This window comes from Dipodomys ordii, unplaced genomic scaffold (genome assembly GCF_000151885.1).
Source record: "Dipodomys ordii isolate 6190 unplaced genomic scaffold, Dord_2.0 Scaffold303, whole genome shotgun sequence".
In the NCBI taxonomy this organism is placed as follows: domain Eukaryota; kingdom Metazoa; phylum Chordata; class Mammalia; order Rodentia; family Heteromyidae; genus Dipodomys; species Dipodomys ordii.
Genome location: NW_012267519.1, coordinates 890,950 through 956,426, shown reverse-complemented (window position 1 = coordinate 956,426; position 65,477 = coordinate 890,950). Strand labels below are relative to the sequence as shown.

The window sequence follows — 65,477 nt, the reverse complement described above, 5'->3', positions numbered from 1 at the left end:
AAAAAAAAAAGAAAGGGAACTATGGGAGATTCTGCCAATTGAGCAAAGGCAGTGGAAAGATGTGTGGGGTGCCACAAGCACAACAAGGAGGCCGAAGAGTGGGAAGAGGCACAGGCCCTAAAGAAGGCAGGGGAATGCTAACTGCAGGGAGGGGAAAAAGAGCCCGGGGAGGGGGGGGCGGGGATTGAAGACGCACAATGGAGAGGAAAATGAATCAGTGTGCATGAGTGTGGTGAAATCCCTGAAGAATATAGAGAGAAAGCGCCGAATGAGGGTAGGAGAAGAAAGAAGCCATCGGCCATGGTAAGGGAGGTGTGTCATTCCAGAGAGCAAGTGAGTAGTCATGAGGGGAGTGCGGAGGAGATGGTGGATGCATCTTCACCGAAAGAGGAGGAGGCAAACTGAGAGCCAAGACAGGAGAGAATGGGAAGGCATGAGGGAGCTTGGATACGTGGAAGGGAGCCAGGAGCCAGGAAGGTTAGCGCTTGGGAGATGAGCGGGTGGGAGAATTCCCTCCACCCAGCAAAAGGCACCAGGACAGCTGTGAGAAATTACTTAGACTCAGCTCCCTTATTTTACTATCACAAAATAATAGTAACAAAACCAAATTTTTATACAAACTTTTTTCTAACAATTCTAAGAATTGTTCAAATTCTGTAATAAAAAATTTAAAATGAAGCATGAGCACCTATGTCTTCATTTCCAATTTGACAGAACAGGTGTTAGTGTCAGCAGGATATATAAGGAATAGGCTGAGCCTTGTGTTGATTCAAGTTAGCATTAAGCCTAAATTCAATTTAAGGGATCCTATCTACTTGTACCTTACGTTACTCCTGATCTCCCCAGAGACAGATATAGCTTCTCTACCCACAATGGAGGGGTGAATAGGTTCACCTTTACATAGTCCTCTTAACAACCAGGAAATAAGTGTGAGTCTTCCATAAGGGATTCCTTAAAGCAGAGTCTATGTAGGACATAATTTTTAGATAAGTGGCTTATTGAGGGAGGGCTCTTACATACAGGAGCTAGAAGGAAGCAGGAAAAGGAGGTGAGACAAAACTAAGCTGGGTGGAAACCAGCTTTAGTACAGTCTCAAAGAGTAATTCTGGAGCACCACAATGTGAGTCAATGTTAAGGCCAAGAACAAATGGAGAAAACTGAGCAAAAATCCTTATCATGGCATCTGTTTCCTTTTTACATTTACTCACCTTTAAGTAGAAGGCCAAGCCAAGGCATAGTGATATTATTGGTTTGGTTGGGTGTAGGGGGGGGGAGACAACATTGTTCATCTACAATTCAAATACAGAGGATTTCCTAGGCATGAAGGACAGTAGGCTCTGAAATGTCAGGACGGAGTAGAAGCAGTTCAGGGAGTTGTGAAAGCTTTAGAGGTGGGGCAAAGGCATTGTGCCTCATTTACCAGTGGAAACTTGGGGACATCCTGTGTTCTTTCACCATCACTATTCCTTCCCTGGGGACAGGGAGAAAGAACTTTGTACCTGCCGGAGAACTGAGTGTGGTGGGTGTGAGCCCTGGGTCCTGTACATTCCAAGAATGAACATTATTCTTGTATTGTTTCATCTGGGAAAGAGGAGTTCCTAATTCTTTCTGGAAGGCTGTAATATATGACCATAGAAACAGCTAATATAGAAATTGCCACTAATTTGGCTGGAGTCAAAACAGTATATTAGAGACTCAGTATTGTTTGAAAACAGGCAAAATCTTTGATACTATCCAGCTTTAGCACAACAGTGATGTGAGATGGAGGATTTTGTACTTTTTTGTTCAGTGGCCTCAATTTAAGTAGGCAATATTGGGGCTTATGTGTCACAGTGAAAGGCAGCTTGGGGCTTCTTACGACCATTACTATTTGAGTCCTCTCCTTTGTGGCAGCTTTTATGTTTGTTTTTCATTTGTCTCTGAGGTCTTTTTTTCTTTTTCTTCTGAGAGCTCTCTGAGCTCTTCAGCTCAAGGCACTCTACCACTTGAGCCACAGGGCCACTTCCGGTTTTCTGGTGGCTTATTAGAGATAACAATCTCACAGACTTTCCTGCCCTGGCTTTTGAACTATTCTCAGATCTCAGCCTCTTGAGTAGCTAGAATTACAAGCGTGAGCCACCGCCGCCCGGCTGTTTTTTCGTGTGTGTGTGTGTGTGTGTTTGCCAGTACTGAGGCTTGAACTCAGAGCCTGGACGTTGTCCCTTAGTCTCTTTGGGTTCAAGGTGGCGCTCTACTACTTGAGCCACATAGCTACTTCCGGTTTTAGAATGGTTAATTGGAGAGGAGTCTAACGGGGACTTTTCTGGCCGGGCTGGCTTCTTACCGCGATCCCCAGATCTCAGCCTCCCAAGTAGCTAGTATTGCAGGCGTGACCCACAGGCGCTGGACAAGCTTTTACGCCTTTTACCTTAAAAGGCCTCAGTATGCAAGTTCACGCAAAAGCTCCTAGCTGCAAAGGGGTTAAAATGAGGGCTGGAGGTGGGGCGAAGTGGATTGTGGGAGCAAAGGAAATAAGCGGTGCACTTTCTATCGTGTCCGCCTTTATATGGAGCATACGGAACAGTGACCGTTTTGGACACTGACACCGCCTTAATTCTTTGAGGTTGCAGGGCCGTCGGGCACAGGTAAATGGACGAAGCATACGTTTGGAAAGATCGGCACTTCTGGCTAGCAGCTTAGCGGAGAAAGCGGAACAGAAATGAGTGAAGATGTGGAGTCGGAAGAAAGTGACGGACCTAGTGCCCTGGTGGGTGCGGTTTGATGACGTAACCATAGGACGGAGCGGGCATTTAATTGTAGTCCGTGTTCTCGTTCAAATGTTCTACATCTTTTGTTGGAGACAGGAGCTATAAAAAGCTGGCGAACGGATGGAAGAAACAGCTAAAACGGGTCGTTGGCCGGGCATGGATAAGACTGAGCAGAATCCCTTTAGGGTGATTATACTGGCTTGATCAAAGCTGATAGTTTCAGATTCTGAATTCTGTACTTGCTCTGTTTTGAGTACTGTGTTAGAGCCTCTACTTGAGGAAAGGCTTTATTTTCTCACCCTTAGACTTTATTCTCACCTTTTACAGATCGAGGGATGCAATCTGCTTTTAGTCATAGGTAAGGAGTTAGACATGGATGCATATTCGGTTTTAAGAATCTGCTGGGAAGAACCTGATTTCCCTGGATTATGAAGTTTTAAACATTTTTTGAATATGGCGTTTTAACCTCTATTTTGAAGTAAACAAAAGGGAAAAGTTTCCTTCAGACAATTTGCTTATCCAAGCATATTTAGGTTTAGGCCTTGTGGTGCTAACCGAAAACTGAGAGAGAACTTAAGCACCAAGCTAGTTTTTTTTTTAATTTTTTTTGAGGGGGGAGTGTATGTCTGCACATGCCAGTTGGTCCTGGGGCTTGAACTCAGGGCCTGCGTTCTGTCCCTGAGCTTTTGCTCAAGGTTAGCAATCTAACACTGGAGCCACAGCTCCACTTTAGCTTGTTTATTGGTTAATAAGAGTCTCAAGGATTTTCCTACTCAGGCTGGCCTCAAAGCATGATCCTCAGATCTCAGCATCCAGAACAGCTAGGATTATAGGCATGAGCCATCAACGCCCACATCAAGCTTGTTTATTTATTTTTTTAGCGTGTTTGCCTATACAACACCCAGGGACCACTCTAGAGAAATCAATATTACCTAAAAGCAAGATCTCCCCTTGTTGTATAATCTTAGTAGGAATGTTATACAAGATGCACAGACTTGATAGCGTGAACATTTGAAGTACACCTGAACTCTTTGGGTTTTCTTTCTTTTTTTGACCAGTCGTGAGGCTTGAACTCTGGGCTTGGTCGCTGTCCCTCAGCTCTTCAGCTCAAGGCAATCACTCTACCGCTTGAACCACAGTGCCTCTTCCCGGTTTCTAGTGGTTTTATTGGAGATAGAGTCTCATGGACTTTCCTGCCGGGGCTGGCTTTGAACAGTGATCCTCAGATCCCAGCCTCCTAAGTACCTAGGATTACAGGCGTGAGCCACTGGCTCCCGGCTTGCTCTTTGGCTTTCACAGCAGGGAATGGTTCGGCCGCCAGAAATTGTAAGCAAAATACAGTATAGTAGGCAACCAAAGCCAGTGATTCTCAAACTTCTCCAAACACAATCAGTTGGAGGGCCTGTTAAAACACAAATTGCTAGGTTCCATCTATGGTTGCTTTTTCAGTTGATCTGATAAGTCCCTGGATTTATCTTTCTAACAAATCTCACTGGAGTTGTTAATCCTACTGGCCTTGTGACTGTTCTTGAACAGCTGACATAAGTAAATCTGTTTTGTTTTTTTAGGTCCGGTCGTGGGCCTGAACTCTAAGCCTGGGCGCTGCCCCTCAGCTCTTCAGCTCAAGGCTAGCGCTCTACCACTTGAGCCACAGCACCACTTCCGGCTTTTTTCTTTTTGTTTATGTGGTGCTGAGGAATCGAACCAAGGGCCTCATGCATGCAAGGCAAGAGCTTTACCACTGAGCCACCTTCCCAGCCCCCGTAAATCTGAAACTTTTTTGGAGTCTAAGTCTATAATCTTCAGGTCCAAACCTGTGCCCACATTAAGAAAAAAAAGTACATTATATTAAAACACATAGAAGATTGAATTTACAGTTTGGTCAAAATTTAGAGAAATGCCTCTAATCTTACTACTCAATGGACTGAGATCTTAGGAACACAGTTCTAAGCCAGCCCATGTAGAAAAGTACATGAGACTATGTCCAATTAATCCACAAAAAGCCAGAACTGGCATCTCCAGTTGGAGTGTCCAATTGCAGAACTCCAAACATAATTCTACATCTCTCTAAAGAATTGTTTTTGGTGCAAATACAGGCTTTCATCTTCATAATGGTCTGTATTATTATTGATATAATTAAAATCCCTCATTTGCATAAGGAGTGAGCATTTTGGGTACAAAATAGTCTTTTTTTCCATAAAGGACTACACTGTGATGGGTCAAACAGGTCTTCATCTGCCTAAAGGACTGTACTACTCTTGGTGGAAACAGTCCTATACTTACACCCTTCATCCACATAAAGAACTGTACTGTGCTTTTTGCAAACAGAATTTCACTTACAAAATGAACTGTACCCTGTTGGTTATAAACACAATCTTTCATCTTCATAAAGATCTGCACTGTGGTACAAACCCAGTCCTTAATTTCTGTATGGGAGTGGACTGTGTTTGGTACAACACCAGACCTTCATCCTTAGGCAGAACTATTCTGCGATTGGAGCAATTATAGTCCTTCATTTGCATAAAACTCTTTACTTATTTTTGTATAAAGAGTCTTTTATTTCCAAAAAGGACTGTACTGTTTTGGGTACAAACATAGACTTTCATCATCCTAAAAGACTGGGCTGTGGCAGACGAAACTCAGGCCCTTATGTGCTTACATAAAGTATTATACTTGGTGCAATTAATCCATTTGCAAAAAAAAAATACCTGAGTTGTGCTGGGCACAAATACAGTTCTTCATTTGCAAGGACTTTACTCTGTTGGGTGCAAACACAGTCCTTCATCTTCATAAAAAAACTAGAGCCCTTATCTGCATAAAGTACTATGTTTGGTCTGAACAATCCATCTGCACAAAGGATTGTACTGTTACTAGTACAAACACAGTCCTTCCTTAAGGATTATATTGTGATTCAAATACATTCTACATTTTGTGTGTGTGTGTGTGTGTGTGTGTGTGTGTGTGTGTGTTGGTCATGTAGTTTGAAGTCAGGGCCCAGGGGCTGTCTCTTAATTTTTCCCTCAAGGCTAGCACTCTACCACTTTGAGCTACACTTTGAGCAACTTCTGTTTTTTTCCTGGTTAATTGGAGATAGGAGTCTCATAAGCATGGCGCCTGTGGCTCACACCTGTAATCCAAGCTACTCAGAAGGCTGAGATCTGAGGATTGCAGATCAAAGACAGCCTGGGCAACAAAGTCCTTGAGACTCTTATCTCCAATGAACCACCAGAAAACCAGAAGTGTCTCTGTGGCTCGTGGTAGAGCCCTTGCTTTGAGCAGAAGAGCTCAGGGACAGCGCCTAGGCCCAGATTTCAAGCACCATGATGGACCAAAAAAGAAAAAAATAGGAGTCTCACAGACTTTTCTGCCTGGTCTGACTTTGAAATGCAATCCTCAGATCTCCTGAGTAGCTAGGATTACAGGTATGGGTCTCTGGTGCCCAGCAATGTGACACATCTCTAATCAACTACTCAGACAAAGCCAGAAGTGGTGTTGTGGCTCAAGTGGTAGAGTGCTGGCTTCTTACCAAAGAAGGTCTGGGACAGTGCCAGGTCCTGAGTTCCAGAGTTCAAGCCCCAGGACTGGCAAAAAATACATATCTCAGGGGCTTTTCTGTACATGCTGGCTTCCAATCATAATCCTCAGATCTGTCTCCTTAGTAGCTAGAATTATGAGCCACTGGCATCTGGCCTATACTGTTTTGAGTGCAAATACAGTCCTTCATTTGCAAAACAAAAAATCCCGGACTGTTGGGTGCAAACATAGTCCTTCGTCTTCATAGAGGACTACCCTGATTCATCAGATTCGGCTTTTCATCAAGGAATATATTGTGTTTAGTAGGAACATTGTACTGTGATTGGTACATACAGTCTATTTGCATAAAGGATTGTGCACAGAGCCCTTCCCCTTCATGAAGGATCTAACTCTGGTGCACACATATTCCTTCACATGTCCTTCATTTGCATAAATGTTTCAATTTGTGTTTTGTGCAAATAGTCCATTTGCAAAAAGGACTGTACTATGTGGGATTCAAACACAGTTCATCTTCACAAAGGACTGCACTTATCCTTTATCTGCCTAAATGCCTGAACTATGCTTAGCTTAAGCATTCCTTCTTTTGCATAAAGTAATGTACTGTGACTGGTACAAACATTCCTTTTGCATAGGGTACTGTAATGTACTTGGTGCAAACAGTTGTTTCTTGTTGTTGTTGGCGGGGTTTTTTGTTTGTTTGTTTTGTTTTGCCAGTCCTGGGGCTTGAACTCTGTGCCTGGGTGTTGTCCCTGAGTTTCTTTTGTTCAAGGTGAGCACTCTACCACTTGATCCACAGCACCACTTCTGGTTTTTTTTTTTTGGAGTAGTTTATTGGATATAAGAGTTTTAGGGACTTTCCTGCCCGGGCTAGATTTGAATTGTGATCCTCAGAGCTCAGCCTCCTGAGTAACTGGGATTATAGGCACCAGCCACTAGCACTCAGCTTCAAACTTTCATCTCTGTAATGACTGCACAGTGATAGGTCAGGCTTATTACTTCATCTGCATAAAGAGCTATACTGTGATTGGCAGAAATAGTCCTCCTTGTGCATAGTATTACTGTATTGTGTTCCTCTTGAAAGTCTTTCTTGCCGTAAAGGACTGCATTGTGATAGGGCAGATTCAACCCCTCATCTGCCCATGAGACTTTTCTGTGATTGGTAGAAAAATAGTCCTTCATTTTCATAGAGCTACTGTTAATTTATGTTGGTAGAAACTGCCTTTTTTCCTTTTTTTTTTTTTTTGTTGCCTAGTGCTGGGGCTTGAACTCTTGTCTAGGTACTGCCCTTGAGCTTCTTTTTGCTTTAGGCTAGCACTGTACCACTGGGGCCATAGTGCTAATTCCAGCTTTCTCTGAGTAGGTTATTGCATGTAAGAGTCTAGCAGATTTTCCTGTCCCAGTGGGCTTCAAACTGCAAGCAAGGTGACTTCAAAGCTTGTTCTGCATAATTAGTTTTGAAAAGGTGGGGATGTGGTGTGGTGGGAGGTCCTACTGAGTGGTTTGGGATGCTTCGCTCGTGAGACACTGTATTGGTGGAGGTACTGTGATTGGCAGAAACACAGTCCTTCATGTGCATGGTGGTACTCTATTATATGTATGATTGTAGAAACGACTGCACTGTAATAGGTCAGGCTCATGACTTCATCTGCATAAAGAACTTTATGAGTGCCAGTGGCTCATGACTGTAATCCTAGCTACTCAGGAGGCTGAGATCTGAGGATTGTGATTCAAAGTCAAGCTGGGCAGGAACATCCGTGAGACTCTCTTGTCCAAAGAAATACCATTAAACCGGAAGTGGTGTTGTGGCTCAAGTTACAGAGTGCTAGATTTTAACTGAAGAGCTCAGGGACAGTACTCAGGCCCATATATCAAGCTCCAGACCGAACAGAAGAAAAAATTACCTTTCTGTGATTGGTAGAATCACACCCTTCATTTGCATACACCTACTCTATTGGGTTCATATTGTGAGAATTTCTTCTAAGGGACTACACTATGATAGGTCAGTTTCAGCTTTTCATCTGCATACAAGACTTTACTATGATTGGTAGAAACACAGTCCTTCATTTGCATAGACCTACACTAGTCTATTCATATTACTATAGTCTTTCTTCTCTGTAAAGGACAACACTGTGATAGGTCAGATTCATCCATTCATCTATGTAAAGGATATTACTGTGATTGGTAGAAGCAAAGCCCTTCATTTGCATGCACCTATTGTATTATATTCAAATTGGCAGTCTTTCATTTCTGTAAAGGACTGCACTGTGATTGATCAGATTCAGCCCTTCAGCTGCATAAAGGACTTTACGGTGCTTGGCAGAAAAACAGTCCTTCATTTTTATAGAGCTATTGTATTTTATCTATGTAGAAACCACCATTCTTACTTTTTTGGGGGGTGCTAGTCCTGGGGCTTCATCTCTAGCCTGGGCACTTTCCCTGTGTTGCTTTGTGCTCAAGGCTAGTACTCTACCACTGGAGCCACAGTGCCACTTCCCACTTTCTCTGAATAGTTTACTAGAGATAAGAGTCTCATGGACTTTCCTGCCTAGGCTGACTTTGAGCCACATTTGTCAAATCTCAGCCTCCAGCATAGCGAGGATTACAAGCATATGTCACCAGCATCCAGTTTTAAACTGTCTTTCATCTCCTAAGGCTGGGAATGTGGTTTAGTGATAGAGTACTTGCCCTGGGTTTGATTCCTCAGTACCACATACACCGAAAAGCTGTAACTGGTGTTGTGGGTCAAGTGGTAGAGTGTTAGCCTTTAGCAAAAGAAGCATAGGAAGAGTGCCCAGGCTCTGAGTTCAAGCCCCAGGACTGTCAAACAAAAAACAAAAACAATACTGTCTTTCATATCCGTAAAGGACTGCACTGTGATAGGTCAGACTCAGCATAAAAGACTTTTCTGTGACTGGCAGAAACATAGTACTTCATTTGCATAGAACTACTGTATTATATTCATCTTAGTAGTCTTTCATCTCTGTAATTGATTACATTGTGATTGATCAGATTCAGCCTTTCATCTGTATAAAAGGACTTTATTGTGATTGGCAGAAACACATTGCTTCATTTGCATAGAGCATCTGTACTGTATTAATCTTCATAAATCATTATACTGTAATTGGTGTAAACATCTTTCATCTTCATATAAGTCTTTATCTGTGTTTGAAGCAATCCATTATCTTAAAAGAACTGCAGGGATTTTTTTGTTGTTCTGAAGCTTTATCTCAGGGTCTGAGCACTGTCCCTGAGCTATTTTGCTCAAGGTTATCGATTTACCACTTGAGCCACAGTACACTTCCATTTTTTCAGGTGGGTAATTGAAGAGAATATTCTCAGGGATTTTCCTGCCTTACTGACTTTGAACTATGATCCTCAGATCTCAGCCTCCTGATTCGCTCAGTCTTGACTCACTACCACTGGGCAGACTGCAGTTTTATTGGGACAAATACTTCACTTTATCTGAATAAAGGACTGTACTGTGGTGCAAACAGAACTTTGTAGTTGTACATAGAATACACTAGGAATGATGTGAACACAGCCCTTCATTTGAATAAATCTGTTGTGATTGGTGCAAATATACTTCTTTATTTGTATGACCATTTCCTATGGTTGGTGTATTCTACCCACCCCTTTTCTGACTATAAGGAGGCTGTTTTACTCTTCTTTCAAGTGAGTTGGAAGACACTCTGATGTGTTTGCCCCTAGTGTTTCTTCCTTATCGCCATACATAATTACAATATTCAATATTAAACCTTAATTTTCATTAGTCCTTTAGGGAATAATGTGGATTACGTAGAGGTGAGGAATTTGTCGGTAACAAAAGGGAGAGCATTCTCAAGCATATGTGAGATTTAAATAGTTTTGAAAAGGTGGGGATGTGGTGGGGGGGGTCCTACTGAGTGGTTTGGGATACTTTATTTACCAGACACTATGTTGGAATTGAATTTTACAACTGGGGGGGGTAGGGAAGTGGGGAGAGAATGGGTGAAACAAGGAAGGGGATAACACTGTTTAAAAAGAAATGTACTCCCCTAGTGTGAGTAGCTCATGCCTGTAATCCTAGCTACTCAGGAGGCTGAAATCTGAGGATCTAGGTTCAAAGCCAGCCCAGGCAGGAAAGTCCATGAGACTCATCTCCAATTAACCACCAGAAAACTGGAAGTGGCCCTGTGACTCAAAGTGGTAGAGCACTAGCCTTGAGCAAAAGAGCACAGGCCCTGAGTTCAAGCCCCAAGACCAACCAAAAAGAAAAAGAAGAAAGACGTGTACTCATGACCTTACCTATGTAACTGTAACCTCTCTGGACATCACCTTTATAATAAAAATAAAATTTAATCTTATTTCTGAAATTTCATAGGCACTAGCCATCCTGTTCATGTAAGCTCTTGACTATAAAGTTTGGCTCTAGGTCCAAACATTTGCTCCCTTTTTGCTCCTGAGCCCCCTCTGTTTTCCAGCCCTCCCTCTTTAGTTCCTGGTATTCCCTCTGTGCTCCTATGCTCCCTCTGGGGCTCCAGGGTTTCCGGTCGCCTCCTTCTTAGTCTCTGGGGTGCCCTCTTCCATTGCCGGGTTCCCCCTTTGGCTCTCGGGCTCCCACTTTGTTCCCCTGCCGCCTCTTCGCTCCCCAGCGCTCCCTCTTCAGCTCCCAACCTCCCTGTTAGGCTCCCTGGTTCCCTCTTTGGCTTCCGGGCTCCCTCTTCCGCTCCTGTGCTCTTTGCTTTTGAGCTACTGTTTAGGTTCCCTCTTAGCTCCCTGGCTCTCTCTTTCTTCCCACACTATGCAACTCCCTCTTTGCTTCCTGGCTCCCTCTGCTTCCTGGCTCCCTCTTTAGCTCACGCAATCCAGCTTTGCTTCCAGGTCCCTTCTTCATTCTCCGGCTCCCTTGCTCTCTCTTCAGCTCAGGGCTCTCGTGCTCAATCGCTTTCTTGAGCAAGGGGTGGGGGGAGTAGAGTGGTTGGGTCTGCACTTAAGGGGACAGAGGTCAAGGTGCTTGGTCCCATGAGGAAACCCCCTAATGCCCAACCCCGTGGAGAAGGCTCAGAAGAATCAACGCCCAGGAATGATTGATTATGAAATACTTAGGTGTGTGGTACCCGGAGAAACCCAGGGTGGCAAGTGTACTTGAAATGTCAGTCCCAATACAACTTTTATGAAATTGAAGTACTATATTTGCACCAATCACAAGATAATCCTTTATGAAGATAAAGAACTAATGGCATTACAGTATGTTTACACCATTCTCAATAGTCTTTTATGCAAATGAAGGATTATATTTGCACCAATCACAATATAGTCCTTTGTGAAAAAGAAGGGCTGGGGCACAGTGTAGTCCTTTATACAAATGAAGGTCTGTGATTGCATCAATTATAGACCTTCCACTGGACCACCAGGTAAAGTTGTCTGTCTCTAGTCTGGATGAAAATGCCTGCTAGATGGAGTTCACTAAGGCTTATGGTGGCAAAAAGAGTCCACAGCAAGCTGTTTCAGACAGTTGCAAATGAAATAGTTCCTCTTAGAGCCAGAGTTATTCTTTGACAGTAAGCAGCTGTGGTTTTACTATGTAACTTCCTCAAGATGTCTGCAGAATATTGAAAGCAGCTGGGCTTACATAAGGGCAATTCACACATCTGCCAAAGAGAACTGCTTGGCTGTCAGTTCTCCACTCAGTATAGCTGGTCTATGCTGGGAAGGGTCTAACAACTGTCAGGGAGTCAAATTTCCTTGTACCTCTAACATCTTTGCTTATTTACAGGAAGAGTAAGCCTATCATTAATGTTAACAGTGCTTTAACAGTATCTAATAGCGCTGGAATACGTTTAGCTCCAGCTTCACTGCACCAGGAAGAGGTAGTTCCACTAAGCTGTCTCATGCCTAGCCAATTATCCTGACATATTTATAAAAATTACTTCTTTTTTACTGCAAGGACATGAATATTTTCCTCTGCATATGAAACAAATAATTCATTTGAATTGTTCATAAGACACTTACAAGGCATTAATGATGAAATTGTGAAGAATTTTAACTCTTCAATTTTCCTTAGTAACTGTTTAGTTACGAGAGAATAATACAATATTATTTCCAGTTACAGCCATGGAAGTTTCACTCTTTTGATCTGATAAAATTCTGTTCACTTTCTTTAGAGGGGGCTTTTTGAGATAAGGTCTCCCCAGATAGCCCAGGGTACATAGGCCTACATGGCTTCTACTCAGTATCTTTCTGCCTGAAACTCTTGAGTATTGTAATTACAGGCATGCACCACTACATCCACCTTGCTTCACTTTAAGGTCTACATGCATGGCCATATTTTATATTTCTTTTTTTGGGGGGGTCCGGTCATGGGGCCTGAACTCTGGGCCTGGGCACTGTCCCTCAGCTCTTCAGCTCAAGGCTAGCGCTCTACCACTTGAGCCATAGTGCCACTTCCTGCTTTTTTTTCTGCTTATGTGGTGCTGAGGAATCGAACCCAGGGCCTCATGCATGCAAGGCAAGTGTTCTACTACTGAGCCACCTACCAAGCCCTATTTTATATTTCATATACATCAGTAGTTTTGTGGGTAACCCATTTTATTTATTTATTTATTCATTCATTCATTTATTTTGGTGGTCGTGGGTCTTGAACTCTGGGCCTGGGTGCTGTCCCTCAGCTCTTCAGCTTAAGGCTAGCACTCTGCCACTTGAGCCACAATGCCACTTCTGGTTTTTGGGTGGCTAATTGGCGATAAGATTGTCACAGGCTTTCCTGCCCAGGCTGGCTTTGAACCACAATCCTCAGATTTCAGCCTTCTGAGTAGCTAGGATTACAGGCATGAGCCACCAGTGCCCAGCAACAAATATACTTTTGATAGACTGAAAGTAGTTTGTCTCTAGAGTAAGAACAACAGATTAGAGTTTTTAGTACTTAGTGGGATTGTCTATAAGAACTTCCTATCTCCAGGCCCAGTCTACAGGGCTGAGGTCATTTGCCAATTTTGCAGAGATCCTCATCCTCCATTTTAAATTTCCTTTGCAGTTCCCTTTCATTCATCGCTAACTGCCACCTATCTCTAATACTATTGTTGGCATGTTTTAGTGAGAGTTGGAAGGTATAAATTACTCAGGTGTGGTGGCTCATGTCTGAATTCTAGCCACTCGGGAGGCTGAAATTGGGAAGATTGTGGTTCAAAACCAACCAACCCAGGCAAAAACTTTACCATGCTATATCTCAACCCAAAATGTTGAGTACAGTGGGACATGTTTGTCATCCCATCTATGTAGCAAAAATACGAGGATTGTGATCCAAGCTCGCCTGGGTCATGGGCAAGACTCTATTTGAAAAGTAATGAAAAGCATCCAGGTACTGGTGGCTCATGCCTGTCATCTTAGCTACTCAGGAGACAGAGATTTAAGGATTGTAGTTTGAAGCCAGCCTGGGCAAAAAAGTCCAAGACACTCTTATCTCCAATCAACCAGCCAAAAGCAAGAAGTAGAAGTGTGGCTTAAGTGGTAGAGTGCCAGACTTGAGCAGAAAATACCAAGCAAGAGTGTGATGGCCCTGAGTTCAAGACACAGTACCAGCCAAAAAATACAATAGTAATAATAAAAGAAAAAGACGTTAAAACCTTCTTATAAAACATGTGGTGCCTGTCTAACAAGTGCAAGTCTTTAGTTCAAACCCCAGTACCACCAAATAAGAGCCATACCAATTATACCAATTATAAATATTATGTATAACCATCAACTGACTCCATAGCCATGGGTCAAAATATACAGTGTCTCTTGTTTTATTCATTGTAAATGTTCATGGGAATTTCTAAGATTATGAAGCTGTATACCCTGTTTTCTTCTAAGAGTTTGATATTTTTACCTAATACATTAATCTGGTTGTCCCATTTTGAGATAATTTTGGTCTGGGGTAAGAGTCCAACTCTTTTTGCAGTTGGACGCCAGCAGTTGGGTCTTACAGCTTCCTGGGTTTTCAAGATGGAGCAGGAGAGATGAGAGAATAGGGCAAGTTAAAAGGCCACAAATATCTGTACCCTGACTATGATTTGCTGGAATAGATGCCCCTATGATTGTGGGGAATTTTGGTTAATTTTTACAGTATGGAAAAAGTTGAATTTTAACACTTTTTGCCAATAGTGTCATTGCTGGTTTCTATTATTTCTGTTTTACAGGTACTGCGGATGGAACCAAGTATATTGTGTGTGCTGTGTAAGCACTCAACCACTGACTACAGTACCAGTCCTTAGCATCACTGGTGGGTTTTTTAAATTGTTGTTTTTGGTTTGTTTGGTTTGGCCTTTGGGGGATTTTGGTTGTTTGAAACAGAATCTTACTATACAGTTCAGGCTGACCTTAAACACATTATCCTCCTGCTTCAGCTTCATAAATACTGGGATTGTAGGCATGTTCCACAACACCTGGCTCATTGCTGCTTATTATAAGTGGGTTAGGGGATGTTATTATTCTACCATTCTGAAAGTCCCTATTCAGAAATTTCTATTCTATTTAATTTGTAATAGATTTCTAGATAAAATAATAGTCTTGCTGTGTGTGGCTGTTTGATAAAAAGCTTCCTAGCAATAGCCAGATTTACAGTAATGAAAAAATTACGTAAAGTGATCATCTCCTTCTCTTCCTCCTCCTCCTCCTCCTCCTCCTCCTTTTCCTCCTCCTCCTCCACCACCACCAACACAACCATCTCCTTCTGTCTCTTGGAACCAGAAAGACTGACTTGGACCTGAGGCTGGCCTGTGTCCATGGTCAAATTAATAGGTGAGTACTGTGGGCCAACAGTGAGTCCATGTTGTTTTTTCTCCTATCAGACAATTCCTGTGTCCTTAAACATCTGCATAAACATTTGAACCCAGTTTCTTTCCCTGAGATAGGAACAGATGCCTCTGGTTACTATTAATTAAGTTAATTGGCCTTACATTTCTTTGGAAAGAATTTAGGAGAGGCCATTGTTAAAGAGGAGAAATGACAAGACTGGGGAAGGCTTCCTGTAGGAGACATGAGTTTTGACCTGGTCCTACAAGGATAAGTAAGAATTAATTACTTGAAGAAAATTGGTGGTGAGTAAATTCAGCACATGACAGGGAGATGTTTTATTAAATAAATCCCAAACCTATCCCTGAGAGAAAGCCAGATAGGGCCATGAGCAAAAAGGAGGAGGAGAGGCGGGGTTTTAACAGTGATCAAGAACTCAAAAACTAAGATCAGAAAACCTAAGTTCTAATTCCAGATCTTCTGTTTATTAGCTTTATGACACTGAGCAAATTAGTGTACTTCTCTGGTCCTATTATATTTATCAGTGGGATGGGAACCCTTTTCTACTTCACAGATGTGGTAAGAAGATTAAACAAGATCATAAATCAACAGGGCAAAGCACAGTCATTGCGTAAAGTAAGTGTTCGCTAAAAGGCAGTCACGTTTGGAATCTATAAGTCCAACTATTAACTCACATACCAAGTACACAAAGCCTGAAAACCAGTGTGTGGTCATCATAGAATATCCCCCCCCCCGCCCCGCCATATTCTCTTTCTCTCTCAGTGTATGTGGGAGGGGAGGTTTGTACTTTGTTTGTGCTGGCCTCAAGTGATACTCTTTCCTGAGCCTCCTGAGTAGCTGGGACTATAGGTACATGCCACTGTGCCCAGCTGCAATCATTTCCTTTTAGAACTTTCAAATTACTACTACTACTACTATTTTGGGGTGTGGGTGTGTGTGTGCTCACGCACGCGCACACACACGCATGCACACGCATGCATGCACACATGTGCTGGTACTTGGTCCTGGGGTTTGAACTTGGCCTGGGAGCTATTAGCTATTTTTTGCTCAAGACTGGTGCTCTACCACTTGAACCACACCTCCACTTCTGATTTTTCAGTGGTTAGTTGGAGATAAGACTCTAAGAAGCTGGGTTCTGGTAGTTCATACTTATAATTCTAGCTACTCAGGAGGCTGAGATGTGAGGATCATGGTTCAAAGCCAGCCTGGGCAGGAAAGTCTGTGAGAATTTTATCTCCAATTAACCACTAGAAAACTGGAAATGGTGCTGTAGCTCAAGTGGTAAAGCACTAGCCTTGAGCTGAAGTGCTCAGGGACAGTGCCCAGGCCCAGATTTCAAGCCCCACAACAGACAAAAAAAAGTCTAATGGCATTTCCTGCCTGGGCTGGCTTTGAACTGCAATCCTTAGATCTTATCCTTCTGAATAGCTAGGATTATAGATGTGAGACACCAGTACCCTAACAATTTTGTTGTTTTATTAATGTATATTAATTATATAAAAGAATGAGTTTCACTATGACATTTTCACAATGCCATAGTGTTGCATTAATGCAACAAAGTCACTCCTGTATCACCCTCTCATGACTCCTTCTCTCCTCCCCTGCCAGGAATCTCCTACTTTCACATTTAAAAAAAATTCTAGCTTTTGCATGTGAGAAAAAAATCATGTGATATGTGTCTGTGTCTTGTTTATATTGCTTAGCATGATAATCTCTAATGCTATCCATTTTCCTGAATATGACACCATTTTATTCTTTCGGGGGACTATTACTGAGATTTGAACTGAGGGCTTTGTGTTTGCTACACAGGTGCTCTACCACTTGAGCCATACCCTCAGACCTAGTTTAGATCTCTTTATAAGTACAACTCCTTGTTTTATGCAGCACATTGTCTTTATGCAGCACATTCATCTGTTCATGGTCAGCAAGGCTTATTTTGTAACTTGACTAGTGTGAGTAGTGCTGTAATATACATGAGTGTGCAGGTGTCTATTTTAGGCTGCCATACATTCTTTTGGACATATACCCAGGAGTGGCATAGCTGAATCATAAGAGTTCTATTTTAGTTCTTTTTTTTTTTCTGGTCCTGGGGCTTGACTTCAGGTCCTGGACACTGTCCCTGAGTTGTTTTGTTGTTGTGTTTTCTAAAGGCTAATGCTCAATTGTTGTTGTTTTCTAAAGGCTATTACTCAATTGCTTGAGCCATGGCTCCACTCTCAGCTTTTTGGTAGGTAATTGGAGGTAAGTGTCTCAATGACTTTCCTGACTGGGCTAGCTTCCAACCACAATTCTTAGATCTCAGCATCCTGATCAGTTAGGATTATAGGCCTGAACCACTGGCACCAGCTATTAGTTTTTTTAGGAGCCTCCCCACTGATTTCCATAGTCATAGTGGCAATACTTATTTACATTCTCAACAACAAGTTCTTTTTTCCCTCTATATCTTTTTTTTTGTCGGTCCTGGGGCTTGAACTCTGGGCTTGGGCGCTGTCCCTGTGCTCTTCAGCTCAAGGCGAGCGCTCTACCGCTTGAGCCACAGCGCCACTTCTGGTTTTCTAGTGGTTTATTGGAGATAAGAGTCTCACGGACTTTCCTGCCCAGGCTGGCTTTGAACTGTGATCCTCAGATCTTAGCCTCCTGAATAGTTAGAATTACAGGCATGAACCACCAGCTCCCGGCTTCCCCCATATCTTAACCAGCATTTGTTTACTTAATGATGGCCATTCTGTCTAGGATGATATGGAATCCCAATGTCATTTTGATTTGCATTTCCTTTATAGCTGAGAATGCCAAATATTTCTTTGTTTTGAGTATTTTTTATTTTCTTTAAATATCTCAAATATTTCTAAATGTATCTATTAGCCATTGGTACTTTGCTTTTGAGAAGCGTCCAATTCATTTTTTAGTAATAGGATTATTCTTTTGATGTTTAATTTTTGAGCTTTTTTTTTTTAGTGTGGATACTAACCCCTTATATGAATATCAGCATGTATAAGAAGGAAACTACATCCCTATATCTCACCCTGTATAAAAAGTAATTTAAACCGGGCACTGGTGGCTCACGCCTGTAATCCTAGCTACTCAGGAGGCTGAGATCTGAGGATCGCGGTTCAAAGCCAGCCCGGGCAGGAGAGACCGTGAGACTCCTATCTCCAATAAACCACCAGAAAACCGGAAGTGACGCTGTAGCTCAAGTGGTAGTGCGCTTGCCTTGAGCTGAAGAGCTGAGGGACAGGGCCCAGGCCCAGAGTTCAAGCCCCACGACCGAAAAAAAAAAAGAAAAAAAAAGTAATTTAGAAATGTACTCGTTATCTTTCCCATGTTATTGTAACCCCTCTGTATGGTATTTTCACAATTTTAAAAAAAGTAATTCAACATGGATGAAAGATCTAAATGTAAGATCTGAAACACACTACTGGAAAGAAACATAGGAAAAACTCTAGAAGGTATAAGCATAAGCAACAACTTTCTGAGTATACTACAACAGCTCAGGAAATAGAACAAAAGTTGACAAATTAAAATAGCATCAAATTAAAAGCTATTTCTGCACAACAAAGGGAATACCTTTCAGAAGTTTCTAAGCGACTTCAGAATACAACTACGAACTAAGTGATGCAAATGAACACTAGGTGGCGACATTGCAAAGGGAGTCAAGCAGCAGAGGCCAAGTGTCTAAATCAATTTTTCTGTCCTGTGACTGAAAGTTGTATCTTTTCGTATTTATTTCTTTTTCCTTTGTTCCACTGGTATTCAAGCATGCCCATTCCTGCTCAAGGCTGTTTGGAGAACAGTCAGTACTGGACCTGCTTTGCTATTACACACAGAAGAGGTAATGATAATTCACAATGTTCCCAGTTCTTCAGATGCTGGGATTCTAACTCCCATTGTTGGTTGTTTCTTATGCTCTGCCTCAGTGGAGTGGACTGTAAGGGGTAAAGAGAGAAACACAACATTTTTGGGACATCCAGTACTATAATCACAGATTTTCTGTCTCTTTCTTTCTTTCTCCTCTCTCTCTCTTTCTTTCTTTCTTTTCTTTTCTTTTTGTCGGTCATGGGGCTTGAACTCTGGGCCTGAGCACTGTCCCTGAGCTCTTTAGCTCAAGGCTTGCACTCTACTACATAAGCCACAGTGCCACTTCCTGTTTTCTAGTGGTTAATTGGCGATAAGAGTCTCACAGACTTTCCTGCCTGGGCTGGCTTTGAACTGTGATCCAAAGATTTCAGCCTCCTGAGTAGCTAGGATTACAGGTGTGATCCACCAGCACCCAGCTTATAATTATACATTTTCTATAATCACTTTAATTGCTATATAAACTTTGAGAGATGAAAATTACCATTTGTTTTACCCAACATCCTGGCTCAGTAGTTATTAATATCATTGGTAATTATTTCTGGTATACACCCAACACTACCACAGAATTTTCAGATAATTCCAATATAATATTTCATTTGTAATTTCCTTTTTTCACTCAAGTCTGACATTCTACCACTTGAGCCACACTTCCAGTTCTATAAACTGTAATTTCAACATAGTTTATATATCATAATGACAGATAACCTCCCTCCCCACAGTTCTGTCAGACCTAGTATAGAGAATGGAAAGTAGGGTATAAATTGACATGCTCTTTAACAGTTTGAACCATCAGGGGTTAGTGACACATTGTATTCATGGGAGAGTAAGGCTAAAGGAGACTCTCAAATTTCTGCTTTAGACATCTAGATGGACACTAAGTACAGTATAGAAAACACAAGAAAGAGGTCGTGTTTGAGGAAGGAGATGAAATAGCTATATTTGAAGTATCTGTGAGCATTTAGGCAGAGTGCATAGGAATCTGGAGGACTGGAAGCAACTCTAGGTGGTGTTGCACACTGACGAATGCCTAGTAGATAAGTGATACAAGTCATAAGTGTGGATCATTCAATCGCATAGCAATTGCTGTATAAGAAGAGTATGGATAACAAATTCCAGTAGTAAAAGTAAAAGTAAAAAGAGAGTATAAGAAATGTGTCACTTTAGTAGACTGAGACACAGCCGGGCAGGTAAAAGAAAAAATAGGTGAAGGTGGTATGCATCTGTCAGGAAGAGTTAGTAGTCAATTGGGTCCAGTGCTGAAAAATCCAGTGCAGGAAACACTGAAAGTATTCATTGTATCTAACAACAGACAGTGGTAGCTTTACCTCACAGTTTGTAGTTTCAATGGAGTGCCAAGAAGTGTGACCAGATTGCAGTTTACAGTTTAAGGGGTGCATGGAAGTGGTGGGCTGTAACACATGGCTTCTATTAACCATCCAATAACCGTGCCCCTGTGTACTCTTCTACTCTTGAATCTGGTGGACCTTAAATGAATGCAAAAAAAAGTGATGCTGTTTGACTTCCAAGGGTGGATTATTTCTTTTTTAAAAGCTGTGCAACTTTTACCATGGTCTTTTGTAGCCCTCAACAATCACATAAAGAATCTGACCATGGTGTTGGAGGCATAGCTCAGTTGGTAGAATGTTAGTCAATGAGCAAAAGTGGCAGGTACTGGGTTTGAGTCCCGGTCTCAGACCTAAAAAGAAATCTGACCACCTTGCTAATGAGACCAAGTGGACGAGTCTCAACAAGACATGGAAAGAGTGCAGCCCAGTTAGGCTCAGATTTCTGGATATCCCTTCCAAGTTGGCAGGCTTATAAATGAAGCCATTTTGGACCCTCTAGACCAACCTAACCAGTCAGCTGGATACCATAGAGTAGCCCTAGTAAATACCACATGAATAAGAAAAATGGTACGGTCAGACTTGCCTAGATTCCTTACACACACAATCATAAGATAATCAAATGACTGCTTTCAGTCCCAATTTGGGGGATGATTTATTCTACAAGAATGTATAACTAGCATTCAGAGTTAAAGCAGTGAGACTACCAGTGCATGTTATACTTACAATAATCTTGGAAAGGGAAGGATGTGATGACAGCTGGAGGCACACATGCACTGAGGGGAGAAATTTTGTGAAGATAGTAGAGACTTGGGAATGTGTATATGCTGATGGGGAAGTTCTAGGAAAAAGAAAAAGATGCAGAAAAAAGGAGGAGATAACTAATGCATGTGATTTCTGAGAAGGGAAATAATGAACTTCAAACAGAAACACTGATCTATGGAACAAGGGTAGTAGGACACTGCAGCTTCTGCAATAGAGGGTCTTTCCTCCTCTGTTTTTGTTTTGTTTTCTCTTTTGTCTGTCTGGGGCTTGAATTCTGGGCCTGGGCACTGTCCCTCAGCTCTTCAGGTCAAGGTTAGCACTCTACCACTTGAACCACAGTGCCACTTACAGTTTTCTGAGTGGTTTATTAGAGGTAAGAGTCTCATGGACTTTCCTTCCTCGAGCTGGCTTTGAACCATGATCCTCAGATCTCAGACTAATGAGTAGCTAGGATTACAGACTTGACCAACCGGCAACTGGATTATCTTTCCTCCTCTGGATCTTTAAAAATATCAAGCTTTCAGCCTTAAGCTGGTGGTTCATGCCTGTAATCCTAGCTACTCAGGAAGCTGAAATCTGAAGATCACTGTTCAAAGGCTGCTCAGGCAGAAAAGTCTGTGAGACACTGATCTCCAATAAACCTCTAGAAAACCGGAAGTGGTGCTGTGGCTCAAGTGATAGAGTGCTTGCCTTGAGCTGAAGAGCACAGGGACAGCGCCCAAGCCCAGAGTTCAAGCCCCACAACCGACCAAAAAATATACATACATACATACATACATATATATATATATATATATATATATATATATATATATATCACGCTTTCTCACATATTAGAGTCAAGGGACTCTATGAAGGTTAATTTGGAAGTAATGGATCTCTCCAGAACGGTTGATTGGCTGTCTAAATTAGTGAATGAACTCAGGCCAGAAAACAATTGGAATCTACATCCTGAGGCTAGAATCCAAGTTGTTTTCTGCTGAATCTATGCATGCACATTAAAGCCAATCTTTGACAGAATGAGCTTGTTTGGCTGGGTTCAGTTGTCTTGAAAAATAAGATAGGGTTTATTTCTACTGCTTCTGGGACAATTACTGAGTTCTTTCCTAGGGAAAGTGCTGTTGATATTATAACCCTACCTCTTGCTGTTCCCCTGTCAGCAGGGATTAAGTACTGGGTTGGATTGGTGGTGGATGGCTGTTTGTACCATAAAGTCCCTTTGCCTTCACTTTTGACAGCTACAGCCTTTCATATACTGGTAAGGAAAGGCTGCATCTCAGAAAAGTGGAATAGCAAGAATAGATCGTTTTTAAAGCTTTCTATTATGAAAAATTAGAAATACACAAAAATGAGAAAGACTATTATTAGGCACCTTCATATTGCCCAGCTTCAATAATTAGCAATTTCTGCTCATTATTTTATTTTATTTTTTATTTTTTGGGGGGGTCCGGTCGTGGGGCCTGTACTCTTGGCCTGGGTGGTGTCCCTCAGCTCTTCAGCTCAAGGCTAGTGCTCTACCACTTGAGCCACAGTGCCACTTCCAGCTTTTTTCTTTTTGCTTATGTGGTGCTGAGGAATCGAACCCAGGGCCTCATGCATGTTGCTGAGGAATCGAACCCAGGGCCTCATGCATGCAAGGCAAGCACTCTACCACTGAGCCACCTTCCTAGCCCAGTACTAATTATTTTAAAAAGTACATGGGGAAAGGGAGGGATAGTGGGAGAGAAACGAAGGAGTGGGTAACAATGTTGGACAAGAAATATATTACCTTATGTAACTGTAATCCCTCTGCACATCACGTTTACAACAAAAAATAAAATTTTAAAATGCAATATGTACATGTATGTATGTGTGTGTTGTTATATAGAGAGATAGAGATATAGTTGATCTTCATTATTGACAGATTTCAGATCTGCAAATTTGCCTGCTTGAAAAAATTTATGTGTTACCTCACCATCTGTACTTGAAGTACTTTCATGGTCATTCATGGATCTGCAGAATGACAAAAAATTAGTTCCCAGGCACTCAGTGTTCCCAGTGCTGAGGTTGGATAGGGGACACACTGCCTTTGTTGTTATAGCTCTTTATGCTATAAATGTCCTTTTCATGGTCTATTTAATACCACATTTTGTACCTTTTGTTGGTGATTCTACTGTTTCAGTGATCTCTAATTATAGTTCTAAAGTGTTTTCTAGTGCTCTAAATACCAGAAGGCTATGATGTGCTTTCTTTGGAAGAATTATATGCATTCCAGCATGAGTTATAATGTTGTTGGCTATGAGTTCAGTGTTAATGAATCAATACTGTGGTATATCCAGAAAAAAGAAGAGTAAATTTGCCAGTCTCTATGTGAGGATGCTCTGAAAAGTGCTAAAATAATATCTTTATTGAGTGATATAGCTGCTAAATTTGTGGCTTTGTGAGATGATGATTGATTGGAAAACACTGAGTAGACAGCATTGTTACCAGACTGAAAAATCAAGATTTTCAGTAAAACCCTGTGTTACTCATGCTAAGGAAAATGTCAAACCCTTCTTGCCTGGTCTTCTGTTATGAATATTGCATATAATTTCTCATTTTAAGAAATATATGCTAAACAAGACATCTCTAACATACACACTGTTATGTATTGACTGTTTTAAGGAAATGAGATCAGAGGCTTACAGGAACCCTACTTTTCCACTAAGAGCTGTAGAATATTTGCACTTACATTTTTTCTCTGTGATTGGAAGCTTTTTATTTCTAAGTCAGTGTGCTATACCAACCAATTTTAATGTTGTTTTGATTTGCTTTTTTTGAGACAAGTTCTATGTATGTATACCAGACAGGTGTCAGACTTGAAATCCTCCTGCCTCAGCCTTCCAACTGCTAGAATTACAGGTGTAAACTGGCTCATCAATAAAAAAAATGAGTCAGTAAACCATTTTTCCATTTACCCCTCTACCTGGCCCTTGGGCTTCCTCATCTTCTTGGTTTACTAGCTCCCATCTGACAGAAAGGAGAAGTATTAGGTAGATTGGAACAAAAGTGGCAGACATCACATGTGGCAGATAACATGTGGTCTATCATGACACTTCCCATAGTGCCTCAGGATCTTTCTCCATTCTTCTCCTTCCCATAATGCTGTGAGTTCATGCTCAAACATTTCTTCCTATAATGCTCTGTGTGGCTGCTCAACCAATGAAAAGAACTTGGACAGTGCATAACCCAGAGGAGGAGGTATGAGAGACCTATATTATAAAAAGCACTCTATGAAGTCATATGCTGGTGGCTCACACCTGTAATCCTAGCTACTCAGGAAGCTGAAATCTGAAGATGATGATTCAAAGCCAGCCCAGACAGAAAAGTACCCATGAGATTCTTATCTCCAATTAACCACTCAGAAAATAAGAAGTGGTGCTGTGGCTCTAAATGGTAGAGCACTAGCCTTGAGCAAAAGAGCTGAGGGACAGCGCCCAGGCCCCAAGTTCAAGCCCCATAGCTGACCAAAAAGAAAAAAATAACACTTTATGAGAGAACTCCATTGAGCTCCTCTTTGAGGCTCCTCTCCTAAATAGAGTCTCACTACTTTATTTCATGGCTTTTCTTTCACTTTCAAAATAAACTTAGTCTGTTTACCTTAAATACTTTCTTGCCATTTAATTCTTTAGTGGATGGAGAATATGAATTCATTCCTCTAAGATAGCATCATTATGAAAATTTCAGGCTAATACAGACATAGATGCAAGAATCCTGAACAAAATATTAGCAAGTTGAATTCAGCAGTGTACAACAATTATAATAAATCAGGACTGAAATGGGTTTATTGCAGATATTTCTAGTTGGCTTATGATTTAAAAGCAAACAACATCATTTAACACATGAATGGAAAAAGGAAAATAATATGACTGTGTTAATAGATACAGAAAACCATTTGATAAAATTCAACAATTATTGGTGACTTTAAGAACTTACAGTAAATGGGAGAAAACATCTGTTTTGTTTTTTATTTCTGTTTTGTTATTGATACTAGGCTTTGAACTCAGAGCCTTGCACTGGCTTGGTTGATTGCTCATAGCAGGCATTCTACCACTTGATCCACATCTCTAGGTAAAATAATTATTTTTGTTGGCCGTGGGGTTTGAACTCAGGGTCTGGGCACTTTCCTTGAGCTCTTTGCGCAAGGATAGCACTCTACCACTTTGAGCCATAGCACCACTTCCAGTTTTCTGGTGGTTACTTGGAGATAACAGTCTCAGAGACTTTCCTGCCTGGCCTGGCTTTGAACATCAATCCTCAGATCTCAGCCTCCTGAGTAGCTAGAATTACAGGCATGAGCCACCTGCATCCAGTAAAAGAATTGTTTTTATTATCTTTAAGTCATTGTACAAAGGGGGTACCATTTAACAAAGGAGTTTATGATTACAATGCGTCTCGATCAAAGTCATCCCTTTCAACATTCTTACCCTTCCTTTCCCTATCCACTCATTTCCTCATTATTCTTAATTTTCTAGGATATACATTGGGCTCTAAACTGCATTTTCCCCTCCCTTCTTTTCATTCCTCTAGCTCCTTGACCTCACCCCTCCGCTTTCAAGTGCCAGCTTCCTGGTGTTTATTTTGTTGAAATTTGACTTTGACTTTCTATTTGAGTTCTTCCTTGAATCTACCATATTTCAGTTAATATATTTGTGTATACTTGCAGACCACCCAACATAGTTACTTATAAGTGTATAAGCTAAATTTAGCTTCTATATAAGGGAAAACATGCATCTTTTTAAAAAAATACGTTTTCTATTGTAAAAATACTGTACAGAGGGGTTACAGTTACATGAGTAAGATAATGGGTACATTTCTTATCAAGCATTGTTACCTCCTCCTTTGTTTTTCTCTTGCCATCCCTTCCCTCCCTACCTCCCCAACTCCTCCCTCCCCCCTCCCTCCCACAAGTTGTAAAGTTTGTTTTCAACATAGTGTCTTGTACATCTCACTGTTACAATGGATCAAAAAACATACACCCTTTGTCTCTCATAGCCTGACTTAATGTCATTTTTCCAGGTCTTTCAAATTATTTACAAATGGTAAAATATCATTTTTTTCTAAATGATGAATAAAATTCCATTTTGTAGATATACCATATTTTCTCGATCCATTTGTCCACTGAGGGGCATCTGGGATGATTCCAAATGGTATGTACTAAAATCCTGCAGCAAATGTCTTTCTCTACTTTGCTGAATGTAGACTCCTTGGACTAAGGATGCAGATCAGTGGTATAGCTGTACTTGCTCAGTGCTTATATGATCCTGGGTCTGATCTCCAGCACTAAGAAAACAAAGTCCCTTGATTTCAGGAATAAGACAAAGACGCCTTTGCTGGGTACTGGTGGCTCATGACTACAATCCTAGATACTTAGGAGGCTGAGATGTGAAAATCGGGGTTCAAAGCTAGCTTGCGCAAGAAAGTCCATTATCTCTAATTACCACTCAAAAACCACAAGTTGTGCTGGGCTCAAAACAGTAGAGAACTAGCTTGATTTCAAACCCCAAGACTGACCAAAAAAAAAAAAAAGACAAAGATGTTCCCCTACTACTTCTTGCATTTTTAGTTCTGACTAGCACAGTGAGGCAATAGACAAGTAAAAATAAGTATATATGGCTTGCAAAACAAGAAATAAAAATTACCATTTGTAGATATGTATCCACGGCAGCCTGTTCTCCAGGAAGGATGATGAAATTTTTGCAAGTCTGTCCTCACAGCTCTGACTTGTTGTAGCTGGGTGATGTTAGGTGGGTTGCCTCACTTCTCTATGTCTTGATTTTTTCATTTGTACAATTTTGATGTTTCTTATTTTCAGAGTGGAAACACTGAAAAAAATCACTTATCACTTATTAATAGGATATTTTAAATATTTCACATTGATAAGATGCTGCGAAAACTGGGGTGGAAGCAAGGCTCTAGGGGCTCACACTGATAATCCGAGCTAATCAGGAAACTGAGATCTGAGGATTGGGGTTCAAAACCAGCCAGACAAGAAAGTCCGTGAGACTCTTATCTCCAATGAACTACTCAGAAAAGGCCTGAAGTGGCACTGTGTCTCAAGTGGCAGAGACTAGCCTTGAACAGAAGGTCAGAGACAGCACCCAGACCCTGAGTTCAAGACCCAGGGTTAGTGCACGCATGCGTGTGCATGGGTGCATGCGCATACACACACACACACACACACACACACACACACACAAAGTGGGGTAAACTTATAGAAGCTTTTTCCTAGTCAAATATTTCCCTGGTTAATTTAGAAATATACTGAGCCACAATAAGAAAAATTTGAAAAAGAAGTATAAAGAACAGTAATGTACATTATCAAATAAAATCTGGTATTGGAATTAAGAGAGCAAAATCAATATGTAACAACAGTATCAAAATATTGACTATATATCTGTGTACCTTCAAAAAGCACTTTGAAAATGTTTAACAAAGCCTACATTTGCAATAGTATACAAAATCAGGGATCTTGAACTAAACAATAAAAGATGTACCAAAGTTCAAGTGACAGTTATAAAGCTTTATTTACAATGTAAACTTTGTAAGCCAACAGAAAATCTTGAACACTGATTTGTAGAAGTGAGAACTTTAGTATATAGTCTGATAGCATCTGTTCTATGATCTAGTAATTCCATTCCTAGATGTATACTGTGTGTATACATGCATACCTGGAGACATAAAGCCTGGTTGTGGCAACATTTTCCATAATTATCCTAAACTGGACACAAATAGTCTAAAACAGTGGCATGGTTGATTTCTTTTAAGTTCATAAAATGGAATGTTGTAATACAACATTGATAAAGCAAAGCTATATGTAATGTTGTATCTCAGATGCACAATTCTAAGGGAAATGAGCCAGAAAAGGGAGGATGCATACAGCATTGTTCTATTTATATGAAGTTGAAAACCAAAACTACAGTATTTGGGGATCCATATTTACAGAGCAAAGTCAGAAATTAAAATAAGACATACATGGGCCAAACTGTCATTGAGCATAGCTTCCTTTGGGAGCACTGCTTGGGCAGAGACCCACAGGATTTCTGAAAGTGTTCTATTTCTTAATCTTTATGGTGGGTTGCATTGTAAGAATTTATTGAACTATGTGTTTACATTTTATGTACTTTACTGAATTTTATTTTTTTTTGTTGGTCGTAGGGCCTGAACTCTGGGCCTGAGTGCTTGTCCCTCACTCTCCAGCTCAAGGTTAGAGCCCTACCACTGAGCCACAGCACCACTTCTGGCTTTATTCTGCTTATATGGTGCTGAGGAATGGAACCCAGGGCCTCATGCATACGAGACAAGCACTCTACCACTGAGCCAACTTCTCAGCCCTTTACTGAATTTTTTTTTATCTTAGAAACTTTTAGGACATGAGCATCAATCTCAAGGTTCATTTGTGAGAATGAAAATATAAAATAATGTAGAGCTCCCAGTATGTTCCTGGCATTATATAAGACTTTGTTAAATGTTAGTTATCTAAGCACAATAGAAACTTGCTATCTTTCTTATTTGTTGTCAACCTTACTTCCTTTTCATTGTTTCTTGCTCATATTTCTGTTTGTTTTTATTTCTGATAATACTGTATTCTGAATTAGATAGTTCCTTTAGACTTTATATTATTGCTTTAATCATAGAACATGCTATTCTACTAGAGATTGAGTAAAAATATATTTTGTTATAGTTTTGAAAGGAGTTGCTGCCAGGCACTGGTGGCTCATGACTGCAATCCTAGCAAAACAAGAAGCTGAGATTTGAGCATGGTGGTTCAAAGCCAGCCCAGGCAGGAAAGTCTTATTTCCAATTAACTACTAGAAAATTGGAAGTAGCACTGTGGCTCAAAGTGTAGAGCGCTATTCTTGAGCAAAAAGAACTCAGGGACAGCACCTCAGGGACAGCACCCAGGCCCTAAATTCAAGCACCATGACTGACAAAAATAAATAAATCAATAAATAGAAGTTGCTTTTAAACATGTGATTATTTGTTTCATCAAAAATTATTTATTAGCTGGGCGCTGGTGGCTAAAATCTTCTTTTTCTGATATCCTAATCTCAGTCATAAAAGCATGTACAGTTTATGCTTAGTTAAGTTCCAAATGGGCCTGGATTTCTTAGACAGCAACCACAGTGTAAGGTCAAAAACCTGGGGTGGCCGGGCACTGGTGGCTCATGCCTGTAATCCTAGCTACTCAGGAGGCTAAGATCTGAGGATTGTGGTTCAAAGCCAGCCCTGGCAGGAAAGACCGTGAGACTCCTATCTCTAATAAACCACCAGAAAACCGAAGTGGCCCTGTAGCTAAAGTGGTAGAGCCCTGGACTTGAGCTGAATAGCTAAGGGACAGTGCTCAGGCCCAGAGTTCAAGCCCCATGACCTACAAAAAATTATTTGTTGAGGGCTGGGAAGGTGGCTCAGTGGTAGAGTGCTTGCCTCGCATTCATGAGGCCTTGGGTTTAATTCCTCAATACTACATAAGTAGAAAAAGCCAGAAGTGGAGCTGGGCTCAAGTGGTAGGGCACTGGCCTTGAGCTGAAGAGCTGAGGGACAGCACCCAGGCCCTGAGTTCAGGCCTCACGACCAACAACAAAAAGAATTATTTATTGAATTTGCATTTTTTGTCAGTCATAGAGCTTGAACTTAGGGCAAGGGTGCTATGCCTGAGCTTTTTCACTTAAGGCTATCACTCTACTACTTTGAGCCACAGTGACACTTTCAGTTTTCTGGTGGTTAATTGGAGATTAGAGTCTCATGGACTTTCCTATCCAGGCTGGCTTTGAACTGCAATCCTCAGAGCTCAGCCTCCTGAATAGCTAGGATTATATGTGGGAGCCTAGCTGAATTTACCATTTTACCTGCACGTATTTATGGGGTATGTTGGAATAATCTACTACATGCATATAATATATGCTGATCAAATCAACATGATTAGCATTTACATCATCTTAGATAACTGAAAAATGCTTTAACATAGTACTTGTACATATTTTTTAGATAAACCTATATGTCAATACATGTATATAATATGTAATGATAAATCAGTATAAATAATGCTTCCATCTCCTTGTCATTACTTTGCATTTGGATCCTTGGGGCTCCTCTCCTAGTAATTCTTAAAATATTTGTAACAGCATATTGGGAACTATAGTCACCTCCACTGTACTCTGGAAAAATAGAACTTACTGTTTTTGTCTAACTGTAGTAACAAAATACATGATTAAGGAATAATAAGCATACAATTATATAAAATCTACATTTACTTCTCAGATTTATCTGGAATTCATACTTAGTGTCATCAGAAAATTAAACTTAACTTTTTCCAATCAGGCAATAAAGATCTCCCCAGCACCTCTAAAGGAACAATTCATTTCTTCCTCTACAGACTTCTGCCACCATCTCCCTTGGCATATGCAAAATTCAGAAGCATTTGCACTATAAAGCTCAGACCTGAAACAGGGTACTTGAGCTAAACAGAATAATGTAACTCAGAAGTGAGGAGGTTATGGTTGCCAGAAAGTAGGTAGAATATCAGTCACAAGGAAAGAAAGAGTAGGTAGAAATAAGCCTCTGTCAAACAAATGTCCTTAAAAATTCCATCCTTGGAGCCAGGTGCTGGTGGCTCACTCCTGTAATCCTAGCTACTCAGGAGGCTGAGATCTGAGGATTGTGGTTCAAAACCAGCCAGGGTAGGAAAGTCTGTGAGACTCTTATTTCCAATTAACCACCAGAAAACGTGAAGTGGCGCTGTGGCTCAAGTGGTAGAGTGCTGGCCTTGAGCTGAAGAGCACAAGGACAGTGCCCAGGCCCAAAGTTCAAGCCCCACGACCGACAAAAAAAATTCCATCCTTGTGTATGACACATGACCACTTACTGCTATGACATTTGTCTCATGATGTCTATAGATTATATTTTCTTCACACATCATCTCCATATAAAACCACTTCAAGGAGTGCTGTGCATATAAGAACTAACACAAATAAAGGACATAGATTTTGAGGCTCCTTTAGTCCCATGTTTCATCCTTGGTTCCACAGCTAAATACCTACATAGTCGTTTGTAAATTTCCTAACTTTCTAGCATTTTACCTCCTCTGAAATGTGTATAGATTAATAGTAATTAGCTGTAGGTTCGAAATTGTACTAGCTTTCCATTGCCATAACAAAATACTTGAAAGAACACATTTATAGGAGGAAAGGTTTATTTGGCTCATTGTTTGGTCCCAATATTCCTATCAAGGGTGTATACCCAATGACCTAACTTCAATCTACTAGCCCCCACATCCTAAAAATTTTACTACCTCCCAATAGCTGGTGGCCAAGACTTTAGCCTCTATAGGATATTTAAAATCTAAACCATAACAAATCCCTATCTAAATGAGTTTCTATGGAGCTAATTCATTTAAAAGTCCAGCATGGTACTTAATGACCTTTAAGCGAATCACAATTGTCATGATTTAAAATTTTATCTCTCTTATGTTAGGATTAAGAAAGAAGATTCAGCAGAGGAGACTGGGAAAAAAACTGGGACAGAGAAATGCATAAGACTGATGTCATGGAAAGAAGAGAATATATCATCAAGGAGGAAGATAATGCAAAAGAAGGTCACTCAAAGGCTAGCTTCTCCTGACAAGGCAAAAGATTAATTTGTACCTCTTAGGGACTGAAGTGAAAAAGAAAAAAAAAGTAATTTTGAATGAAGGCTATCAGACCCAACATCTCCTAAAAAGCCTTTCACTTAATCACATTTGTGAGCCTAAGACTTCTGTGTCTTCCTTTGAAAGGAGGGACATATTTTTGGTTGTTCACTTTTGAGACAGGGTCTTGCTATATAGGCCAGGTTGGCTTTGAATTTGTGGTCCTGCCTCAGCATGTTGCATGGACCATAGTGCTACCTGGCTGGTATGTATCTTGAATAAAGGAAAATCTAGTGTCACACAAAGTGAAATAGAAAGTACAGTGTATCAACTTTGTCTGGGTCAGTGGCTCACAGCTGTCATCCTAGCTACTCAGGAGGCTGAGATCTGAGGATCATGGTTCAAAGCCAGCTCAGGCAGGAAAGCTTGAGACACTCTGATCTCCAATTAATCACCAAAAACCCAGAAGTGGAGCTGTGGCTCAAGTGTGAGAGTGCTAGCCTTGAGCACAAAGCCCTAGGGACAGCAACCAAGCCCTGATTTCAAGCCCCAGGACTGGTACAATAAAAGAGGGGAAAAGGAAGGATAAGCTTTGCATCATTTTTGGTGAAATAAATACAGAGCTTCAAGGCTGTACAACAGGACAAGGAATAAAAGGGGATGAAATAGAGTAGCAATGCTGTGATTTATACTGAACCTCAGAGTTAACTCCAAGGAAAACGAGGGTAGTGGTAAGTATGGAACTTGTTTCTTTTTTACTTTATCTCATTTTGAAAGAAATCATGACAGCATAAACTGTAAATCTGGGTAAATAACTTAACATTTGAAGGGTAAATGTAAGAAAAGGTGACCAGGAAAAGCAGGAAGTGGAATAATACTCTAATCTGACATAGATGATCTAATAGTATTTTTCTTTTTCTTTTCTTTTCTTTCTTTTTTTTCTTTTGGTCAGTCATGGGGCTTGAACTCTGGGGCTGGGTACTGACCCTTAGCGCTTCAGCTCAAGGCTAGCACTCTACCACTTGAGCCACAGCACATTTCCAATTTTCTGGTGGCTTATTGGAGGTAAGAGTCTCACAGGCTTTCCTGTCCAGGCTGGCTTCAAAGCATGATCTTCAGATCTCAGCTTCCTGAGTATCTACGATTACAGGTGTGAGCCACCAGTGCCTGACATGTAATGGTATTTTTAAGGGCAGATGGGGTGGGGTGAGTAGAAATAAAGTAGTACACACAATCCTGTGGATTTGCTGGTCCTGGAGGTGCCTCCTGACTGGCATGGGGGAGGGACACTTTAACTCTGGAGGGATGGAAGTGGCTGCCAGAGTTGCTCCAGAGAGATGCTGGCAGTGAGACTATTAAGCCTTTGCCTCTGTCAGTTCTCAACTAAAAGTCCTGGGTTTGAGGCCTGCAGGCAGGCCATCCCAGTCTTCTTCAGTCTTGAGGGTTACTCAGTAGGGGCAACTTGGAGGATATGTGGTACTGGGCAGGACACAGGAAACTGAGCCTCTTCATCTCCATTAACAGATGAATGTTGGCTCCAGGGGAAAGGACAGTTGTAGGTGACATCATGTGATAGGGATGGAACAGGACAAGAGACCAGGGGGGAAGCATTGCTGAGGAGGGCAATTCTGGAAGAAGCACTCACTCCAAGGCAGGCTGTGGGTATGGCAACCCAGAGAGGCTGCAGTAGGGCCTTAGCCTGCACCCTCTTCTCCCCCACTGTGTAAGCCATAGTCTGCTAATGTGGATTCCCAACACCAACCCACCCCAGACCACATAGCTCAAGATTGTGTGTAAAACCTGTGCTGTACAATTCCTACCAGCCTTTCTGTCGCTGTCAGTGTAGACCTGTGCTGATCATGTCCTCTCCCTTTCCTCCTCTCCCCTACGACAGCTGGATGCTTCCTCTCCCACACACAGCAGCTCCCACTGCTGCACACTTTGTCTCCTCAGTCCAGGGAAGGAAGCACCAATGTTTCAGGAAAAACCCTCCAATCTTCAGTGTTCATTTCACTCTGTTCCAAACCTTAAATGAAAGCATCCCCACCCCTTTGTCAGTCTTTTCTGTTTATCACAGGAACTAATGAACCTATAAGGAACTAGTATAGCTCAGGGACAAAACTCAGATGTCATCACTCTCTGATCTCTGGACAACAGATGAGGTGCCTTTCCTAGTGTGAATCAGAATGAACTCTTTATTCGTGTGTGTGTGTGTGTGTGTGTGTGTGTCCCTGTCCATACTATGGATTGAGCTCAAGGCCTCCTTCTTGCTTGACTTGCTTTCTCAGCTGGCACTCTGCAACTGGAGACATGCTTCTAGGTTGTCTTTTTGCTGGTTAATTGGAGATGGAGTAGCCAAGACTTTTCTGCCTAGGCTGGCTTTGAACACAATCATCTAAACCTCAGCCTTCTGAATACCTGGGATTATGGGCCACTGGAGTCTGACTCACTATTCTATTTTTGTTGCCCTCCCCACTTGTCATTTGAGAGCACTAGAGCATTATTAATCAGTAGGTGCAAATAGTGGCTCTATAATCTAGGAGACAGGTCAGTGTGACAAGAGGCTCTTGGAGAGATTCAGCCCCTTTCAGTGCTCATCTATATAACAGTTGTTTCAAATCCCCAAACCCTACCCCACTGTATAATATCCCCATTATAGTTTTTACAATTAATTTTCCTTTATCTTTCTAAAAAGAACAACACACAGTCGTTAAATGAGATGCTTATATATATATATTCATTGACTTCGAAGTCTACAAGATATATTATTTGATCAAATAAGACTATATAGAACAACACTTATATTTGATCACTTTTATCTGCACATATATCCACTGAGTATACAGATACAGGGAAATATCTAGAAGGGCATTCACCAAAGGACTGACAATGCTTATATGAGGGTCATTTTCAGGGAATTTATAGTTCAGTTATTGTATTTTTCTTGATGTGTTTAACACAGGAACACAGGTGAACAGAATATAGAATAAAAACTTTGAAGAAAGACACAGAGAAAAGACCATTAAGCAAGCAGAGAAGGAAACAAGGAAAGTGGTCAAACCATCACCCTTCATTGTGCTGGTATATAACACTGATTTTTCCCCTCATGGAAAAGTGCTTTATGATGAATTCATTCAGTAAGAACCCCACCCCCATTCTTATTTTCCACAGCCTCAGACTCTGAATACAGTTAAGGGTTCATTTAGGGCTTGGAGGTAGCATCTTATTGTGACCCTGAGAGGCCATTGTGTTCTCTAGGGACTTCTTTTGATGTCTCCTCTGTATGTGACAGCTCCTGTAGTGTGATCATCACTGTTGCAAAAACCTGTGCCTTGTTCTCATTGTCACAGGGTTCTTTAGAGTGGTGCTCCTGGCCACAAAGGGAATAGGGGATTGTGTGTTTGCGCTTCCTGCCTCTGTGCATATCCTCAGGACTATTATTTTTATTTGTCCAACCAGTAGAAGGAGACTGAGCTCTGGAATGGTTAGGGGAATCAATGACCAGCAATTGGTCCTGAGATGTAGCCCTCCCTCTGAGGGGTGGTGCATTTGAGGAGAGTGGAGGGTCCCCAGATTCCACTAGAATCACATCTTCATCTAAGTCATCCAGGGTATCATCTATCTCTATCACATTGGAGTCAGCACTGCTGATTGTCATTGGCTGGAACTCCTGAAATACCACAGGACTGGTTGCTCGCTCCATTATTGGCTCAGATCTCTTGGGCCGCTTCCGTCTAATAAAACTGTCATCCCAATCCTCTTCTTCTCTTATCATCCTGATTACTTCCAGAAAACTGGGAAGGCTCTCTGGCTCATTTGCATACATTCTGAGGAGCCGCTTAAACCTGTTTTGCAGGTTCCTACTCAACTCAGCCCCTACAAGGAGCTGGTGCAGGCGAGTCTGGTTTGCATCTCTCTCTGCTAGGACACCTGCCTGCATAGCATTCTGGAGCTGTACCTCTAAACGGATCACATAAAGGGAGGCTTTCTCCCCTTGAGCCTGCAGTGTGTTAAAAAATGTACCATGAGCAGTCATGCTGCTCTCAGACTCCCCAAACACCAGTTTCATTGCTCGCAAAAAATCTGCCACACTTAGACTGGGGTTGGCAGCCTGGAGCAAACGCATGACCTCGCGGGCAGGACCCCTGAGGGTTTTCATCAGGAGGGTCAACTTTTGTTCTTCAGGTATATTCCAATCTGGCAGGACCCCATTCACTTGGGTTAACCAGTTTTCAAATGTTTCTTCCCCCTGAGCTGGCGCCACCCTTCCAGAGAAGAATTTCACATTTCTTTCTACTATGTTGGACATTAAAGGAGCAAGACTCACACCTAGGGACCTCAATAGGGAACAGGCCCAGGGTGGCAAGGGTGCATTCTGCTGCTGGCTGTTACGCACTCGTGCAAGGATACTTGCCATGATTGAAGATGATAGAGTATCTGCTGGCTTTTAAGGGGGGAAAAAGCCTAACCTGCAGGAATCTCCAAAGCAAGGTTCCTGGGCTATATCTTCCTTGTATTTCAGTAGGGCCTGTAAATGGAGAGGAAAAGATCAATCAAGTAACAGAATGGAGCTGAGGGGAACCAATCTGCATTTTCCACCTTTTTGAGTACACTGCAAAATAGTCTACATTTGCACTGTCTCCTAAAAATTCTGAGAAATTCTAGCAACAAGGCAGGGCATTTTTCAGAGCCTTATCTACACCACCCTCAACCTTCTCCCTCACCTCCACCTGTTCTCCAGAAGGGGTAACAACTGTTGGTTAGAATTCTAGATGAAATAGTGTTTGGAGCAGATATTAAGCCCTCAAAATAGACCATGATAGTCTACATTTCACATATTAATGTCTACTTTTATTTTTATTTTATTTTTTGCCTGTCGGGGGGCCTGAACTCTGGGCCTGGGTGCTGTCCCTCAGCTCTTCAGCTCAAGGCTAGCTCTCTACCACTTGAGCCACAGAGTCACTTTTGGCTTCTTCTGCTTATGTGGTGCTGAGGAATCGAACCCAGGGCCTCATGCATGCAGTGCAAGCCCTCTACCACTGAGCCACCTTCCCAGCCCACATATTAATGTTTATTAGTATTATGTGTATAATACTAATAACATGTCTATGAACCTCAAGGTTTTAGGTGGCAACACCCCTCTTCCATGTACCTTCTCAGAAGTTTCCTGCTATTTTTCAGATTCTTATGAGAGCTAGGAAAATCGTCTTCGTTTGTGGTCCAGCCTCTGAAACAGGTACCTAGGTGAGAGCTCACGTCATGGGTATGGATGATCTCTCAAGTCCACAGCCGGTAGCAGATCCAGATACTCAACGCATTTGGGACTGCGTCACAACCCAGGGAATGGGAGAGGAAGAAATGTCAGAAGCAGACTCTCATGTCATCTTGCTAACCCTCTTCACTGTTTCCAGGAGGAAAAATTCCTTTCCCCATCCTTGAAACAGAAGCCCAAATCTCCTTCCTCTGTGCCCCTCCAACCTCTGCCATCTATCACATACCTTCACCCAGAGCAATGATCAGTCTACCAGCTTGTCAATTTGCCTCACAAAATTCAAATTCGGAATCTTTGATGGGCTGCCATAGAGAAAAGGAACGAAAGTTGGATGTATGCCTTCCATTTCATTTCTTCACAGGAAATGAGATGTAAGGGGGTTCAAGACAGACATCTTGCCAATTCTCATCCTTGCTTTTTGCTATCTTCCTGAAAACGCCCTCTCCCTAAGTGCAAACAAATCATACCAATGGGTAGTAGCATGCAGATGAACCCAACCTCCTCCCTCAGTTTAACAAGCCATTTCTTTACCTGTGCTCTGCGGGTTGCCAGCAGATGCTCAGGCCTCGCTGACAACTCTGTTTTGCCTTCCGGTCTCTGGGGCCCTGCAGGGGAAATGGATGGCGCCTCCTCAGCCGCTAAAAACCAGGGGCAGCCCAACCAAGCGAGCTGCTACGCTAGCCCGCCCAGCAAGGGGTAGCAGAATCCAGGCAGCGGTTTCCAAGGCAGCCGCGGCTGCCCCCGCCCTCCAGTTCCGCTTGCCCAGCGGCTGCTGCTCTTTCCAGCCTCTTCCCATTGAGACAAAAGAGCTTGACGAGAGGGGCGGCGTGGCCAATCAGCGGGGCGCAGGGCCGGCCTCCCCGCACAGCCTTGTCCCTGATGCTAATGCCTGCGAGAAGGGGGAGCCTACTGGTGGGGGCTGCGACAGAGCGGCGCGGGAGCCGGTGGCGCGGCGTCGTCAAGTGCAGCTCAGACGCACGGACCGAGGCCCATATACATTTCACCCGTGAGTTTGCTGCTCCCTTCGCTTCCCTTCTATAGCCATCCGCCTCGGCTCTCCTCCACGCTTTGAGATCGGATGCCTTAAACACGAGGTGGGGCAGAAAGCAAGTGAACAATGAGAGTTCTTCACCTTTGTATGGGGGGAAGGGGGGGAGACATTGAATATCTCTTTCAAGGGTGCAAGTGCACTCGCACGGACATCACATTTATTCTTATCATCCTTGTGAAGAAGCGATGTGCCCATTTAACAGAGAGGGAGGTGTAGGCACCTAGGCAGTATGATTAGGAAGTGCAGAGCTAAACGCTCACACGCAGGTCATCATGTATTAACTTCAAAGGCTGCTCCTTTTAAACACTACTCTCCACCATCAGATTAAGGGTTAGTGGAGAAAACCCAGTGATGGGGATGAGAGGACCAACTTGGAGCTATATTGAACTAGCGAGCAGGGGTTACTACGATCTCCATTTTACGGTTGAAGAAACGGAGCCACAGAAAGTTTAGGGCATCATGCACTGTATCTTATAGCAAATTGGAAACCAATCACTTTTGCACCCCAGCCTAATACATGGCCGGGAGAGCATTTTTATATAAGAAGTCTCAGACCATTTGAACAGCAGTCTTTTTGGGATGGTAGTGCTAGGGGTCGTGGGGTTGTGAAGACACTGGGCACAGAGTGACAGAAGAGGATGGTACTCTTTGAGTACATTCATTGTACAGGAAAAAAACCCGAGGCAATTTGCTTTCACTTTTTGTTAACACAAGTTTCACAGGGCAACAAACTTCCTGTTGATAAACAAAATAATGTTACTTCTTGGGGGAGGGGAGTGGAGGTGTGGCTCAAGTGGTACAGTGCCTGCCTTACAGGGCTAGAGACCCTGCATTCCATCTCCACTACCATGAAAAACAAGTAAGCAAACAAAACCCCACCAAACAAAACAAAAATATTTTTATACCCCTTATGATCCTAAAGGAGCTAAGAATCAGAAGAAAATGACTCACCTAGAGTTAGAATGTGAAGGCACACTTTGGAACGAGACACTGCATACAAAACTTATGCTGTTATCCAAAGTCTTGGTTCCAGCACAGCTGTTTGGAAAATCTTGCTTGAAATGCGATTCCTGGGCTCCACCTCTGGGGACTTGATTGACAAGGAGTAGGGGTCAGAAGTGTGATTCAAATCTTAACTGTTGCTTTAGTTGATTCTCAAGTGTAAGGAGGATTGTAGACCACTGTCAAGCTGAAGGGCTTGAATCTGTACATAATGTATCTGTCATGAAACTTAATTCCACAGCAGAGGTGCTTGCCTAGGGTTCTTCCTCAAACTCTATTCAGACAAATTGAACTTTGTGCATTTTTCTGAAGATTTTTCAAATGGCTCTATGGCCCTCAGATAGTTAAGAACAGCTACTTTATCACCCTTTTTCCTAACACCTTCCTCCTTGCAACTCCTGCTTGAGGAGGAAATGGGAGAAATAGAACTCTATTTGACTGAACACCCACATCACAGCTCTGCCACTGATAGAGTTCTTTCATTTCCTGGCTGAAGGATAGGTTGCTAGGTTGCCCTTCTGTGAGCTCTTCAGGGGACTTCTACTTTGCTGGATTTGGCATCACAGGCCTCAGAGAAGGAGCAACTCCATGGAAACGGCATGCAGGGCTGTCCAGAATGAATGGGCCATGAAGCAGGGGCTAAGAAACCTGCTCCATTTTCCCTGACATCTGGTTCTTAGAGAGCAGGTATTACTTCCCTAATGTACACTGTGGCTAGCAGGGTCCTGTGGGGTTTGTTCTTGTTTCCTGATGCTTGGACACAAGTGAGCAGCCTGATGCTCTTGAACTACTGTTGGCTTCATTTTCTGCCTGCTGGAGTATGTTGCCTTTCTTTCCTACTTTCTTATTTACAAGCCCAGTATGGAAGATTCCTTGGAGTCAACAATGCAGTTTTGAAGAGGATGCACCTTTCATCTCAGTGTTGGGCCTTTCCTCTTGGAGATGGAACCCTTGGGCCTTGGTACTGGAAGGTGCAATGTTGGAGGCAGTAAGAAGGCAGGATGCTTACCCTGCAGTCAGGGGTGAGGTTGCCACTAATTGCTGGGTTTACTTCACAATCTTCCTTCTGTTTCTCAGCACCATGCCATCAGACCCTGACTTCTCCTTTTCACACACCCTTGTTCCATGTTTTTATTGGCTCCCTCACCTAATGAGATATCTGCACTTGGGGATGGGACCAAAAATAGACCTCATAAAAATAATAAAAGAAAATAGATTTGTAAAAACAAGCGCACGAGTTGGGCCAGTAGAACAAAGCAAGAGTCCCTTAGAGCAGAGGTGGGAGAAACATGTGCAAATTTATCAGGTGGCTCCAAATGGATACAGGGCATCCCTTATCTCTGGCCTTCAATGTGGGAGTATGCTCTAAATGATGCTTCCAAAGTGAACACATTTTCTACTTTCAACAAATAAGTCTTTAAAGCCTGAAGGTTAGGAGACGAAGACTTCAGATGAAACAGTATTAGCCACTTTTGGCTGCTTGCCTCTGCTGTGCCAGGAATTTTCCATCTGCTATCGCATTTCAGCTTCCCAGCAATCCTTCCCAGACAGGCATCATTATCCCATTTTGCATAGAGAAAAATTGAGTTTTAGGAAGGTTAAGTAATTTGTGTATGGCCATAAAAACTTGCAGGTGGAACTCCTAGGACTCCAGCCCAGGGACTGTCAAAGTGCAGTGGCTATGAAAACTCTTCTTTACTGTTTTACAAACAACTTAAAGTGTATTCTGGAAGGCTTGGAATATAACTCAGTTGTAGAGCAATTGTACAGCATAGATGATGCCTTGGGTTTGATCCTCAACATTACAAAAGGAAAGGAAAGGAAGAGAAGGGAAGGGAAAGAAGGGGAGGGGAAAAATCATTCTGCAGATGACCCCTGCTTTAGATCAATGGAAGCCTTTGGATTTGTTTAGTTGTAATCGTATCCTAATTGCTGTTTCATTTTTGGAAAGTGAAACTATGAACATAATCTAGGGAACAATTTATATATGTCCCAGATATTATGTGATTTACCTCATGCAACCTTCACGACTATCATTTTACAAGATCATAAAGCTAGGATGTAGTGCAACAAAATTCAAACTTAGAGCTGTCTGACTCCAAAATTCCTGTCCCCTGCAACTTACAAATGTGGCTGTCTTTCCATATAGTATGCCTACCTCCTTTCACAGTGCATTGCCAGTCCCCTCCCACAGCACTTTCTAGCCTCCATCTCAGGCCTCTTCCACCTAGAATGTCTACTCCCACTCTTTCACCTAACAAGAATATTTTCATTGTTTAAGGACTGTGTCAGATATTCTTCCTCAGAAAGTTTATTCATTAATTGGTACACACTAAGTGTACATATTAATTAGATTCAGTATGTTTTCATATGTACATACACCATGTATCACATTCAGCTACCTTTCTGCTACATTCTTCCTACCCTTCCTCTTCACTGCTATTCTACTATCACGTGGACTTAAAAAAATTCTTCCACATATAATGAAGGATGTCCTGTATTTACCATTCTAAGTCTGGCTAACTTCACGTGACATAGTGTTTTCCAGTTTCATATATTTTGCTTCAAGATTTCACTCTTCTTTATGGCTGAATACTACTCCATTATATTAATGTATGTATCACATTTTCTTTGTCCATTCATCAGTTGATAAGCACCTAGGCTGATTCCATAGCTTTGTCAATGTAATAGTGCTACCTGCAATAAACTTGGGCTTATAGGTATCTCTCTGGTATGCTTATTTAATTTCATCTGGATATATACCCAGGTGTGGGCTAGATAGATCATGTAATAGGATTTTATTGGGTGGTATATGGGTTTGAACTAAGAGTCTCCATCTTATTAGTCTCGGCTCTATCACTGAACCATAACTCCTACCCTATGTTTTGCTGGATAGAATATTTATTTTTCAGTAGAATCTCGCTTCCTACCTGGGTGCATACCTAGACTGCAGTCTATCTACTTTGTTTCTCATTATTATTAGGAGTACAGGTACACACCACCACATCTTCATGAAGATGATGGCTCTGTGACTTTTCTGCCTGGCTGGCTTTGAAACATGATCCTCCAATTCTTAACTTCCCCAATAGCTAGGATTACGGGTGTGAACTTTTGATATCCAGCTATTATTTGGGTTCATTCATACTAATTTCCATAGCAAATGTACTAATTTACATCACCACCAACAAGTAGTGGGGTTCCTTTTCTACCAAATCCTTGATAACACTGAGTGTTTTTTTTTTCTGTCCCAGGTAATATACATTGCACTTGTCTTTCTGCTTTAATCCTCGTTATTGCACCCTTTATTTATTTATTTTTGGGTCTGGTCGTGGGGCCTGAACTCTGGGCCTGGGTGCTGTCCCTCAGCTCTTCAGCCACTTGAGCCACAGCGCCACTTCTGGCTTTTTAAATTTCTGCTTATGTGGTGCTGGGGAATCGAACCCAGGGCCTCATGCATGCAAGGCAAGCGCTCTACCACTGAGCCACCTTCCCAGCCCAACACCCTTTATTTTTGTCTTTATTGCTGAACTGTCTCCTCCACTATGTTCCCAAGCATTTGACCAAGTACAGGTGTGAATTCCTTTACATCTCTTGCTCCACTGGGATTTACCCATAAGGATGTAGTAGCTGAACAATGTGTATTTGTGAGCTGACCAAATGTACATACAAATGTAGGGCTGGATCTTGGTATGGAATACCTACCTGTTCTAGCCTGGCCAGGACAGTCTGGAGTGCCCTAGGTTCATTTGACTCATATGAGGCTGATCAGAGGGTGTTTAAGTGAAAACTTCTCAAGGCAAACTGTAGGCCCTTTCTCTATGTTGGAACTCATGCTAAGGAGCCAGGTCTTCCCAGATGTTTATGCTGTGCCTTTGCATTTACAAAAAAAGGTCTTCGCTCCCATGCATAGGGACACAGGGCTGGTTATGGAAGCTGCTCTTATCTGGTACAGGAGCATGTGATGTGTGGAGAGGAATGATGGAGTTGGGAAGAATTTTTTTTGATACTTTGTACAAATATCATCAAGTAATGGCTTCTCAACCACTTTATATCATTTTATGTTATTAATCTTTACAGCAACCTTTTGTGGTAGGTCTTATTGTTCTCATTTTCCAGACTAAACCCCTGCCCAAGGTCACACAACTAAGCACATGGTAAAGTCTCAAATTTTCTATATGCCATCAAAGCATCTTAGCAGAAAGATACATGAAAAAGTAAATTTCTTTCCTTCCATAAAAGGAAAAGAATTCAATTTGTAATGAATTCTTTCTTTGTTTTTTGTCAGTCTGGGGGCTTGAACTCAGAGCGTGGGTCCTGTCCCTGAGCTCTTTCAGTCAAGGTTAGTGCCCTACCACTTTGAGCCACAGCTCCACTTCTGGTTTTCTGGTGGTTAATTGGAAATAAGTCCAGACATTCCTGGGCTTCCTTATAATTGTGATCCTTAGAGCTCAGCCTCCTAAGTAGCCAGGATTACAGGTGTGAGCCACCATACCAAGGTTATGAATTCTTTATAATTAGTTATTTATAATGAATACATGATGGATGAGATATTTGAGGTAAGATGTTTCTAAATTATTGTTCACTTTTAACCCTTCTAAATGAGCAGAAAGAATCAGAGGTACTAAAGTAAAATTCCTGTTGATCACGTATTGGTGTGAATTCACTCCCTAACCCCTGTAACCCTGCAAAGCTATGGGGAAGCCCGCTGAGTATTTTTTCCTGTCTGTTCACTTTATCAGTAAAGTAGATGAGACTCCAAAATGTAAATGCATTTCTAAAGATCATATAGAAATTTGATAACAGAACTGTGCTTGCAATGCTGATCTGCCATAATCGTAGGCTTTTTCTTTTTGCTAAGTTATTCTGTTTCCTGGAGTTTGTGAGCACGTTTACAAAAGGTAGGGAGGAAGTGGGACATTACTGAACTCTGAGGTACAAGAGGGTTCAAACATTTATCTCACCACACACCCTTATTTAGGCACAGATGAAACTTGGAAGGACCCTGGATAGGAGAGCTGAGGAAGACTCCAGTTTCCTGTGGATTGGCAGACCTGGGTGGAGCCAGGCCTGATGTGAGGAAGAAAACCCCTTGGCCCTGGAGGGATGGAAATGGCTGCCAGGGTTGTCCCAGAGGGATGCAGGCAGTGAGACTCTGGAGCCTTTGCTTCTGGTCAGTTCTCAGCTAAAGGGTATGGTCCAAGTCATGCACGCCCTACCCCCCCCCCAGTCTCCTTTTAGCCATGACAGTAAAGGAGGCTGAGGCTTAAGGCCTTCATGGAATATGGTAAGTGTGTGTGTGTGTGTGTGTGTGTGTGTGTGTGTGTGTGTGTGTGTGTGTGTGTAAGGGGGATGATGAGCAGAACACAGGAGTCTGAACTTGTCCTCTCCACTAAGAGATGAATGTGGCTCCAGGGGAAGGGACAGTTGTGTCATCGGGGGATAAGCCAGAGGGAAAGCCTTGCTGAGGAGGACAATTGTGGAAGGAGAAGCACTCACTCCAAGGCAGGCTGTGAGTGTGGCAACCCAGAGAGGCTGCAGTGGGGCCTCAGCCAGCACCCTCTTCACCACTGTGTGAGCCATAGTCTGTTAATGCAGATTCCCAACACCAACCCCACCCCAGACCACATAGCTCAAGATTGTATGTGAAACCTGTGCTGTACAATTCCCACCAGGCTTTCTATCGCTGTCAGTTGCTCATCATGTCCTCTCCCCTTTCTCCCCTCCCCTATCCAGACAACTGGGTGCTTCCTCTCTCACACACACAGCAGCTCCCTGTGCTGCACGCCTTGTCTCCTCAGCCCAGGGAAAGACAATGCCTTCAGGAAAAACTGCCTGGGGTCTCCACTGAGTCCCCTTTCTTTTCTTCCTCCATTCTTTTTTCCTTCCTTCATCCCTCCCTTCGTCTTTTGTGCTTTCCTGCCCAGGCTGTTCTGGAGCTCCTAGGCTCAACTGAATCTCCTTCTTTAACCTCCTGTCTAGCTGAGACTTAATGGTTGTGCCACTGAATCTAGCTCTCATTTCTGTTTGATCTCAAAGTTCCTTCATGTGTCCTGGCTCCCAAGTTGATTTTGCTCCCATTTCCCCCCATTTGCTCCCTAACTTTATGGGATGGGAAACAATAGCTTGCAGTTCTAGCACTGCCTTTTCCCTACAGTACTGTGATTCAGAACATAGAGTAATATTTCCTTCCATGAGACAAGTTATCTTGTCATCTTTGGAGGATTTATTTGTCTATTTATTTATTTATTATTTTGGTTCCTGTCTTGGGGCTTAAACTCAGGGCTTGGGAGTTGTCCCTGAGGTTTTATTTTTCTCAGGTCTAGTGCTCTACCACTTGAGCCACATATCTACTTCTGGCTTTTTTGGTTTGGGTGGTTGATTGAAGAGAAGAGTTTGACAGATTTTCCTGTCCAGGGTGACTTCGAATGGCAATCCTGATATCTCAGTCTCCTGAATAGCTAGGAGTATAGGCATGAGATAAGGCTGTTGCCCAGCTTAGAGACATTTTTTGACTGTCACATTGGGTAGATCTGTACTGGTGCTATGAGTAAGCAGTAAGGAGAATGAGGCTTGGAGCTAAACGTGTTACAACAAAAAGGACAGGTCCTAATAATAAAGCACATTCTGCTCAGCAGGACCCTAGTGTTGCACAACTGTATTCCTAGCTTGGTTGAGTTTATGAGTATCCTGGTTAATGGCCAACCTGGGTTAAAACATAAACACAGTTTTTGAGACATCTTCTGGATGAGGTGGCCCTTGCCTGTGATCCTAGCTTCCAAGAAGACTAGCATAATTGGATAGGTGTGTACTCAAAATAAGCATAGATCAGGCTGGAGGCATGGCTTAGTGGTAAGAGCACCACTATCAGAAAAAAGAGAGAGAGAAGAATTTCCAGGTGCTGGTGGCTCATACCTGTAATCTCAGTAGGCTAAGATTTTAGGATCACAATTCAAAGCCTGGGCAGGAAAGTCTGTGAGACTCTTATCTCCAATAAACTACTCAGAAAAAGCTGGAAGAGGTGCTGTGGCTCAAATTGTAGGGTGCTAGCTTTGAGCTATAGAAGCTCAGAGATAGCACCCAGGCCCTGAGTTCAAACCCCAGGACTAGCAAAAAAAATACATTGTCTCAAATGTCAATGGTGGATGTGAAGAAACTGTGCTCTATTGTAAATACACTTGCCAGGTGCTTACATACTTGGCATCAAACTTCCAGAAGCAGCTGCTCTTTCCTGGGGGAATAGATGGGGTCTTGCCATGAGACACATATAATTGAAGCATGAATCTACTGAGAAAAGTGAGGAGATTCTTCTCACCCCAAAGTTACTATCAACCTTTAAAATATTGCACTACAATTATTGAATACCTTTAAAAATACTTTTTGGTAGGTTTTGGGATATGCTCAGTAGCTGAACTCTTGCTATCATGGGTGAGGTCTGAATTCAGTTTTTCTTTTCTTTTCTTTTCTTTTTTTTTTTGCCAGTTCTGGGAGTGAACTCAGGGCCTGGGCACTGCCGCGAGCTTCTTTTCACTCAAGGCTAGCACTCTACCACTTGAGCCATAGCACTAATTCTGGCCTTTTCTGTTTATGTGGTACTGAGGAATCAAACCCAGGACTTCATGCATGTTAGGCAAACACTCTACCACTAAGCCACATTCCCAGCCCCTGAGTTCAGATTTTTGCACCACAAAAATTGTTTTGGATCATCAACAAGGTGACATTGATCAATGTGCATTGTACTCACAAACTGACATGTTCAATTGAAACCCCTTTGAAACTACTACTTACAAATAATTGAAGCAAAACAAAAGTTGTTTTGGAAAGATCGAAACAACCTACAACTCTAGAAGTTCCTAAAATGCCAAGTTGTATGTAGTGAAAGTTGAACACAATAGGTTTTGGAGCCTTCCTTCCACAATCTCATGTGTATATTGAAATTTGTTATATTAGCAAAATACTGTAGAGGTAGCTTTCAAGAAAAACTGCTTTTCTTTTCATTTAAGATTGATGAGTTTTTCTTTTTCTTTCTTTCTTTCTTTCTTTTTTTACATTATTGGAGTTTGAACTTTGATCCTCACGTTTGGAAGTGGTCAATCATTTTAGCCACTCATTACCTTTTTTTTACACTGGTTATTTTTTAGATAAGGTCTTGGTTTTTTTTGTTGTTGTTGTTTTTTGGGTCTGGTCTTGGGGCCTGAACTCTGGGCCTGGGCGCTGTCCCTCAGCTCTTCAGCTCAAGGCTAGTGCTCTACCACTTGAGCCACAGCACCACTTCCGGCTTTTTTCTTTTTTTGCTTATGTGGTGTTAAGGATTCGAACCCAGGGCCTCGTGCATGCAAGGCAAGCACTCTACCACTGAGCCACTTTCCCAGCCCCGATCAGGTCTTCTTTTATGCCTAGTCAGTTAGAATCACCTCCTATTTGTATTTTCCCATATAGCTGGGATGACAGGTACACACAACCAGGCCCAGCCATTGGTAAAGATGGAATTTCATGAATTTTTTTCCCAGGCTGGCCTCAAACCATGATCTTCTATAGTTCCATGTCCCAAGTAGCTAGGACTACAGGCTTACCCAGGTAGTTTCATAAATCCTTAATCTCTTAAGTATATGTCTGTTTCTCAGAAACTAGTCCAAAGAACTATGTTCTTTTTTTTTATTGTGAAAAAACTGTACAGAGGGGTTACAATTACATGGGCAAGATAATGAGTACATTTCTTATCAAGCATTGTAGCCTCCTCCTTTGTTTCCCCTTCCCATCCCTTTCCATCCTCTCCCCCACCACCACCAAAGTTGTAACGTTCGTTTTCTACATGACAACTTGTACTTCTCATTGTTGCAACGGGTCCACCTGTATCCTTATTTCGGTATAATTTGTGGAGGGGAAGGGGAAAAAGAATTATGTTCTTAGACCTGAGTTTCATAGGGCTCTGTTTCTAACCAAGCCATGAAAATACTTGCCAACAGGTTTACATGGACAGTCTAACTTACTTTTTCCCTTCCTCTTACCAGTTTCTCCCATCTGCATCTCGCTTTATTCAGCATGGGGGAGCAGAACCACTCTGCTGGAAAGGAGCTTCAGCACTGGACACGAGCAGAGGTTCCAGGAAAGAAAAGCTGGCCCTCCCAGGCCTACACCCTTGGAGCCATTTCCAACTTTATGTCTACTTTTCTGACCTTCCCTATCTATAAGGTGGTATTCCGGCAGCAGATCCATGCTATGGCTGTGTCAGAGGCTATGAAGCAACTTTGGCATGAAGGTCCTCAGTACTTCTACCGGGGGATCTACCCACCTCTTCTCTCCAAGACTTTGCAAGGGACTCTCTTGTTTGGGACATATGACAGCCTGCTGTGCTTTTTCTCCCCCGTTGGGCCACATCCCTTGGGACACCGCTGGGCTGCAGGCCTCATGTCTGGTGTGGTGGAAGCTGTGGCACTGAGCCCCTTTGAAAGAGTGCAAAATGTGCTTCAGGATGGCCGGAAGCAAGCTCGCTTCCCCAGCACAGTCAGCATTCTCAAGGAATTCAACTCCTATGGGCTGTGGGGGCGGCTTTCACTGGGCTATTATCGTGGTTTCTGGCCTGTTCTCGTCAGAAACAGCCTGGGAAGTGCTCTGTATTTTTCTTTCAAGGATCCCATCCAGGAGGGCTTGGCACAGCAAGGCCTACCCCATTGGGTTCCTGCCTTGGTATCAGGTAGTGTCAATGGGACAATCACCTGCCTCGTTCTGTATCCTCTCATTGTTCTGGTTGCCAACATGCAGTCCCATATTGGCTGGCAGAGAATGCCAAGCCTGTGGGCCTCTGCCCGGGATTTGTGGGACACTCGGGGCCGAAAGGTACTCTTGATCTACCGAGGGGGTTCCCTGGTTATTCTCAGGTCAAGTGTGACCTGGGGGCTCACTACTGCTATCCATGACTTCCTACAAAGGAAGTCTCACTCTAAGAAAGAGGTGAAAGACTGACTAGCTGCAGGAAATGTGATCATGGCATCTTTGCTCTAGATCTTGCCTGGTTGTTTCTATATAGCTTACTTCTTTGGCTTGATGATCTAATGCAATCGGTTTTAGTATCTGTAAAGTGTCATCGCCTGGGAGAAGTTCCCAATTACTAGCCTGTTAAGCACAAATAAAGCCCAACAAGATCCCCTGGGCACCCCAATCTATCCACAACTTCAGTAGCTTTACAGGCAAGAGGTCTGTAAATGTAATTCCTGCCAGAAATTCCTTATTACAAGGAAACTTAAAAAGATGATCTCATACAGTCATTGTGTGGCTGAGACTCCTCCAGATGGCCTCCAGGCCAAAATGAGTAGAACTCCAACTGCAATAAACTATGCTAGACTCTAAGGATGGAGATTCTGGAAAACTCAGATGGCTACATTTTCATGCTGTGGTTCACTGCCTCTATCACAACCCCGCTCTCTTATGCTATGGGTCCTAACTTTGGGGTGGCAGCTATGGCTGGAAATCCTAATTTTACCTGGCTTTAACTCATCAAGTGCAAGAATTGGTGAGTCTGGAGATGGCTGGATAGGATGAAATATAATTACGTGCAAAATAAGGAATTTTTACTCTAGGTTGTTTGGGGTTATCTGCTGGAACATTTTTTAATAGCAAGGTGATTACATTGTTTAGATACCCCCTTGCATTTCTTGAAGATGTCTGGAAGTAAGATGACCATATCTCTTCACAATTGTTCACGTTTTGATTAGTATAGTGACTATGATATAAATTTCTTTTTTTGTGTGTGCTGGTACTGGGCCTTGAACTCAGGGCCTCATGCTCTTAGCATTTTCACTCAAGGCTGGCAGTCTGCCACTTGAAACACAGTTCTACTTCTGGCTTTTTGCTGGTGAATTGGAGATAAGAATCTTTCAGATTGTCTACTTGAGTTGGCTTCAGCCCTGATCCTCAGGATCTTAGCCTCCTGAGTAGCTAGGATTACAGGTCATACAGATCATAACCTGTCAATTAGAGCATTCAAAAGATGACCCCTATATGCCTTTCAACTCAGCACACCACTCCTGCTTACATGGACCCCATACTCCAGCCAAAATGAACTGTTATCCTGTCCCTAAACATACCATGAACATATCTGTGGCCACACTGAACCTAACTGTCATTTCTACCTTGCAGCTTTTGGACAGTCTACTAAAGCCTTCCCGTTCTCAAAACCCAACTCATGTTTTCCATAGACCCTTTTCTTTTATTTACCCCAAACAAATGTGATGTTGTTAGTTGCTGTGATGTCCCTTTTTTGTTTTTTTTTTTTTGTTTTTTTTTTTTGGCCGGTTGTGGGGCTTGAACTCTAGGCTTGGGCGCTGTCCCTCAGCTCCTCAGCTCAAGGCGATTGAATGCTCTACCACTTGAGCCACAGCACCACTTCTGGTTTTCTGGTGGTTAATTTGAGATAAGAGTCTCACGGACTTTCCTGCCCTGGCTGGCTTTGAACTGCAATCCTAAGAGCTCAGCCTTCTGAGTAGCTAGGATTACAGGAGTGAGCCACTGGCGCCCGGCTTGTGATGTCCATTTTCTAAGAGCCCACCAACACAGATTTCACTGATCCCATGTGGCCTGACATTCTTTCCATTCTCCAATACCACCGACTTGACTGAAAACTTCTTCAAAGCCAGGATTCTTGTATGATTTATTTTTGTCAGTCGTGGGGCTTGAACTCAGGGGACTCTGTCCCTGACCTCTGTTGCTCAAGGCTAATGCTCTACCATTTTGAGCCACAGCTCTACTTCCAGTTTTTGAGTGGTTAATTGGAGATGAGTCTCACAAGGATTTTTCTGCCCAGGCTGGTTTCAAACCATAATCCTCAGATCTCAGTCTCCTGAGTAGCTAGGATTACAGGTGTGAGCCACTGACGCAGGGATCTTGTATGAATTTTTAAATCCTCCATTGTGCCTAGGTGCTCAATAATGTGGGTGAATTACTGAATTGATTTACAAAGCTGTGATATGGTCTATATCCTCAGGGTGCTGTCCCTTGTACCTGAAAATAATGTTACTGATCCATTGTCAACAATACACAGGACTTTGGGCTGTGTTTTGTTTTCTTTTAATAGTGGATTTAGTTTTGTGCTAATGAAATTGATGCCAATGATAATAATAATAATAACAATAATAAAATTACTTACAACTTAAATCATTTGGTGGGTTTGTATTCTTTATGCCATGGTTGTATCTGTGTGTGTGTGTGCACGCACATGTGCATGTCTGCACTTGCGCATGCATACACAGGTTCAAGATCTGGGGCTTGAACTTAGGGCCTGGTGGCTGTCACTTAGTTGCTTTTTTGTTTATTTGTTTTTTGCTCAATGCTGACACTCTTGCCACTTTAGCTACAGCTCTACCTCCAACTTTTGGATTGTTAATTGGAGATATGAGTCGCACAGACTTTCATGCTCAGGCTGGTTTCAAACTATGATCATGAAATATCATCCTCCTGAATAGCTAGGAACACAGGCATGAGCCATTGGTGCCCAACTCCATGGTTGTTGTTATAACCACTGTGGAAACTGAAATTTCACAATTGGAATCACATAGCATAGCTATACCATTTGTTTCAACTATGGAAATTTGAGAATTTCCAAGCTGACATGTGTTCACTCCTTATAGATGATAATGCCTTCCACTTGTGTCCCCTGACAAAACCAAATGTGTCTTATTGTATCTAGCAATGGAAATTCATCATTGAATGCGATAGTCGGCAATATGATACCAGAGTATTTGATAACAAAGTCAGTCCAAAAGAGCTGTTGGTGACCATCCATATCGGCAGATCCAGGTGGCTTAGGAGGCTGCCATTAGTCTTCCCTACCTACAGGTTCTATGTCCTGACATTCAACCAGTTGTGGATAGAAAATATCTTGAGGGAGGGCTGGGAGCTGGTGGTTCATGCCTATAATCTCAGGAGGCTGAGATCTGCAGATCACAGTTTGAAGTTAACCTAGGCAGGAAAGTCCTTGAGACTCTTGTCTCCAATTAACCACCAGAAAACCAGAAGTGGCACTGTGGCTCAAAATGTTAGAACACTGGTCTTGAGTGAAAAAGCTCAGAGACAGTAGCCAGGCCATGAGGACCAACAAAAAAGTATATGGGAGGAAATTACACTTACAGTTGTATTGAAAATATACAGACCTTTTGCTGGGTATGATTCCTAAATCATACAGTAATCTAATATGATAAGTGTTTCTGGTTAATTGAAGCTGAGTCTCTCAGACTTTCCTGCTCAGGCTAGCTTCAGAATGCAACCCTCAGATCTTAAACTCCTGAATAGCAAGGATTATAGGCATGAGCTACCAGTGTTTGGCCAGCGGGTAAGAACCAAGTGGCCAACAACCAATTTTCCATGATAGCTTTGAGGAATATCCTGATTAGAATGTCCAAATTTAACTGTTACAAAACATCACCACTCTGAATGTTCCTGATACTTCACACAAATGAAGGTGTCTCTAGGGTATTTACTTAAAAATATAACTACTGGTCTTTGTAGTATGGGCACCTTTACCTTAATGAGATAATACCTAACTTCATACTTAATTCATACTTAACCTTTCCCATTGTGCCACCTGCTGGAAAGTACTTGCTATTATCAGGCTCAACTTTTGCCTATGCAGAAGCATTTCAAAATTCCATTTTCCTAATTACTAATAATGTTCAGCATCTTTATATACGTCTGTTGGACATTAGGATTTCTTTCCTCCTGAAGCTTTTATCCAAAATAGTCACTGTTTTATTTCTATTGGGTTGTGTAAATTTTTCAAATTAATTTGTGGGAGTTATTTGTTCTAACTTTAGTCGTTTGTTCTGCATGTGTTGTATGTGTGTTTTCTCATTTGTTTGCTTGTTTTTCATATTCCCGACAGTTTGTTTTCATAAGTAGACCTCTTAGGTATAATATAGTCAAAGTTATCAATCCTTTCTTTTATAATAAATGCTGTTTGTGTCCCTCACCAAGGAAATCCTTCTCTGACCCCAATGTCATACAGATTAACATCTAAAATTTTTATAGTTTAACCTTTCATATTTAGGTCTTTAATAAACTTTGAATTGACTTGTGTAAAATGTAAGGATAGATGTCTATTTTCATTTTTTGTTATATAATGATATATATTTGTATATGTGTATATATATATATTCAAGTGTCCTAATATAATTTCTTGAAAAGCTTTTCCTTTCCCACTCCTTTATAATACTACCTCTGTCAAATATGAACTGTTCTTGGGACTATTTTTGTCTGTTCTATTTCACTGGTCTATTTGTCTAACCTCATGCCAACACATCACTGTTTTATTGCTGCAATTTTTTTCTTTTAGCATGGGGACCTGAACTCAGGTCTCTGAGCACTCAGCTTTTTCACTCATGGCTGGAGCTCTATTACATGAGCCATGCCTCCGCTTCTGGCTTTTTGCTAGTTATTTGATTATAAGAATCTTGCAGATTATTTTCTGCTTAGGATGATTCAAAACCTCTATCCTCAGATCTCAGCTTCCTGAGCAGCTAGGATTACAGGCATGAGCCACTCATGCCTGGCTTATTATGGTAACTTTGAAATAAATTTTGGTATCTGATAGGAAAGTCTTCTCACCCCAGTCTTGTTCTTTAAGAGCCTCTTTTTTTGGGGGGTGGGGTCCGGTCATGGGGCCTGAACTCTGGGCCTGGGCACTGTTCCTCAGCTCTTCAGCTCAAGGCTAGCACTCTACCACGTGAGCCACAGTGCCACTTCTGGCTTTTTTTTCTGCTTATGTAGTGCTGAGGATTGGAACCCAGGGCCTCAGGCATGCAAGGCAAGCGCTTTACCACTGAGCCACCTTCCCAGCCCTTTAAAAGCTTCTTAACTATTCTTATCACTATGTACAAAGAAACCAGATACAGTGTCCATTTTCTGCAAATCATTGTGCATATTTTAATTTCTGCAAAGGTAACAATAGCTTACTGGTAGATTGTTTCCCTAGCATATGCAAGGTCCTTTATTAAATTCTCAGCACCACAAAGAATAAACTATTAAATTTTAAAATAAAAATGTTTGATATTCTAATTTTAATGCTTCCTAATGTACCATAATTCCTCACAGCGATTAACATATCTTTGCTGTATTTGTATTAGTTGCCTAATTTTTTAAATAAATTACTGACAACAAAAGGATTCTCACAAATAGGACTTTCATGGGCTTCTTACAGGTAATGCTTTCTTATTTTGTTCAAGAGAAAATATGTATGTTAAGAAATCAGAAAAATGGGCTGGGAAGGTGGCTCAGTGGTAGAGCACTTGCCTTGCATGCTCGAGGTCCTGGGTTTGATTCCTCGGCACCACATAAGAAAAAAGCCAGAAGTGGCACTGTGGCTCAAGTGGTAGAGTGCTAGCCTTGAGCTGAAGAGCTGAGGGACAGCGCCCAGGCCCAGTGTTCAGGCCCCACGACCGGACCCAAAAAAAAAAAAAAAGAAAAGAAATCAGAAAAAAAATCAGTTACTTGTGTGGCTATCTTTTGATGATATATTCATCATTAATATTATAAAGTTACCAATAGTTAATTAGGTTTTCAAAAAGTGAACAGTGGTCAGGTACCAGTGAATCATTCCTGCTTCCCTAACTATTCAGAACCTGAGAACTGGAGGGTTATGGTTTGAAGCCAGCCAAGGAAGAAGAATCTGCAAGATTTCATTTCAAATTAACCAGCAAAACACTAGAAGGAAACTGTGACCAGCTGTGAGCAATAAAGCCTAGTGAGAACATGAGGCCTAAAGTTCAAGCCTCAGTAGAGGCACAGACACCTTCCCCCCATACAAAGTAAATGGCAGTCCTTAAGTCGATGATGATGAGATTGGAGAGGAATTGTGAATGCAATGCAAAAATAGCACAGGGAATCTATTCACCTGCCTACTTAGCATTTTCACTGAGATCCAGGTATTCCAAGCTTAATATGCCAAAGATTGAGCTTTTCCTCTCCACCTGTCCCTAGTTTTTCCACTTCATTTCCTGGGACTTTCAATACAAACAACCCTAACGTTAAGAAATGGAGTCATAAGGAATCATTAGGAAACTGAGTCATAAAGAAAGAGCAGAATATGAACTCAACAGGCCAGATCAACTTTAATGGAAAGTTCAAGAGAGATGCTGTGGTGACCTTAGGAGAGTCAGGAGACAAGGAGGCAAGACAGGGTTGGGGTGGCGGACTTAAATAGGGTAAGGGCTGGGGGGCAGGGTCATGAGGAACTGGAGGGTTCAAAGGGTCAAGGCCAGGTCGTAGGTAGCTTGAGAGTTCAGAGTTTCACAAGTTTACTGTGCAAGTCTGGGGGAGGGAACCTATTGTTTGAGCATCTCCTGCCCAGTCTCTCAGAGCCTATCACCTGAGAGGGTGGGGGAGTGGGCTTTCATATTTAGATTAAGATGTGGGGCTGGAGAAGTTCTGGAAGATCCCCTGGGGGAAGGCTAGTCCGTGGACCTAGCACTGGGAACAATATTTTTTTTTGGGGGTGGTCCAATCATGGGGCCTGAACTCTGGGCCTGGGCGCTGTCCCTCAGCTCTTCAGCTCAAGGCTAGCTGCTCTACCACTTGAGCCACAGTGCCACTTGTGGCTTTTTTCGTTTTGCTTATGTGGTGCTGAGGAATCGAACCCAGGGCTTCAGGCATGCAAGGCAAGCACTCTACCACTCAACCACCTTTCCCAGCCCCCTGGGAACAATATTGAGTTACAAAAACAAAACAGATTGCATCACCTAATGTATAAGGGAATTCCTTTCAGTCACCACTCTATTTCCAGTGCCTAAATAATTGCACCACACGTAAGTGCTCAATAAATATTTGTAGAATGAATGGACTGTGTCCTCAAAACTGTTCCATTAAAATTTTTCATTGGGCCATAGTGGTTCATGTCTGTGATCCTTGGTATGTGGGAAGCAGAGATTGGACTGATCATGTGTGTATGTTTCTGTTTTGAGTCTTTCCAACCAGCGTAAAAAACTCTGAAACCAAAGTGTCACAAGAGTATACAACAGGGTGGAGTGAGGTGGGGAAAAGATGAGACATCCCTGTTCATCGTTGTATGTCTAAAACCACCATACACGAGCCATATGGAAAATGAGGGATGCAATTGAGACTTAATTTTACTTCCATTTTGCCTTAAACGGGTTATAGTCTAGGCGAGTGCCCAGAAAATGACACTAAACCTTCAGTAAGTAACCAAAGTACCAGATTTTTAACTTTCCTCCTTTAACCGGCAGTAGGAGTTTCTGCTGTCTAAAATTGTGCACTACCATGATTTTTTTTAACTTCAACGTAGAGATTCAACCTTCAGTGTTTTCTGTCAACCAAGAAACATGCTAGAGATTAGGGATAAAGATAGTCTAGGCAGATTCTCCCATGATTGTTGTAATTTGTCTGATATCAAATTTTAGTGGAAGCGAAAGTGAGAAATGTGTCTTCTACATAGGACTGCATCATTTCACAGAGATGTCCAGCTGCGGGCGTGGATGAACTCGTACCCCCCACCTTCACCATGAGCAGCATTGCTGCTCTTCTGCCTGGCTAAGGATTGGGACAGAGATCACTGAGTTTCGCGTCCGTACCACGGTCATCTCAATATTCTATTTTAAAAAAAAAAGCGGAGAGTGCTTGAAAGATTTGATTCCAGGGAAATGCCGACCCCCTAGGCAGAATCGGTGAGAGGAAGTCGGCTCTCCCTTGGGTTCTCCCCGGGCGAGTCCGAGGCGGGGTCTTCAATGGCGTCTTAAAGCCGGCTGGCGAGTGGCAGGGGTGAGGGTGTAGCAGCTAGTGCTGAGATTCCGAGCTGCCGCCGTGGGAGGAGGAACCGAACGGTCCGGGATCCGCCGTCCAATCGGAGAGGTCTGGGGCGAGGCCTGAGGGTGTGGCCTGCTACAAGACTTAAAAAGACCCGCGCGGAACCGTTCAGCTACCCAACCGGCTCCGAGCCAGCCAGCGTTCTACTCCTGCCAGCGTCCTCAAGGGAGCCACCAGGCCTCCAGGTGAGAACGCGTGGTCCGGTCGGAGTCGGGGACCGTGAGGACGGGAGGGCGCGCGGGGCATGTGCGGGATTTGGGGAGGAGGAGGCGGCGGTCCGGGCCGATGTTTCGCGTCTGCGCGGCGGGTGGGTCGTGTGAGAGGCCGCGCCTTTGTTTCCTCGGGCGCAGCCTCCAGGTTTTCAGTTAAGGATGCTGAGCCTCCCGGGCGTCCCCGGACGGCCGGAGCCGTCCAGCCCTGTCGCTGCAGTTCCCAGACGGGGAGGACCCGGAGGAGGGTTGGGGCTACTCTGGAAGGGCTTTCAGGGTCTTGGCCCTTGGCTTCTTCACCCCCATTGGGCTAAGGCACACGACAGCGATAACAGGTACTTTGAAATGCACGCAAACTGCTCCTGACCGCCCGCCCTGCCATGATTCTGTTAATCCCAGGTTCGCCAGCGTTTCCTTTGGCGTCTGATCGCAGAAACAAGACTCTTGGGGCAGCCTTGACTGGACGGGGGCGAGTTTGGAACTTGTGGCTGCTTGGGGTCCTCTCCACTCTACCCTGGGCACTGGCCCTGCCGTCTCCCACCAGGGTGGGGCGAGGCATGCAGAGGAGAGAGCTTTCCCCTCTGGTGTGTGTGGGCTCCTATTGTCTCTTCTGAGCAAACCCGGAATGATTGGTGGTCACCAAACGTCTCGTGCCCACAGCCAGGCAGCTTACCTTCTTGCCTCTTACCCTGTACCAAGAACACAGGGTGAAATGAGACAACTCATTCTGCTGAAGTCTCACTTCAGATCCTAATTAGCTATTCTTTCTAACAGCATTTACAAACCAGTGACACCAAGATTGCATGACGTGTAATTGGTTAGACTGAATTAAATACCTCCTTTTACGGTAGCATCTTAAATCTACTGTCTTTGGACGCTTAAAGTAGAAATAAGTTAGCCCAGTTGTCTTGCTCTTTTTCTATCGGAAAGCGCAAAATAAAACGTAATTGAATAGAAAGTGAACATACTCAAATAGTATGCACCCTGTTAAAATACAATCCATTCCTTCTGGTAATCCCCTCCCCCCCTTTTCTCCCCTTTCTCCTCCTCCTCCTAACCTTCTTTCTTGTTTGCATATCCCTGTCTGCTCATGTGCTTCTCTCCCCTCCATTTTACCATTGCTGTGATTTTTTTAAAGTCAGACATATTGGCTCCGGGCTGATTGGGCATCTTGATTTCTAATGCATCTTCATCTAATATCACTTACTGCCTACCAGTAATAGTCTAATGACGTGGGAATTTAAAATATTTTAATAATGACCATATCTTTCTAAAGTTTGTTGACTATTTTCCTCTTAAAAATCATCAGGAAAAATATACATTGCTATTAAGACATTTTATTGTTACCTCTTGGTCTAATGAAGTTCTTCTTAGATGACTTTAAAAATTGTGTTTTTTTCCAGCCTCTTACTCAAGATGAGTGATAAACCAGACATGTCTGAAGTGGAGAAGTTTGACCGATCAAAATTGAAGAAAACTAATACTGAGGAAAAAAATACCCTTCCCTCAAAGGAAAGTAAGTTATGGGAGATTTCTGGTTGAGAGAAAAAAAAGGGAAAGTTGATAGGCTCTGTAAATAAACCTTTTTCTAATAAATATTGTCACAAAGTGAGCATTAGAATACCATTTTGTTCAATGCAGCAGTTAAAATATCAAATTGACCATTACTGGGATTAAGAAGTTCTTACCTGAGAGGCCCTAGTAGTAAGGATGAAGAAGAAAATGAATTTCTTGTAAAATTACTGAATCTCATTAAAATTAACCTTGGAAAAACTCAAAACCTTAGTTTTGTCCACTTTTGGTCATCTGGTATTTTTCTGCATCTCCAAATTTGAGTCTGTGATCTCATCCCTTTTGTAAAAAAACATGACACCCTTCACTCAATCACAACATAAGATGGATGGCAAAGTTTAGATCTGGAGTACACTTAAGGCTTCCAGACTCATGGGGTCAGTTTTGCTCTCAAGTTATATATTTTTGAACAAACTCTTAAGAATAGTCACAGATGCTACACAATAGGTTTTTGTTAGGTCAGTATTTTCCGAGCGTTCCAAAATCAGTAAATTATCTGAAAGTATGAAAGTATAATTTGCATATTACTTAACGATCAATTTGAAGAAAGTGTTTCATTTATTTTCAAATCCATGTAGTCCACAGAAAAAGTGGAAATAGCATAAATCTGCCTCAAATGATAAAAATTAAGTTGATGTGGAGCCTCATGAATATTTACGTGGCATGTATGGCAACCTTCATTTACTGACAAAATCCTTTTTACAATGCTGGGGATGAAACCCACGGCCCTGTGCTTGTCAAGTGAAGACTCTACCACAAAGCTATACCCTCCAGTCTGGTAGTGAAGTGTTCTTTTGCAAGAATCTGAAACTAATCCTAGGAAAAACATTCTCTTACTGACTTCTTATTTGTTTTTATCCCTAGCTATCCAGCAGGAGAAGGAGTGTATCCAAACATCCTAGAATGGGGATGTCCTTACAAGAGCAAGCAGCAACACCACCTGGGAGGCTTGTTTCTATAAACCTATGTGTAGCAATTTAAGGCACCTGCAGATGGTTTCCCTACTATTGTTTCCTGACTAAGAGGTCAGCAATAGCCAAGTTCCCTTAAATTTGTTTTTAAACTGAAATTCCAGACAGCAGATGCACATCACAGTAATCTCACCATTGATGACCCTTGTGTGTAACAGAGCAAGACAGCTTTAATCTAGTAGGTGCCTTCATTGCTTCATAATCATTAAAAAGTTGAATGCTTTTGCAGCTTCTTGATTTTCATTTCAATTATAACATTGAATTAATAAATATAGTCATGGTCTACCAGTGGTTCATTCTTGATGAAGGAATGAAATTAAACACAGTTCTCTTTGCCACTAAAATTGGCTGAAGAAAAACTTCTTTAGTAGATTATGCATCCGGGAAATGCTTTCTTTGTCCAGGTTCAGAGAGTTCTGACTGGCCAATGCTAAGTGCTATTCCCCTACAGTTGGAATTATAGTGTTAGAGAATCTGGGAAGAGGAGGTCATGTAGTGCCCCCCATTTTTGCCAGTCCTGGGGCCTGAACTCAGGTTGTGGGTGTTGTGCCTGAACCTCTGCACTCAAGGCTAGCACTCTACCATTTGAGCCACAGTGCCAATTGTGGCTTTTTGAGCAGTTTATTAGAGATAAGAGTGTCAGAGGGACTTTTCTGTCTGGGCTGGCTTCACGCCTTGATCCTCAGAGCTCAACCTCCTGAGTTGCTAAGGTTACAAGTATAAGCCACTGGTGCCCAGCTATGTAGGCCCTCTTAACTCAGAATGAATATATGGAAACATGGTATCTGAAGTGAGCTGCACAAGATGAAAAGGACTGGAATTCAAGATGGTTTCATTGCCTTCTGCAGTATTTTTCACCTTAATGGGAGGCTATTATTGGACAGGGAAGGGAGGAAGAAAGAATCACTTCTTAAAAACCTACCACACCATACTAAGCACAACATGGTCTTTTATAATGTGTACACTGTGTTATTTGACATTGGCTAATGACTGATAGCAATGAACCTCTGGTCTGGTTCTTGCACTGAACAGAATGTACTATCTTTTAAGCCAAGCACTCTTTGTTTTCACGATGAACATAAGTGCTAGTGACTGAACTGTTTCTTCCCCATTCATCAACTGAATTTTTTTCTCGGTCATGGGGCTTGTACTCTGGGCCTGGGCTTTGTCCCTTAGCTCTTTGGCTCAAGGCTAACCCTCTACTACTTGAGCCACAGTGCCACTTCAGTTTTCTGGTGGTTTATTGGAGATAAGAGTCTCATGGACTTTCCTGCCTGAGCTGTGACCCTCAGATCTCAGCCTCCTGAGTAGCTAGAATTATAAGCGTGAGCCACCAGCACCTGGCTTTTTAAAAAAAATATTTTTTATCTTTTGTTGGTTGTGGGGCTTGAACTCAGGGCCGGGTGCTGTCCCTGAGCTCTTTGGCTCAAGGCTAGTGCTCTACTATGTTGAACCACAGCTCCTCTTCTCATCAATTGAATTTGTAACCTCCACCGTGTCTACACCTGGTGATAGGCTCTTTTGGTCATAAGGATTGGGTTCTAATTTTATAGGCCTTTGACATTGTGAGAAGAGGAAGAGATATAGCACTCCCTTGTGAGGCCACAGTGAAGGTGACCCATCCACATATCAGAAAAAATGCAATCACCAGAGCCTGGTCCTGATGGATGTGGACCTAGGATTTATAGAACTGCAAGCAAATTGTATTGTCTACACTACCCAGTCTATGGTATTCTGTTATGGCAGCTTGCATGGACCAATACAATAAAAATGCATATACACAGATCTCAAAACCCAGTCACCTACAATTCTACCAGTTAAAACTGTTGGCCTGGCGGGCACTGGTGGCTCACACCTGTAATCCTAGCTACTCAGGAGGCTGAGATCTGAGGACTGCAGTTCAAAGCCAGCCCAGGCAAGAAAGTCCCTGAGACTCTGATCTCCAATAAACCACCAGAAAACCACAAGTGGCCCTGTGGCTCAAGTGATGTAATGCTAGCCTTGAGCTGAAGAGTTCAGGGACAGTGCCCTGCCCCAGACAAACAAAAAAAAACCCCCAAAACTGTTGTCCACAAAGTATATTCATACTGTGATCTATCTGTTTACCTATCTACCTACAAAAGAGGTTTTATTGTCCAATCATATTTGCAGCCTCATACTATCTTCCCTCTCCTAAGTGCTCACATCCTGACATCACTGTTTACAGGAAGTGGAAGCTATGTTGTTTGCTCTGGCATAAAGTTCTACAAAGAAATCAGGTGGATCAGTGTGCTTTCTAGGCATCTGATAGCTACTACTTGAACCATTTCTTCACACTTTTTTTGCTTTTAGTTATTTTTTAATAGGGTCTTATGCCTTAGACAATGATCTATCTACCCCTCCCATTTACTTGGGACTACAGGTGTGAACTACCATACCTAACTTGTTTGCTGAAATGAGGTCTTCCTAAAATTTTGCTTGGGCTGTCCCTGAACCATGGTCCTTTTGGTCTCTGCCTCCTGAGTAACTGGAATTCCAGGTGTAAGACACCATACATGGCCCTTTGCATGAGGATTTATACCATGGAAGACACCTTGTTGATCACCAATACCTTCACACGTAGTCTGGAACAATTGTCCAATAGAATCAGCCACTTTCAATGACATGCTGCTTGCTCAGTACCCAAAATGTTTCCTAGGACTGCACTGAAGACTCACCACAATACAATTAATTTGAAGTCTGTCATGGTGGGTCTGCCCCACAAGTTATGCAGATGGGGAACCATCCTGAATCCAGATAAATTCACATTTGCTCATATATCTCTGTATGTTGATTCTGTCATTTACCACATTTGCTCCCATTTAAATGGTGCTAATTGAAAAATTGATGGATGTGGTGTTATACATCCATGAGAGATTCAGCACTTATGCATCCAGCTCAAAGGAAAACTTGAGCATTGCCAGGTAAACTGGGGTTGTACAATAACTTGTGTTTTGTTGTATCTAATAGTCATCCTGGTGTATTTTTGGGGTTACTGTTCTAGTCACTAGGTTCACTTGCCTTACCAGTAAGGGGGAGATTTTTCTTCAATAAGCAGGGATCCGGATTTTAGGACCTTGTACTGTATCTATTTATTTGCAAAATCAACAGTACTAAGGCTTATTGTAATAGTTATAGTTATGGGGCAAGAAAAACAGCTGAAATGAAATGTTGTATTTTATGCACATCCAATTCCTTTGAAGAATCACATGTCAGTGTTTTCACACTTTTGTCCTGTCAATGTACATAGGCAGGTATGATCTGTTACTGAAAACAGAAAAGAGCAAATGAGTTTCATAAATACCCTAGAACTAAACTAATACATACCTACATTTAATAAGAGTCTTTGTCCTTGGTCTTTTATCTGTGTGGACATATGTATAACTTTAGCCTTAAAGGATTGCTATTAATAATGGCTTACCTCAGGTAGATAGGGCTTGATAGTGGTAGGCATAACACATGATAAATAGATGACCTGTAGCCCATCACAGCTTTTTCCTCCCACAATGCTCTAGGTTCATGCTCAATCAATAAAAAGAGGGGTGGGGAGTAGGCATATACACACAAGCCATCTAATACTTATTGCAAAGCCCAGGGAAGAAATACGGAAGGAGCCCCCATACTATAATAATTACCCTCTGAGAGGACTCCATTGGACTCCCAGTTCCATATTGAATTGAATCCAAATTTGGGATATGTTTTATTAAAAAGTTTGAGGGCTGGGAATGTGGCTTAGTGGTAGAGTGCTTGCCTAGCATGCCTGAAGCCCTGGGTTTGATTTCTCAGTACCACATAAACAGAAAAAGCCAGAAGTGGTGTTGTGGCTCAAGTGGTAGAGTGCTATCCTTGAGCAAAAGAAGCTCAGGGACAGTGCTCAGGCCCTGAGTTCAAGCCCCAAGACTGGCAAAAAAATTTGATTCACCTGGAGCTGGTGGCTCACACCTGTAATCCTAGCTACTCCGAAAGCTGAGAGTTGGAGGATGTCCAAAATCAGCTTCAGAAGAAAAGTCCTTGAGACTCCATTCTACACAATAACCAGCAAAGTGATGGACTAGAAGCATGGCTCAAGTGGTAGAGTGTGAGGTCCTGTGTACAAGCCCTAGATCTGGCACACACACTCAAAAAAGGGTTTGAATAAGTAAGTTTGGTTTGTATATCAGCATTGGCATTTTATGCACTACCAGCTGCAGAAACAGTACCTTTGTATAATGCCAATAATATTCCTTTGAGAATATGACTGAAAAATGTAAATGATGTTACTGCTAAAATATTTATGATCTTATTGATCCTTATGAAGTATACCTGAAAAAATTCTGAAACCGAATTTAATTTTAATTAAGTAAATGTAGAACCATAAACTACAAATTTATTGTTATTGTTGGAGTAACTTGAACTACAAAGGTACTAGGTATATGATTAATTTTTCATAAGTAATCTATTAACATGATGGATGCTCTCCCCTAACCCCAAACTCAAGGTGACCACTCAATGCCAGTGCCTTTTAGACCAAGTGGTGGCTCTGAAAAGAGCCTCTGGGTTTTGATATTCAGGGAGTGTCTTAATTCTGCTCATCTATTCTGGATGAATATGGCCAGGGCCCTAGTGGCCTTGGACTTGTTGAGTTTGCCCATGTGCCCTGGCAGCAGAAGGCACATGGCCCTGTGCATCTCTGCTGACATGAATGATGCTTCTAGAGGAAGAATCATTATATTCCTGTGGTGAAGTTTCTTCCAAGGAAAGTAATGAATTTTATTAAATGATTGCATTTAATCATTTTTTCTACATGATCATTCTGACACTTAACTCTTTGGTCCTGCTGTCTTAAGAATCAAGCACAGTTTTTTTCTGTCATAATGGCATTTACCTTTTCTTACCTCTGATTCTCCCAGTAATGTTGGTGGAATTATGCAGAGATTTGTTGTATGTGAAATTTTTGGAAATAAAGCACAGACGCTGATATCCCAGTATACTTTTTCATAAAACATACTCATGCAGATTTCATGAAATATATATATGAAAAACAGATAATATAGAAATATCTAAATCAAATTTGCAAGAAATAATTTGTATTTCAAGCTCCCTGGGTCTGAAATTACTATTCTAATTCTTTCAGATTTTTCTTCTTATTTTTAAACCAAAAAGCTTTCATGTGGTCCAAATATGTATGGAAGATGGGAGCATCTGATTGTAATCAGAGTTCTGAATCTTCTAAGCACAAGACTGTTACTGGGCAGATTACTGGGCTAAAGCTGTTAAGATCCTGCCTGAAATTCACTAGAGACACAGGGTAAGTCTGCCTGTGCCTGTCAGCATGCTTGATTTTAACCATGGTAACTTAAAAATAAGAAATACAATTGAGCACAGGAGATGTCCCTTGTTGCATGCATTAAACTTAGAGGAAGAAAGTCAGCAGTTAGGCAAACAAAAATTCTGATTTGTTCAAGTTATTTGAATGTTAATATACATATTCATGTTTCCTAATATCCACGGCTTTCTTTGAGGCTCTAATCCTTGCATGTACTTTCAAATAAGCTGAGATACGTTTTCCTTAATTTAAATTTTTAGCATACACACAATGACTTTTCCCATAACACAACAGGTATAAGTCTAGTATGCAACTATAACTTTGCAACAACATTTGAATATCATAGTAACAAACACTACACTACAATTGGAAGCACAAGTATCAAACATGATACAAAGCATGTAACAGTGTAGTGAAGGGATTTTTGTTTCTTAAATCGGGTTCTTGGTTCTTCTTGAAAAAGGCCCATGATTCTGAAAAGATTCGACTTTTTTTTTTTTTTTTTGCCGGTTGTGGAGTCTGAACTCTGGGCCTGGGTGCTGTCCCTCAGCTCTTCAGCTCAAGGCTAGCACTCTACCACTTGAGCCACAGCACCACTTCTGGCTTTTTCTGCT

General features: G+C 42.1%; 3 protein-coding genes and 1 long non-coding RNA gene across 5 annotated transcripts; 3 read left to right on the top strand and 1 right to left on the bottom strand.

The window, feature by feature from the left end:
• Positions 1–2,556: 2,556 nt before the first annotated feature.
• On the top strand, positions 2,557–15,288 carry LOC106001506. Its single transcript, XR_001175836.1, has 4 exons — positions 2,557–2,624; positions 14,438–14,520; positions 14,992–15,038; positions 15,211–15,288. It is a non-coding gene; the product is annotated as an uncharacterized LOC106001506 (long non-coding RNA).
• A 3,519-nt stretch (positions 15,289–18,807) lies between these two features.
• Positions 18,808–49,504, top strand: Slc25a53 (solute carrier family 25, member 53). 2 transcript variants are annotated; one of them, XM_013036579.1, is made up of 3 exons: positions 18,808–18,882; positions 31,508–31,628; positions 47,995–49,504. In XM_013036579.1, the coding sequence occupies exon 3, from the start codon at positions 48,026–48,028 to the stop codon at positions 48,944–48,946; it is 921 nt and encodes a 306-aa protein (XP_012892033.1). In that variant the 5' UTR covers positions 18,808–18,882; positions 31,508–31,628; positions 47,995–48,025; the 3' UTR covers positions 48,947–49,504. The 2 variants fall into 2 exon arrangements, with proteins under 2 accessions (XP_012892033.1, XP_012892034.1); XM_013036580.1 differs by lacking the exons at positions 18,808–18,882; positions 31,508–31,628 and adding an exon at positions 37,834–37,939.
• On the bottom strand, positions 34,431–37,659 carry Zcchc18 (zinc finger, CCHC domain containing 18). The gene is made up of 3 exons (XM_013036578.1): positions 37,465–37,659; positions 36,814–36,985; positions 34,431–36,189 (listed from the first exon to the last, which is right to left on the bottom strand). Exon 3 carries the CDS (start codon positions 36,076–36,078, stop codon positions 34,885–34,887), a length of 1,194 nt encoding a protein of 397 aa, XP_012892032.1. The 5' UTR covers positions 36,079–36,189; positions 36,814–36,985; positions 37,465–37,659; the 3' UTR covers positions 34,431–34,884.
• Positions 49,505–56,884: 7,380 nt separating the features above from the next.
• Tmsb15b (thymosin beta 15B) lies at positions 56,885–59,763 on the top strand. Its single transcript, XM_013036591.1, has 3 exons — positions 56,885–56,973; positions 58,401–58,513; positions 59,434–59,763. Exons 2-3 carry the CDS (start codon positions 58,414–58,416, stop codon positions 59,469–59,471), a joined length of 138 nt encoding a protein of 45 aa, XP_012892045.1. The 5' UTR covers positions 56,885–56,973; positions 58,401–58,413; the 3' UTR covers positions 59,472–59,763.
• Positions 59,764–65,477: the final 5,714 nt, after the last annotated feature.

What these genes read in the sequence shown, in the direction of transcription:
- Zcchc18 (XM_013036578.1), bottom strand. Translation starts at nt 36,078, where the DNA reads ATGGCAAGTATCCTTGCACGAGTGCGTAACAGCCAGCAGCAGAATGCA.
- Slc25a53 (XM_013036579.1), top strand. Translation starts at nt 48,026, where the DNA reads ATGGGGGAGCAGAACCACTCTGCTGGAAAGGAGCTTCAGCACTGGACA.
- Tmsb15b (XM_013036591.1), top strand. Translation starts at nt 58,414, where the DNA reads ATGAGTGATAAACCAGACATGTCTGAAGTGGAGAAGTTTGACCGATCA. An exon ending in TACCCTTCCCTCAAAGGAAA is followed by an intron (nt 58,514 to 59,433) that starts GTAAGTTATGGG and finishes TTTTATCCCTAG; the next exon opens with CTATCCAGCAGGAGAAGGAG.